We start from the raw sequence: 72089 nt of genomic DNA on the forward strand, positions 1-72089 counted from the left end.
CCCAGTCTCGATTCGTGCCAACCCAACAGACACTTTCGGAGATACCTATAGTGCACCTTTATAGCCACCCAGTTACGTTGTGACGTTTGGTACACCCAAAGCATTCCTACGGTATCCGGGAGTTGCACAATCTCATGGTCTAAGGAAATGATACTTGACATTAGAAAAGCTCTTAGCAAACGAACTACACGATCTTGTGCTAGGCTTAGGATTGGGTCTTGTCCATCACATCATTCTCCTAATGATGTGATCCCGTTATCAACGACATCTAATGTCCATGGTCAGGAAACCGTAACCATCTATTGATCAACGAGCTAGTCAACTAGAGGCTTACTAGGGACATGGTGTTGTCTATGTATCCACACATGTATCTGAGTTTCCTATCAATACAATTCTAGCATGGATAATAAACGATTATAATGAACAAGGAAATATAATAATAACCAATTTATTATTGCCTCTAGGGCATATTTCCAACACGGTAACTTTGGGTTGGGCCGCGCCGGATCAGTGCATGGTAAAAAAAATGTATTCTGCCGGGTTTCGGGTTCGGGGACTATCGAAACGGGTGCAAACCCACGAAAGATGTCAAGTAACTTGATAGCTCAAGATTGGGATTTGCTCCTCCGACGATGGAGAGATATTCTCGGGCCCTCTCGGTGTTATGGTATCCATAATCGTCTAGCCAGACACCTTGTGATTTGATCATTGGGATGCCAGAACACGGAAACGAGAAAAGAGAACAAAACCGGTAACGAGGTAACTTGCATGGTGGAAAAATTGTTCGTCCATGGGGATGCAATAAATCTCACCTCGGGTGTTTGTGACATATCGCGAAGCAACAGGAATAGCTCACTGCAACTGGAGGTTCACTCGAATATTTATTCGTGTGGGTATAGGGGTCAATATGGGTGTCCACGGCTCCGATGTTGATCATTGATCGGAAGGGGTTCCGGGTCATGTCTATACTTCACCGAACCTATAGGTCACACGCTTAAGGGTCATCTATCTGCTGAATACTAGACAGGGAGTCTGAGAGAAAATCATCGAAAAAGTTTCGGACGCCGAAAAGTTTCGGACTGCGGAAAAGTTTCGCAGAGAGAGGTCACCGGATGAGTTTCGGTGAAACCGAAATAGTTGTTTCGGGGTATGCCATTAAGTCAAAATGGTTTCGGCACATGCCTGATAATTCTTGGAGGGTGCCAGAATCATTCTGGAAACTTTTTGGAATTTTCAGAAATAAAAACTAGAAATGTTCCGGAGCTGCAGGAACCGCTTCACATGCTTTTCGCAGATGAAAATCACTAAACTGGAATTGTTCCAGAACGCGTTGAAAATTATTATGATGGGTACTGGAAATGTTCTAAGCCCACATAAATATTTTCAGTTCGAACGGACGCTGAAAAAATGTCGTCGTGAATAGTGAAAGTGCTTTTTGGGATATTTTATGGAAAGCCACCTTTTGGGGATTTGCCCAAAAGATCTAGGGATGACATGGAAGGGTGGGAACCTCCTTTTGGGGGGGCCCACAAGGGGTGGGACGTTCATGGGTGCAGCTCATCCATGGGGCCCCACTTGTCCCTTGTTTTCACTCTTTAGGTCCTTGGGAAGGACTCCATTTCATGTGGGTTTTGGGTTTTCTTGTAAAACCACCCTACCCCTTGGGATTTCCTATAAATAGAGGTGGTGGGGCAGCCCTCCACTCTCATCCCTTGCTCTCATACACATGTCATGCATTATCTGGCTTCTTCTCTCCCTCCCACGAAAAGAGTTTCGTAGAGCCGTAAGGCTGTCTGGGTTCCGGCAGGAACTAGTTCTGGACGGCGAAGCCCTGCCGGATAGATGACACCGTATGTGTGCAACTCTGTAGAGAGATCGTACTTTCGGTCTTAGTTCGTGAGTGCCTCCCGAAGGGCTGTCCGTGTGACCGTACGAGTTTTGAAGGTCCTCCCGAAAGGGCTGTCTGAGTGACCGTTCGAGTTTCGAAGGTCCTCCCGAAGGGCTGTCCGCGACACCGTCCGGGGGGCTGTTCGACCGCCTCCCAAGGGCTGTCTGAGGAGCAGATGAGGGTATACATCCTCGCGGTTGGGAGGTTGTAAATCCTAGCTGCGGGGATCTGCACCGCCGATCGTCATCGACTCTACTTCCCGCTACGCTACGAGTCGGTAACGAAAAAGATCAAACCATGTATGCAGTCTCCATAGCGGTCCTGGGCTGGCGCGTAGGTTGGAAAATTTTTGTTTTTTGTCGCGTTCCCCTACATAATCGGCATTGCTTGACGAACCAATTGTCGTGGAGAATAGGGCGAAGAGAGTTTATCTTCTGTGTTAAATCACAACCCCTTCAACTAGATGTAGTCCTTGTGTAGAAGGTCGAACTGGTCTACCAAACACCTTGTCTTCACCGAGCTTCACTGGTTATTCCTTCGTACTACTACATTCGAATTACCCCGCCAGTATGTTTACCATCATGTGATTCTCATCGATGATTGCGTTTAGTTTTAGTTTGGTAGTTTACTTTCACTCACTGCTATCTGTTATCCTTGTTTCCGCTGCTGTGTTCTGAGAGTTTTTTAGTTTCTGAAAGAAATTTGAAAACTCCCATTCACCCTCACCCCTTTTGGTAGACATACCTTGTTCCTACAGTAAGACTTTGAGCTTCACATGTGTTCTCGCCCCCACTTACATACCGCTGCTACGAAACCTGAAACTCCAAACAAGTTCCTCATCGCCACAAACGCTCCAATCACCATTACTAGTCCTCCGATTTCGGCTTTCATGACATTCTTCGCCTCTAACTTCACCATGGAACTAAACATATCCCATGATGGCAACAGATAGCACAGCTTCGCACCGCTCCCACCTGAACAGAAAACCAGTGGGCACAACCGAATCACACCCGATCCAGCAATCTCCAGGCAAAACGCACCCATGGGAGTTCGCTGGCAGAGCCTTCCGGAATTGACACTCCAGCCAGATCAAGGAGGACAGGCGTCAGGCAGATCTTCGTCTTGTCACTTGAGGTGCCCTAGCATCGCCGCCTTTATTCAGGAAGAGCCAGCAGACCCCACGCCGTCAGTCGACACCCTGCATAATCTGCCATAGCGAATAGACCAGCGACCATGGGCCAGCAGCGGGACAGGCGGCGACAGCGCAGGGGCGACACTCCACCGGATCTGTCCCTAACACATTGTGAAGAAGAACTGGGTAGGCGGCATGGGAGATCCACCCTGATCAGATCTGGGTTTCGTCCAACATCACCCTCCACAGCCCTGCTTCCGCCATTGGTCATGGCGCCGTCGAAGAACGTCTCAGCCACCAGCCTGACGCAGGGTCGTCGCCCTCGTCGAAGATCGGCGACGCGCCGACTCTCGCCGCCCCAGCAGCTCCAGCGACGGACTCCATCTTCCACCACCCCAAGTCACCTTCGGTGGCGAGGCCAGCTGCCACCGCCGTGACGAGGGCCAACGACAGCGACAGTGAGGGGGCCCGGTGTCGTAGGGGTGTTGCTGGCAGCGCGAGGGGTGCCGTTGGCGCCTCCCTGGGAGAGACGCGAGGGGAGGTGGGAAAGACCGTAGAAAGAGCTCCCTCTCCTGTTGTGCTGCTAGGTTTATTTGGAGCCTACTGCAGTGTGCTTTTGATTTGAATTCTACCCCTGTAAATCTAATGATTTCTTTGACAGATAGATCAAGACATTCCGGAAACCTGGCAAAAAACGTGTTCTTGTCGGGGTCTTGGCTCTATTTTGGTCTCTCCGGAAGTGTAGAAATGATGTGATTTTTAATAGAAAGAAATTGCATGATCCGATTGTGCTGGTGAAACTAATGTGTAATTGGATCTCTGATTGGTCCATTCTGAAGATAAAGGACGCAAAGGCAAAAAATATTGATGTTGGGAGCAAGACTAGTCGAGCAGGTGGCAAGTGAAGTGTTTCGCGCTTCGCATGGATGGAGACCTGGAGTCCCTCGACTTGGTGGCTAATTCCAGAGGCGGAGATGTGAAGTTGGTTGTTGGTTGTTTTGTTGGCTCTAGGTTGCTTTGTCCTAGTGTTCCTTTTGTGTTGGTCCTTGCAAAAACTCGTTGATGTCTGTTGCTCTTAGCATGCGCTTAGCCTTATTTTGTCCCATGTTGTTCGGGTTTGTAATAGAACATTAGTTTGAATCTTGTTGCATGCTCGTAACTTCGTATGTTGTGTTTATTGTTTATAGATGCTTAAGATCAAATGGTTTCATTGTATGAAATTGAAGAGGGAGGCATCTCTTTTGCTCAAAAAAGAAATCCTCTGAGCTACCGGAGGACCGAGCACATAATGGAGGGATGCCAAACTATTGAACTACCGGAGGATTCATGGCTTCATATCAATGCTACCACTAAGTCTATATAAAGTGCACCCGAGCTATGCCAGCACCCCTAAGCAAAAAGATGAATGGTATGCTCCTCACGAATACTTCTTCGCGTTAGAATTATCCAATCTTAGGCCTCCTTTGGTTTAGAGGAATCTTGTAGGAATTTCATAGGATAGGAAAAAAATCCTTTAGAGACCTTTGGTTTGTAGAAATGGAATCCTATTTCTATGGAGGAATTCTTCCTATCCTCCACATTTCATAGGAAAATAAACATTAGCTTAGACTCAATGGAAAAAAATCCTATGATGTGAATCAAAGGACATCTCCTTCCCTATTCCTACTCATAGGATTTGAGATACATGTCATCTTATTCATATGACTTTCCTATTCCTACGATTTTCCTACCCTATGAACCAAAGAAGGCCGTACATGTTGTATCCGCACAATACGGATTTGAATCAGTTTAGGCATGGAAGGCACCAGAAATTACCCATGGATCCTCAAGGGAGTGAATAGCAGGAAGCGTGTTCGCTCGATGGTTCACAAGAAGCAACGCCGACGAGGAAATCGCCGGCTGCCAACTCCGCAAGTTTCTGCTGCTACAATCATTGAGTGGCCATCGGCTGCTTCGATCCCATCCGTGACTCGACGTGAAGCGACCTGCACCTTCCATCGTGGAGTGCCACAATGCCGGGGAAAGCAGGACAGGCAGCAGCTCAACGCATCCGCTTGGCCATCTGATGAAAGTCCCTGAAAATTTGGCCCCAGGGAAGCAGTGAGCGCGCTAGCTCGGTCGTGTAGATCTCAGCTCGATTTCCGGTTCAGCAGACGCGATGCGGGGGCTTTTTGTTCCTCGTTTCGCACAAAGACCTGGCAGGCGACACGACTTGCATGCACCCGCAATCCCCGCTCTTTCCGGCTCCACTCCTTCGTCCTCCTCGGAACCGCCCCTCCCGCTCCCACTCCCTCTCGCCTCGATCTCCTCCCCACCCCACTCCACCAGGCGCACAAGTCACGCCAATAAAAACCTCTCTTCATCCCCCGACACCTGGTTCACAAGAGGCAACGCCGACGACGAAATCGCCGGCTGACACCTTGCCGGGTTTCTATTGCTACAATCAGAGAATGACCATCGGCTGCTTCGATCCGACGATCCCATCCGTGACTCGAAGCGCAGCGGCCAGCACCTTCCAGCGTCTGAGTGTCACAGTGCCGGAAAAAGCAGGACAGGCAGCAGCTCAACGCATCCGCATGGCCATGCTGTGCAAGTCCCTGAAAATTTGTTCCGAGGGAAGCACTGAGGGCGCTGGCTTGGTCGTGTAGATCTCGATTTCCGGTGCAAGCTAGACGCGATGCGAGGGCTTTTTCTTTTTATCGTTTCGATTCGAAAACAAAGCTAGCTGGCGACACGACTTGCATGCACCCGCAATCCCCGCTCTTTCCGGCTCCACTCCTTCGTCCTCCTCGGAACCGCCCCTCCCGCTCCCACTCCCTCTCGCCTCGATCTCCTCCCCACCCCACTCCACCAGGCGCACAAGTCACGCCAATAAAAACCTCTCTTCATGCGCCCACTTCCTGCTTGACCAGAGATCACTCGTACACACGCGCGTGCTCTGCTCTGCTCCGCCGTACGTCCATCGATCCATCGACCGGTCCGGCCACGTCAATGGCGGACGCGGCCGGGAAGGCGCAGGCGGCCCGGGACGTGTGCGCGGCGTCGGCGGCCTTCGCGTCCTGCCCGCACCGCCGCCGCTCCCCGCGCCGCGCGCACTTCGTCGACTGGTACCTCGTCCTCGCCGTACGTATACAATACATACGCATGCACATCCTTCGTCCTCCTCGCTGCGCCTCCGTTTTCGGCGTCGTGTTAATTAACTCGGAACTGCTGCATGTATGGCAGATTGGCGAGGCCGCGTCGGAGGACGCCATCAAGCGGCGCTACCGGCACCTCGGTACGCATGCATCACGCCATCGTTGATCGCCGCGTTTAATTACTGATCGTACATTTGTACACTGACGGTAGTAAATAAAATTGACTGATTCATGTGCAGCTCTGCAGCTGCACCCGGACAAGAACAGGCATCCCAAGGCGGAGGTCGCCTTCAAGCTTGTCTCCGAGGTACAGTACGTAATTTACACACGCCTCTCCGCATGCGCGTGCAGTGGGCTGGGGAGTGCTACTTTTTCATGATGATTTTGCGGTTCACTTGGAATCTTTGCCTTTTTTCCTTGTTGCTGCTGCCTTTCTAGCACTCCTCTCCGCATACTAGTAGTCTGTACGTGACGACGATGATCACTCCAGTAGTGCTAGGTTGTTGCGATCGCTCCGAAACGGACGGGAAGAGATTGGAAGTTTGTTTTGTTTGTTACCTTGATCGATCCGTCGCCCATGCATGCATGGCCCCTTCGAATTCGACTTGTTTTTAGGCCAACCAACTCCGGTTGAATGCGCGATTCAATTCAATTCAATTTGAGTAGGAGTAATTGCAATTATTCTAATTTACGCCTGGCGGTCATGTTGCCTCCACGTCAACGGTTAAAAAAGCATTTGTACTGTACTGTACTGTATATTTGTGCTCTGACGTGGCGTGCATTTCGTTTGGCAGGCGCACGCGTGCCTGACGGACAAGGCGCGCCGGCGGGCCTTCGACGCCGAGCGGGCCACGGCCTTCTGCGCCGCGTGCCACGACCGTGCGAGGGCCGCCACCACGCCCTGCGCCCCCACCCGGCGCCGCGCCAGCGACAGGAGGACGCCGGCGTCGTCCGAGGCAGCGTCCGCACAGCAGCAGCACAACAAGGCCCGTGGCTCCGTCGCAAAGCAGCAGGGCGGCGGCAGGAGGAGGCCGCCCTCACCGACGACGCAGGCGCTGCGGGAGGTGCAGAACCGGCTGCGGGACGAGTGCAGGGTCATCGACGGCTGCCTGCGAGCCAACGCTGCCGGCGCGCGCAGGCGCCAGTCCTTCCCGCTCTTCGACCCGTCCGACCGGCAGCGCTTCCCGGACTACCCGCACGCCCGGCCCCCGCCGTCGTTCGCCGAGTGCCGGCCGTTCGAGGAGGAGGAGGAGCTCGGCGCGGGCCACGGCCACCAGAGCTGGTGCACAAACGGCAGCTGCGAGTCGCCGGTGTACCAGGTCAGGACCGCGCCGGAGCGCGCCGCGAGGACGAACCGCCCTTGGTGATATATGATATGCTCACAGGCTCACAGCAGAGCGCACCAATTAACTCGCTCTTTTCCCTCTCATTTTGAAGTCAGATTCTCATTTTGAAGCAGGCAGCAGACAGACAGATTCTCATTTTGAAGTCCCTCACGTTTTACTACACGATACAACTCAGAAGATCTTTATTCATATTTCTCCCACTTCTCATAATTCACACTGCAGTATTCTGCAAAATATGTTACGAATTTACCGTCTGTAATGGATGATAAAGCAAACCAGATTTTTAGTGGTTAACAATTACGGACATTTCTAAACTAATTACTAGACTGAAAATTAGTAAAAGACTAATATGGAAACTGAATATCTTGAAATAGATTCGCACCCCGCTTTATAAATAAAGCCACACAGCCAAACGATAGAAAGCGTCGATGAAATTATCTTAGAAAGCAGATAAAAGAAAATCAGACAATCCTCGCAAAAAAAAAAAACAAAGAGGGCAAAGCTAAAAAATGCAGAGTGCAGAGCAAGACACCGTCGAGCATGGAGAAACCATGGGATGTCACCGCAATGTCCTCACCCCACTTCAACACGGCAATGGGTACCCACGAACCCTTCATGTAAAAACCCTATTAGGGTAAGGGTTCGGAAAAAATAATTACCTACGAATTTATAAATGGGAAAATATTGTACCCATCGGGTAAGGCGGTAGGCGGGTACGGGTGTGGGAAGGCAATGCCCATACCCGCGTGCCTGCATACCCATATACTAGTTCCGTCTGACAAGTAGGTCTCATTGTGTCATTCACTAAAGGAAAAAAAACGTAGCCACTTTACCCAAGGCTGACGTAGCCGCTAGCCCCGACTCAAAATCTCCTCCCCTTACCCATTTGCATGGCCATCTTTAAATGCGTTGATCATGTTTTGTAAACTCATGATTTTGCTTCTGACTTTGTTGATCTTATTATATTGTCTCTTTCATTTGATCATTTGATCATTTAGAAGTTGCAGAAGTATCTTCAATAGAGAAAATTATGTCCCTCTTATTTGTCTCGTAATTGAGAAAAGATAACATATATGAATGTTTCCCTAAAAACTTCACTTACATGCTAATCATCCATGAATATAATTGGACATTGTTTAGTGCCATCTAGTTGATGCTTATTGTTATCCACTTCTGAAATAACTAGATGATGCCCCGCGCGTTGCTGCGGCATTCATAGTGCAATTTTTTTGGATTTAATATTAATAAATATATATCAAACAGAATATCAATAATAGATGTTCATGTAGATACACATTAGCTTATCATATAAGGTACTCCATAATTGTACATGACATTAAAATGGCTTAAAATAAGAGGAAAATGGTAAGGTGTAGAAATGTACTTATTTGGAAAGAAAGAAAAACACAACTTAGTTGCGTTAGAAATACATGTATATATTTCATAGCAACTACTTATGTTGATCCAATGAATAATAGATAAACCACTGTGTTGAGAAAATCCTCAGCCATCACAACCAGTTAAACAGTAGTGGAGACAAAGCCCTGATCAATCCGCTTTTGCTTCACCACACAACACACACAACCAGTTAAACAGTAGTGGAGACAAAGCCCTGATCAATCGTCAGCCATCACAAGCATTAATGACAAGTTGAGCATTCAACATGAATCTGAAATAACACAGGCAAATAATTGATTGTATGTTATGCCATCTATGTATAAGAATAGCACATCATAGTCATTGGGAACAGTAAAATCAATAATTAAAATCTCAGACTTCTGCCAAACCAAACGATATAAGTACATGGTTCAAAGGAAGAAAATAGAGAGAGAAAAAAAAATTCAGTCAGGATGACTGCCTTCAGCAAAATGTACCAACTTAACAACTTGGTTTCTTGTTATATCCCGTCATGACACCACATGAATGTAAGTTGATTTGTCTGACTCCCTCCAACTCAATTGATACCAAGAACATGTCACAACATTAACTTTTTTCACCTACATCTTCACAATCAAATATCTTAGACCACCCATAAAATAAGTTTATGTATAAAATAGCCCGTTATCTAAGAAAAAATAAGAGCACATGCAGTTGTATCTAGGTTCACAATGAATCATGCTTAATTTATCGTGAAACAACTAAGAAAGCATCATGCAAAATAGTAATCATCCAAGTAAGAGAGGTACCAATCATATAACGCCTTAATTACTCTCTCAAGCATAGAGAAAATATATGTACTTTCCAACAAAAGATGAGCGAGAGAGAGAGAGAGAGAGACAGAGAGAGACAGACCTCTACTCACCAATAAACCTGGTAACCAATGCATTCGGCAGCCTTAAAAGCAACAAACAGTAGACTGAAACAATTGAGTTTCTCTAATGGTGTTGAAAAACATATATAAGATTAATATGTAAGACTACATATGGAAATCTAATCAGTGTGTCGAACACCTTGAGATGACTATCTGAGCGTAACAAAAAAGAGAAATACATGATGATATATGTATATAAGCCAGCGAACATAATTCCATGTGTGTGTATATATCTGGAAATCAATTGACTTCCCTCTGCACACTTGGTTGAAATGCTGCAGTATTTACCGTTAACAAACGACCATGTGCAAGAAAAATAGACACCTCGAGCTAAATGAGATCCGCAGGAATAAAAATAACCACTCCAAGTCTAAATCAGACCCACAAGAATTTATGAACTGCATGTTTTAACTCAATCAAGTTGGGATTCAGATTTGCAGGTGCATTTGTTAGCTCAGTCAGAAATAATGTCCGGATTTGGGTGCATGGTTTCACTTGGGAATTCAGAGTAAGACGCGAAGAGAATGCAACAAATTTTATCTACATGGTTACATAGAAGTGTATGTATTCATGCATGTATGAACAACCTCATGAGACATGACATATATAATCATATGCAGTTTTTTGTGTTGGTGAAGCATCAAGAGTCTTGTGGACGATTGGAATTTGGGGAGAATCTGGACTAACCTGATACATGAGAGAATTAGAAGAGACAATGGCAGACAGCGAGGGTTCCTGATTCGTCCCATCCTACGCTATCAGCAGGCGGCCTGTGGTGGAATTTACGAATCAGAACTTAAGTTGGAGTTTGAGATAGATGTAATCTGGACTACAAAGAAGGTGGAGAAACTGAAAGGGATGGCTCACCGATGGCGGTTGAGATTCGATCAAGGCATAGGGACAGAGGAGGGCCAAGGGAAAGCAGCGCCACTGCCGTTGGCTCGACGACGCTACAAAGCACCAGACCGACTCCTGCCGGAACCAAGTCGAGAGAGCCACTGGATTCACCGTGGACCGGCACGCTGAGATCCCCACCTAGCCGCCGCACTGTACTGCTGCCGGGGGGAAAAGATTGGTCCCTTTTTTAAGGAAAGAGACAGAGCTGGAAACAGAAAGGCATTGCGTGGGGGAGGAACGGTTGGGCTTCGTTTTCTCAGAATGGACGATTGGGCTTCTTTTTCTGTTTGTGTATCAAGGCCGTTGGGCTTCATCGGCAATTTAAGTCTAGAAACGGAGTGCACGTCTAAATGTCATCACCACTCAAAATAAAGTCTAAATGTCAAAAAAAACAGAAATTAGTGTAAAAGGAAAAATAATTGATGATGTGGCAGATTGCTGATGTGGATAGGCTGCATGTTAAGAGAAATAAGGTAGTGGGGATGAACTATTTAGGTATTATAGATATCATTCTTCTTATTCAATCGCACAGTAAATCATGAAATATATGTGCTGACATGCTAAAATGTGGTGTGTATATTTGAAATGTTAAAGTATACATGTTAAAATGTTGTGTATATATACGAAAATGCTGAAAAATACATGGTGAAGTGTCAATTGGGTAAGGTAACCGAGATGGGTATTTTCACCCACTGGTATTACCCGCACCAGCCCAAGTACGGGTATGGGAAAAGTTTGAAACCCGGTGTACGGGTACGGGTTTGGACGAAAAATATAGAGACGGGTACAGGTTTGGGCAAGCATTACCCGAACCCGGGGGGTGCCATGTTGAACCCCACTAGTGCGAGGTTTTTTTTTTGGGGGGGGGGGGGGGGGGGGGGGGGGGGTCTCGGCCCTCTCACTCGGATTAGATGTGCCATTCCATGGGCTGCTCCTATTTTGAAAAGAGTCTGTTTTAATGCTACCGTGTAGCATCATGACATGGAAACCATGTGGTTCTGTGACTTGAACTCGCTCTTCTTCTCTGGGGAGTCATGCCTCCTTCTCGGGGGTTTTCTTCCACATTGCATTGGTCCCACGACTCCACATGTGTCCTTGTTCGTCTTCTCCAGCCTCATTGGAGGGGAATGCTATGTTACCGCTGAGCCCAACTACACCGCATGTACGTTGCATTGCTTAATTCCTTCTGCTTTCATTATATTATAAGGTAGTTTGGCCATATATTGTTAGGCAATAATTGGCAGCGATATCCTCTTCTTGTGAGTGATTTTCAGGTAGTTGTTACTTGCAGGTGCCAATATTTTTCCATGTTCTAAAAAAAAGAGCCTTTGTAAATGGAAATGGCTTTGTAAAATATATGTTTATGTAGACTTGATTGTGTCTGCCTAAAATAGTTTGCTCTGCCTCTTGGTTTTCCAGATCGCAATGGAAGTTACCCATTTCAGATAGCACCAGGGTAAGTCATTGTCCTTTGATTTATATATTCTCCTATCTAATTGATTTGCTTGGTTGATGTGATACATCCTCATCGTTTGCAGTAATTGCAGCGTTTGTCCTTTCACGATTGGTTATTTGGAATAAAAACTGGATTTTATTGGTTCTTGGAGAGAATCTAATATTCATTCATGCTCAACTCTTGGGAAAAAGAGATGTTCCAAGGAAAAACCAAAATAATGTTGCAGGAATTGCGATATCAGTGAATCCTATAGTTGTCGTATTGGTAGTAATCCGACTGTAGCGGAGCTAGGCAAAATCTGTTGTGGGGGCAAGACAGAATATGACTTTTTTAGGGACAAAGGCTAGCAACCTTTAATCTAAGCCTTCCAATTTAGAAATTCTTCAGGAATTGGTTTATAACTGGGGGCAATGGCCCCCTCGGTTTAGTAGCTATGATGATGAAGCGAAGGAACAACTTCACAATTTTTTTAATGGAAGTGTCGCCATTTGTTTATACATGGAATATAGTATTTATGGGGAGTAGAGATGGGTTGTATTAGGCCTTGAGTTGAAATCTGAATTATATGATGTTGGCCTGAAACCTAATTTTCGGTTTCTGTGGGCTTCAATATTGAAGTATTTAGGCTGCACCAAAATAATATAATACTCCCTCTTTCCCATATAATATAGTGTACCATGGTTTTCGTGGAAGTTAAACATCACAAACTTTGACCAATTTGTAGAGAAATTTATCTATTTCTATAATACTCCTTTCATTCACAAATATAAGATATTCTAAACTTATACAAAATTGGATGTATATAGACACGTTTTAGTGTGATTGCTCACTCATTTCAGTTTGTATGTTGTCCATATTGAAATATCAAAAACATCTTATACTCCCTCTGTTTTTGTATACAAGGCCACTTCATGTTTCGTGTCAAACTTTGACTTGTAATTTTAGTCAACAAAATATGGGTTATATGTCATTAAAAATCTATCATCGGAAAGTTATTTGCAATGTGCATCCAATGGTTCACTTTTCATGGCATATCACTCACATTTTGTTAGTGAAATTAATGTTCAAAATTAGACATAAAAATATGAAGTGGCATTATATACAAAAATGGAGGAGTATTTGTGAACGGAGGGACTACCAAATATACATCATATGAAATTATATTTCATGAGGAATAAAATGATAGATTCTGAATTTTAACATTTTTTCTGAAAACTTGGTCAAAGTTTACATCATTTGATTTTAAATAGGCATAATACACACTATATTGTGGAACATAGGAAATAGATTATAAGCATTCACTAGTTAAAGAAAGGTTCTGCAAAATGTTTGTGGGTGCCATGACCCCCACACTGGATCCGCCCATGGTAACAATGAGTTTTCTATGTAATTTCTTTTGTAGCCTCTGCATGTCCTCATTTCACTAGTGCAAGTTAATTTGTGTTATTTGTTCATCTCAACAATGTTTGTCTATTCTGTGAGCAATTTTTCTGAACTTGTGGGGTAAATAGAGAATGTTATGAGTTATGATTATGAATTATAATTATGACTAGGCTGATTGATAGATAATTTGAGTGAGATCACGATTATTTGTAGTGATTAAAATTACAGACATTTCAGACTGCTTACTAAACTAAAAATTATTTAAAAATAGAAAAATAGTTTTGCGGTCCGCTTTATAGATAAAGCCACACGGCCGAATGGTGCGAGACACTGTTGAGCAGAGCAACCAAATCAGGGGCAGCGTAAGGCCCCTGAGGCGTGGGTATAATTTGCTTCGTTGACTGTAGCTACATGGTGACCTGGGGCGTGCCTTCATCCTTCATCCTGCCGTAGCTACTGGACCAAACTACGACAAAAAGCATCCGCGGAAGGCAACCAAGAGCGACCCCTCGATGTTGACATCGAGGTCATGTGTAAAGGATAGGAGGTAGATGAACCACCCAATGTCTGACCCGAAGAAGTTTCGAGCAACGATCAAGCATGCTCATGAACATGGGGTACTTGAGCTCCCCGTCAACGCCCCAAAGAGGGTAACAACGCAACGTGTCGCCCAACCTGACACGGGTTTTTCACCCAAAGCCCAGGCACGCAGGAGGAGAACCGCAACAGTGCCCCCAAGAGGTAGCGCACCTTTACAGAACTCGGCCTGATTCTCATTTCGAAGTGCCTCAAGTTTTACACAATAGATAGACCACATATTGTTATTCACATTGATCTCAAAGGTTACTCCCTTGTTGGCATAATTACATTCCATCTCCACATTGCGCACCACGTGTGATGAACACCAAAGAAAGGAACCATTTATTTTGGTGATTAACCAGTATAAGCATATATCAGAGCTGCTGAGCAGCATGGAGGCCATGAACGTGTGTCCCTGTTGCATCCGGCCCCATGCTCGCTGTAATAAATCGCAGCATCACCATTCATGCATGCATCAATGCCCAAAGGGAGAGAAAAAAAATTGTGCAGACACCAGAGCTTGACGATTCGTCCATGGCGAAACCAACAGATTCAGAGTTAGAGCAAGTTGTATATAGAGAGGCAAAGGTAGACGGCAGCTTATCTGCCTGGTTTGCAGGTAGATCTTGCCCCAGCTTGACTTCTCTTTATTTTAGAGAGGTACAGTGCCTCAGCTTGTCGTAGAGGCATTGAGGATGAGCCTGGTGCATCAGTATGGTCCGTCTCGAGATGTTTAGCCAGGGCCCGGTGGTTTGCCCTCACCTTCCAAGGACGCTTGGATGCACCCATGACAATGACATGCTGAACCAGCTCACGGTAACGGTAGTCCAGCTTCTTCTTCTCGGGGCAGAACGGGCATCTAAACCTGTCAGTGCCAAACCTCGCCACAAGCTTCCCAGACTTCAAATCCTTGTATGCTTTTTTGGCATGGTAGCCAGTATCAGTATCGCTTAGCTCTGACGACTCGTCGGAACTACACTCCATGGCAGACCTGAAAATATGGAAACAAAGTTAAGTCCATTGCTAGTTGCGAGCCACATGAGGTTCCATTGCCCAATTATGGAAACGAAGGCAGCATGTTATAGGATGCTCCTAAAAAACCCAAATGAAGAATAACCTCCTTTTTCATCAGAGAAAGCAATAAACTACTTAAATAGGCACCTTGCACCACAATATATTCGAAAATGGACTAGACACTTATGCCCTATAACCTACTTGTAAGTTCTTTGCTAGATGCGAGCCACATGAGGTTGCCATTGCCCAATTATGGCAACACGGGCGCTCGTAGCTCACCTTAAGACGGTCAAAGCGTATGCAAGGCTCACCAGTGACCGTAAAAGGTGTGTTAACTATATTTCGGTTAGATGAGTGACAAAATTCAACATAGGCCTCAAGTACGACCCTGGTGCTGGCGATGGCGAAAAAACTCACTTCTCCTCTGCTTTATGTTCCTGAGGCTTCAGTATGCCACCGTCGATGAGCAGTTGCAACTCGGATTTCGCAAGATCCTTCACCATGGAATCTGGAGATTCCAGATAGGCACCCACCACCATGGAGCTGCAGCAACCAACAAATTCAAAAGAATATCAGCGCATGATTCCTTTGTTTTTCCTTCAAAATACCACCTAAGCAGTGCAATGTAGTACTATGTAAATTATAACCGACAGTTAAAATTTTATTCATCGCATTTGCATGGTTCACGTGCCAAAACCATGACTTGGTTTCGACATCTTATGGGTTTCAACACTAGCCTACCCCTACTTGTTTGGGACTGAAAGGCTTTGTTGTTGTTGCATTTGCATGGTTCACAAATTTGATGAACAGATTAAAGAACTGACATATCGATGATGAGTCATTTTGAAGTACCTGAATCCATCTGCATATAACTTGCATTTCCCTTCGAGGGCTGTTTTCCAGAGGGTAGCAGCAAATGCAGGACAATCAAGTATCATTCTCCTGATTGTGCGGCTGGAGTGGTAGTTATCAAAGGCGTGCTCATCACCATCATCTGTCCTCGGGCGTGCTGCGTCACAAGCTATAGCATTGTGAAGTACGTGGATCCTGTCAGTGACCCCCTCCAAGAAGCTATTTTTTCCACCTACAGCAACCTTGGAAAATGGCAATACAGAACCTCCATAAGCATAACAGCATTGCCTTTTATAAAGCAAAAATATGTGCAATCATGACACTCTTCAATAGTCGATTACTCATTTGTATTAAGTGTACACCAAAAACAAAGGAGATTACCTCATATAGTACATCTTTGCCAAAGTTTGTTCGAAGTAACTGTCCAACATTTTCAATGCAAGTCTCGATGAGAACCTGCAAAGGAAAAAAGAACACCTACATTAATGCTGGGATTAGGGGTTACGCGTCTGACGGGAGCATGGTAATGTTGGGATCAGGGGTGTTATGTGACTGATGGGGGCATGGTAAGGTTGCGACTATATATACTCCCTCCGTCCCAAAATATAAGATCATTTTTTACACTATATACTACACTGCTGCGAGAATAAATGTAGATCTCTTGAGGGGGAGAAGTACATGCTCCAAGAGAAATGCCGTTCAATAAATAAACCAAAAGTTAAATACTCCCTCAGATCCAAATTAATTGTCGCAGCTTTAGTACAACTTTGTACTAAAGTTGTGACAATTAATTTAGATCGGAGGGAGTACATGTTTTGAGTATCACCTCATAAAGCTCGCTTTTCACCAACAGTTCTTGCTGCCGTTTAATCGGGTCCTCCTTGCTATCAGATGCAACCAGTGTGTCTTCTGAACCCCCATGTTCTTTGTCAGCTACATCATCCAACTTACTACCAAAGTTAACCTGAACAAAAAAAAACAAATTTCAGGGGGGCTGTTTCTCTTCAAAGTACTTAAAGAGTTAATAGAATAGGTAACTTGCCTTTGAAACAAGGGAAGGCACGTTGTAGTTCAGATAAAACAATTCACCCAGAGTCAGATAACGTGAACAAAGTGGGTGAAAGAGCTGCAGCAATGGGTGTCTCCCGTTCTGTTCCAACAAGGAGCTCCATCATAAATAGTCTCATGTTCATATAACTGACAAATAAAAATAAGCACATCAGAAGCTTGGAATTGCTTTTACCTTGTCGAATATGAGTTCCTTTAACTGCTTTTTCAACACATCAATTACAACCTATAAATATTGAAAGCAAGCTATAAGCATTGTCTCTTCAGATTGCTTGTAATGGCAGCATAACAATTGCTTCAAGCAAACGATTGGTGCTGACTAACCTCAGTAACAAGTTCTGTGTTGTCAACAATGGAGAGAAGACAAATAACGAACTGGAGGAAAAAAGCATGTTAGTTCAGTTGAGGATTAATCGCTTGGAAGCATAAAACCATCTGAAGTTACTGTGCACTGGGAGGATGTTTGTATAGGTTAAAGCATACAATTCACACAGTATGATCCTATTTAAACACTAAAATATATTACATATATAGACATCACTTACAAGGCATCCATAATCACTGAGAGCAAGCTTCATAATCCTCCACTTCAAGCTTTTGATAATCCTCTTCCTATCCTGAAATGCATTACAATGTTAAATGGCAAAAGCACAATGGAAATAAGCGAGAAGAAATATACTACTGAATATGCAGCGTGAGGCACTAAGTAATGCACAGTTCAATTTGCATGACTATTTAGTGTCTCTGGAATCTACAGAAGCTAATAAATAAACATCGGATAAAACAGATGAGTGGGCAAAGTTAAAGCAAGTGATCCGTCTGAAATCTGTCTCTTAATATACAATAAGAAAACAGAAAGAGAAAAAAAAACAGACAATGTACCTCCGCAAGGCCATGCTTGAGGCAAGCAAGCCCTAATTTTAATCCTTCCTTCGTCTGCATGATCTGAATGAGAAGTGGTTTTGAAGATCTTTTCTTCTCCACTTCTGATTTCCCTAGAAATCTGGCGACACCTGATAGTTCATCTACGGCGTATGTCCCTTGAGTAAGATGGGGGATTAATTGACGAATCACGTCCAAGGCTGATGTCTACGTAGAACATGCATATATTAGATACTGCAATAAGCTGAAGAAACATTTCACCAACAAAGGAAAGCTATGTTATAAAGATAGGCCAATCACGTCAATAAAATACTCCCTCCGTTTCTTTTTAGTCTGCATATAACTTTTGTCTGAAGTCAAAGTATCTTTACTTTGACCAAAGTTATAGAAAAAAGTATCAACATTTACAAGGCCAAAGGGATATCTTTAGATTCATTATGGAATGTAGTTTCATATTATGTATATTTGATATTGTAGATGTTGATATATTTTTATACAAATTTGGTCAAAGTTGGTGAAGTTTGACTCGACACAAATCTTATATGCAGAGTAAAAAGGAACGGAGGGAGTACATTTACCTTATCTGCAATTGTTAAGTACTCCAATATGACCGTGTGTACTATGGAATACTCAACAATACCCTTTTCCAGAACTGGCTGGATAACAGTAGTCATATGCTGCAGGACAGATGATTTCTGTAGTCCAAGCTTGGAAATTATGTTTAGCAAACTGAAAAAGAGAGTTGAATTTTAGTATATTGAACTAAACAAATAACTTCAGCCACCTGTGGCAGGATAAGTGGATGACCACAATAATATTTCCCTCCACCCAAGTTTAAGTTTTGTACAGAAAAGTAACAAAAGTTAAGGGGAAACTTCAAAGCAGATGTATGGCAAGACATTATAGTGTGCCAACCTGAACCTGCATGGTTTTTCTTCTTTCAGGTCATTGGACAGCTGAAGCTCAGTGGAGTACAATTCCAACAACAAACTTCTTTTCTGAGGCCGCGTCGCCTGACAAAAGGCATGGTCAAGAACTGCAAGAAAGAGTGCATCTCAATGTGAGATTACCATGTACCCCATTTGTATAGCAAATAAAAACAGATGCATACAATGGCATTCGACAATTAACTCCTGCCGCTCCTATACATGACGATTTCCTACCCATTTGTGACAATAACACATACCTGCCGCCCCTATTGTGTGACAAAGAAGGGAAGCGACATGCCCACGAAGGGAATAGATGAACGAGGCAAACTGTTTTCTAGTGGCTGCAGTCACAAACAAGAGGTGTGTTAGTGAAGCTAAGCGTAATCAAACAAACAAGCAACATTCTTACATATGAACCCATATGAGTTATTAGCGAATCGTAGAGAAATTTACCCATTTTTATGATATTATGCACAAGGAAAACAGTGTGTTCATCAAGAGAAAGATCGAGCAAATGTGGCTGCAGAGCAACAAAAACAGGATCCCTCTCTGAATGTGAGCACCACTTCACACATAACTGGCAAAAAATGGTGGCTATCAGAATAAGTACCAAAACACCATAAGCAACGAGTTCATAGAGAATGAATATCATCAACTTACTTGAAGAACGCATGCGGTAGGGGATCTAGCAATTTCTAAATATTTCCCATCCATTTTACGGAGAGCCTCGGTAACTAGCCTGTACAGATGACAAATCCATGTGCATAAGAACTTGAACATATGTCACAACTCACAAGACTTTGCTAGTGACACTTACCTGCATCTCCTGCTCGTGCTCATGTTATGGTATCTCAACTTTACACATAGTACTTTCAGTTCCTGTTAAAATTTAGGTGCCGTGAGCAATCAAACTTAGAGTTGCCCAAAATATGGTACTGAATCATCATGAACAGAGTTGGCGATTCAAGCAGAAGCAGGAATTGCAATTCGTCTGCTGGAATCAAATTAATTGCATCACATACAGGAATTGATGCTACTTTAAACATGATGAAAGCAAAAATTACCTTATCGAGGTTGCAATCGGGCTCCCTCGACTCGGACATTTCCTGACAGAAGAGAGTCAAGACTCCGGTTTCAGCTCAAACTCAAGCAGCCCATGCTCTAAACCAATTCACATGCTCCAAAGATGTCCATACCTCAGCTGCGACCCGCTCGTCCATGGCGGTGACGGGCTGCGGCTCCAAGGTGGAGCCGCCGCCGCGCGCCGCGGGGGCTTCGTAGGGCTTCTTCCCCTTGGCCCGCTTGGCCTTGGACCTCCTCGCCGCCACGCGCTTCCGCTTTTTGGAGCCCGGGGGGCCGCCGCCGCCGGCCATGGCGACGTGAGGTGGTGCCGGCGAACGGAGGAAGACGGGCGAGGGTTTACTGCTACCGCCGGAGGAAGAGGCCGGACGGGGCTCGGGGAGCTCCTATTCCCCGACCAGTGCGGTGGAAGGGGAGCAAACAGCAAACGCAGCCCTACCCAAGTGCGGGGGTGCGGGCCGTCCCTTCTTTTCCTCATTTTTTTAGTTTCCTTTTTTATTTTTAAACAAATTTCAAATAAATATTCACAACTATGGAAAAATATTCGTGAATAGAAAAAAATCATGAATTCCAAAAAAATGTGACTTTAAACAAATTCTCAATTTTGAAAAATGTTTGTGATTCTGAAAAAATGTTCACGAATTTAAAAAAATGTGCTTGAATTAAAAAAATTGGGATTTCTTAAGGTGTTCATGATTTTCTTTTAAAAGTGAAATTGCAAAAAAAAACAATATCGGAAAAGTCAAAAAATGTTCATGAATTCAAAAACTTTTCTGGAATTCAAAAAATGTCATGAGTTTGAAAAAATCTTCTTTATAACAAAGTGCAAATGTTGATAGCTAATTTCAAGTCTATTATTGTGGTTCAATAATATTGTGTTCATGTTGGATGACCATGATTTCACAAAAAAAATGTTGGATGACCATGAGCTTATTAGTCGGGGGCTACCTATTATTGTGGTTCTATAATAATGTGTTCATGTTAGATGACCATGAGCATAACTGTTGGGGCGGAGATGAATTTGACGAGCAAAGCGATCGTATTTTATGACATTGGCCACGTACTTTCGTACTATCGTTGAAGTCAATGGAACGCCGATGGATAATCACTTGAATTGAGGAGCAACACAAAATGGCGAAGGGGGGCAACACTAGATGGCAAATGTTTCATCGCAACAAAGCATATGAATTCATTCAACAACATGTATATTGTATATTTTATCTCATATTCCATGGCAATTCACGGTATTTAACTAGGCCTATAGTAATGGTGAAACTTATTGTTTTTTACCTTTCAAATCCAAAAACTCACCTGCATTTTTGCTCGGAGGGAGTAGTTCCAATGTCATTTTTCTAAGTATTATCATAATGGCTTTTTGTTGGGAACAACCAAAAGGGCCTTTCTTTTGCCAAATATTGTCATGATATTTGTTCCATGTGAAACTGTGTCCATCTCAAAATCCATGAAGGGGAGACCATTGAGCGGGTCTCATGCGACTCAAGGAAGGCATGGGTCTGCACAATGCAACGTGACATTTGGATAATGTGGCGTTGGTTCTACTTAGCATCCTTTCTTAGGGGACGAAATATTAGTCGACAACCTTTATTTTCCATGAACTTTGTAACAAACAAGTTGTGTGCTGGCTAGGTGCATCATCTTAATGTGGATGTTGAAAGTTAAATAAAGTAATTCCTTTTCAAAAGGAAAAAATATAGGTCATTTGTCATTTGCTTAAATTCCCATAATCAAGGGATGCTTTACTATTGACCTACCAGAACCCGGAGGATCCATGACTATGATTCAATGCTACCACCAAGTCCTATATAAGGAGCAAGCTAGGCTTCCCTGAGCAAAAGATGAATAGCATGTTCCTCATATTACTTCTTTTCTTAGTACTATCCAATCTTATGGGTGCCTTATTTGTTGTATCCCCACAATAGAGATCCGAAGTTGATAGTGCAGGCATGGAAGGCACCAAGAACTACCCATGGATCCCCAAAACCACAACATCCACTCCTTCATGCTGGAAACCTCCATGAACTCCTTTGTTATGCTACTGAGAGGGTATTTTCCATATCGTCCACCTAGTAAGCATTGCGCGCCTTGTTTCGGTTGTTTTATACGCCATCTCAGTCATCTAGGGAATAGTAGTAGTGTCATCTTTTATTTCATTTTATTTTTGCAAAAAAAGATTCGGACCTATTATAAAAGTTCACTAGAAGTACAAACACACAAATAATAATAATAAAATCCACCGAGGTCCCTAGACCGCCGAACGACCACTAGCACCACCAGAATGAGTCGTCGACGCGCTGCTATCGTTGCTCTTCTAACGGTGTTGGCCTAACCATGTTGGTGAAAGTCAGCAAGTCTTTGTGAAGGTACTCTTAGGGACCAACGCCCTAGAAATGCAATCGTCGTCATTGAACCTAATACTCAGATGCTCCTTCACCTTCGTAGACTCGCAAAACCACTTGTTCAGTTATCTATCCACTACTACTGCTCCTGGTGGCGAGTTGTGAACTTCATTCCACGAGTGTGGCCATTGTGTGACCCTTAATCCTCTTGATCATCATCTGGAGAATTTAGATGTACTCACACGGTGCCAATGTGATCACATTGATTGATTGATGTTCCAGCCTTTGTGAATATCTCTGACACTATTTCGAAACATATGGAAACATGAATTGGAGTTTCTTTTTGCTAGTTGTTGAAATGTTGTCGTAGTATATATTTTCCTGTGCAAATGTGCATCATCACATTCCATTTTGAAACACATGCGGGGAAGGCTATGAGGCAGGTATCACATGGCTAAAGGAGGCGTTGGTATGTACTACAATGCAACATGACATTTGGACTGGCAATGCTGGTTCTACTTAGCTTGCATTTTCTGAAGGATGGAACATTGGTTGTCTTGACTTTATTTTCCATGAGGTTTGAACAATTTACATTTATACCTACTAATAAAGGAAGGTGATACTCTTGGTCCGTCATACACTTTTGCCGAAAACACCCTCACACTTGTGAGACATCAACCCGCAGTCCGTCCATACGTAGCAGCGTTTTCGTCCGCACACACAGGCATCACCCGTATTGGATCATGTTGTTCCACCGCTGGGCCTTTTCTTATGGGCCGCTGAGTCACCTGAGAAAAATTGAACTCCTGACCTTCGGCCAGGTCGAAGAAACGTGCCTCGAGCAACCAACTCAGCATCGATATTTTCATGTTAATAAAAATAGTCCTACCTCGCTCATTTAGACCGATTCACACCAACTCATATACACAAGTTACCTAGGATATCATCAATCAAGACGCCTAAAAAGGACTGTGAGAATGGACGAGGGACTTGGCAATGAGCGCACACGCGCATACTGCAAAGGATATATTCTCACATGCAAGGAGAGATGGGTTGCACGTTGCATGACACTCATACGTGCATGATAGTTTAATGACGGATTATAACTCGAGTAGATAATTGTCTGTGCGTTGCAATAGGAGTATAAACATTCTAGTATATTATCCTTGGAAAAAATATTCTAATAGATTAGCCCGTGATTGAATGGCAATTATTAAATTGGTGCGCTAGAATCTTAGCAAGTTTTTGTATGCAATTGCTATGATTTACATGTCATATTATTGTTAAGCACTTATATGGTAAGAATTTATTAATTTGCCAAAGAAAATATTATTTAGAGAAAGATAAAAGGTGGGAAGAAAAACGCCATCTTATTGTTGAGCACATATTTGGTAAGACTTTGTTAACTTACCAAAGAAGAATATTATTATTTGGGAGAAAAATCAGAGATGGGACAAAAAAATCAAACATGAGAAGGGAAGGCGGGACCATATATAGAGAGTTTAGACGAAGGAGAGGGTGAAACGGGAACCTTACATTCTTTTTAAGTAGTAGAGATAGAGATAGAGATAGTGATTGTGGGCTGACGAGAGGAGAAAACATGGTATCTGTTGGAATATTAGGCAAGTTCATGATTAATTCCAGTAAATAATTCATGACTAGAAGAGATACTAGCATGCAATAATCTAGCAAACTAGAAGAACAGCAAGACATGCATAACAGCAGCAAACACGTAACAATAGCTGTAGAAACAGACATGAACAGAGGATGTTGGACGTACTGATCGTTAGCTATTATGGGTGCGACAGTGTTGATGACGATGTTGGCGACGATCTGCTGCTGACGGCGATGAATACGACGATGAGTAGCACCGCCCGACTTGGACGGAAGACGACCCGTGATGACGAATTTGAGCAGTCGCGCACAGCGCTTCCCAAAAACCTAATTCGTCCTCTCCCGGTGCAGGATCGCAAAGACGAACGGTTCCGGAGACCTGCTCTCCCACGCGCCGATGCACGCCGGCGTTTGGGATGGAGTAGACTACGATGGCGGCGCAAGTTGTGAGATGAGGCAAAACCCTAGGTGTTTTTCGGTGTGTCTCTGGCCGCAGCCGGTAGCTGTATATATATTAGGACCAGAGGCGGTATTGTGTCGCGACCACAATCCCAAACCGACTCGGTTTCTAATTCGTATACTTACCGGACAAGAAATCAAAAACTTGTCTGCCAAGACATAAAAATAAAACGGCAAAAGGAAGCTGCGCTCCTGCAAGGAGACGGACCGGATTTCGGCGGACCATTCACGCGCATGTCGCATGTACGCCTCGCCTCGCCTCGCCACGGCCCGGCCAGGCGAGGCGAGGCGAGCGAGCGCGCGTGTGGTTTTCCCTTTCTCTTCTCACACACCACTTAGAGTGGTGGAGAGAACCCACTATATAAAGAGGTCCAACTCTTCTTCAACTTCCAGGGTGGGACTAAACTTAGCACCACCACTTGCCATTTTACACATGGGCTTTGAGATTTCAGAAATTGCTATGGGCCTAGCCCATTAATTCTAACAATCCCCCACCAGATCTCAAATACCCATTTAGAGATTTGCCTTCTCTCACCACTTGTTTAATATACCAGTGTTTCAGCAGAGACTGTTAAGTTGAACTTCTGCCTAGAACTTTAAGCTACATCCATTCACAACTTGACAATGGACTATGCCTTGAATTGCTAGTTTTGTGTGAACAGGTTTCACTCAAAGTCTTAACCAGTACCTGACCGCCAGTAGGCTACCCCGCGGTTTGGAGCTTATACGTCATACTCCCTGGTCTCTTCGTGAGCTTACTAGAGATCACCCAAATCTCATAGACTGCGACGTTTACAGTCAGAACTCATATAGGTGTGTTCTTTCAAGACTGCTCTGTAGGACAGCATCTTTGCTAATTATAGCCAATAGAACCACATTAAGGCATGTTGCCAACCTGCCTTACAGATCTGAGCCTTACAGCTCTGAGAGTTTTGCATCTTCACTTGGAGACGATCATAAGTTATTACTCTCCTCAGTTAACCAATAGCTTGTTCTTCCCAGATCCTAATTCACGGGATCTCCGATCACAAAGGTTGGGTTACTACTATGGTGTAACATCTATGGGTCTCATACCCATCTCCCTCGATGCAATATCTATCACATTTCGTGATAGTCCCTTTGTAAAGGGATCTGCCAGGTTTTTGTCTGTTTGTATATACGTAACAGTTATTACTCCGGAGTTTCTCAACTTCCTGACAGACTTCAAACGTCTTTTCACGTGTCTTGATGACTTTGCATTATCTTTAGAATTGTTCACTTTAGCGATAACCGTTTGGTTATCACAATTCATAAGAATAGCCGGTACAGGTTTTTCAACAACCGGCAAGTCCATCAAGAGCTCACGCAGCCATTCTGCCTCAACAGTAGCTGTGTCCAAAGCAGTTAATTCTGCTTCCATAGTTGACCTCGTCAATATGGTTTGCTTGCAAGACCTCCATGACACTGCGCCACCACCATGAGTAAATACATACCCACTTGTTGCGTAAAGTACATCAACATCGGAGATCCAATTTGAATCACTATATCCTTCTAGCACAGCAGGATGCCCTGAATAAGTAATTCCGTAACTCATAGTACCTCTCAGATAGCGCAAGACCCTTTCTAGTGCATGCCAATGATCATCACCCGGGTTGGACATGAACCTACTCAGTTTGCTCACAGCAAAAGAGATATCTGGTCTTGTAGCGCTAGCTAAGTACATGAGTGAACCGACAATTTGAGAGTATCTTAATTGATCTCTCGTTTCTTTCTTGTTCTTTCTGAGTGTCACGCTGGGATCATAAGGTGTTGGAGAAGGCTTGCTATCCATAAAACCGAATCGGTTCAAGACCTTCTCAACATAGTGAGATTGCGTTAATGTAATCCCACTCTCATCCTTAATAAGTTTGATGTTTAGAATTACATCGGCTTCTCCCAGATCTTTCATGTCAAAACTTTTTGATAGAAAAGACTTGACCTCATTAATTGCATTAATGTTTGTACCAAAGATCAGTATGTCGTCCACATACAAACATAATATGACACTATTGCCCCCACCATGGCGATAGTAAACACACCTATCAGCCTCGTTAATGACAAATCCTGCAGAAGTCAGAGTTCTTTCAAACTTCTCATGCCATTGCTTAGGTGCCTGTTTCAGACCATACAAAGATTTTAACAACTTGCACACCTTTCTCTCTTCACCCTTTACCACAAACCCGTCAGGCTGATCCATATAGATCTCCTCTTCCAACTCTCCATTGAGAAAAGCTGTCTTTACATCCATTTGATGAATGATAAGACCATAAGAGGCAGCCAAGGAAAGTAACACTCGAATGGTGGTCATTCTAGCAACGGGTGAATAGGTGTCAAAGTAATCTTCGCCTTCTTTCTGAGTGTAGCCCTTGGCCACTAGCCGCGCCTTGTACTTATCAATAGTACCATCAGGCTTTAGCTTCTTTTTGAACACCCACTTACAGCCCACAGGTTTACAACCATATGGTCTATCAGTTAGTTCCCAAGTTCCATTAGAAAGAATTGAGTCCATCTCATTATGAACAGCTTCTTTCCAATCATCTACATCCGGAGATGCATATGCTTCTGCAATCGTCTTGGGTGTGTCGTCCACAAGGTATACAATGAAATCATCACCAAAGGATTTTGCAATCCTTTGTCTCTTGTTCCTTCTAGGAACTTCATTGTTATCCTTCTCAAGGACTTCCTCATGTGATTGTTCGAAATATTCATCAGTTGTACTAGATTCAGGAATTATCTCAGAAGAAAATCTAGCAATGCTATGCATATCTTTCATAGGAAATATGTTCTCAAAAAATGTTGCATCACGAGATTCCATTATAGTATCAACATGCATATCAGGTACTTCAGATTTTACCACTAAAAACCTATAAGCAATGCTCCGTTGAGCATACCCTAGAAAGACACAATCCACTGTCTTTGGTCCAAGTTTGCGTTTCTTAGGAATAGGAATATTGACCTTTGCCAAACATCCCCAAGTGCGCAAATAAGAAAGTGATGGTTTTCTCCCAACCCACTCCTCATAAGGGGTTTTCTCTTTATTATTGTTGGGAACTCTATTCAGGACATGACATGAAGTCAATAGAGCCTCCCCCCACCATGCCTTAGATAAACCAGCAGTGTCTAACATGGCATTCACCAAGTCAGTCAATGTGCGGTTTTTCCTCTCGGCCACTCCATTTGATTGAGGTGAATAGGGAGGCGTCCTCTCATGAATAATACCATGTTCCTCACAAAATTCATCAAAAACTTTTGGAAAATACTCTCCACCACGATCGGACCTAAGACGCTTGATCTTTCTCTCTAGTTGATTTTCAACTTCAGCTTTATAGATTTTAAAGTAGTCTAATGCTTCATCTTTAGTTTGCAACAAATAAACATAGCAAAATCTAGTCGCATCATCAATCAAAGTCATGAAATATCTCTTTCCACCTTTTGTCAACACACCATTCATCTCACAAAGATCAGAATGTATGAGTTCTAGAGGTGCCAAGTTTCTCTCCTCGGCAGCCTTATGAGGCTTTCGAGGTTGCTTAGATTGCACACAACTATGGCACTTAGAACCTTTGGCAACTGTGAAGTTCGGAATTAAACTCATGCTGGATAGCCGAGACATTAAACCAAAATTAATATGACATAAACGAGAGTGCCAAATACTTGCATCATCATTAACACTAGCACAAATTTGGTTTATTGACTTATTGCAAAAATCTGAAAGAGAAAAGCGGAACAAGCCTCCGCACTCATAGCCTTTTCCTATAAATTGTCCAAATCTTGACACGATTACTTTATTGGACTCTAAAACTACCTTAAATCCATCTCGACATAGAAGGGAGCCGCTAACTAGATTCTTGTTCATAGTAGGGACATGCTGCACGTTCCTTAGTTGCACGATCTTTCCCGAAGTAAACTTCAGATCCACCGTGCCAATGCCACGAACAGAAGCATGTGACCCATTCCCCATTAGGACGGAAGAATCCCTTGCGACCTGATAAGAAGTAAACAGGGAGATGTCAGCACACACATGAACGTTAGCACCCGAATCAATCCACCACGAAGATGATTGAAATACTGAAAGCACAATAGGTAAATTACCATACCCATCAGTATTGCTAGCGGTCACCATGTTGACAGTCTTGGAGCTTGTTTTCCCTCTGCGGTCTGCACGTTCAGGGCATTCCTTGGAAAAGTGTCCAGGCTTCCCACAGGCGTAGCACTCTAGCTCAGCCTTGTTGAACTTCTTCTTCTTGAAGGTAGTAGTCTTGGTAGGCTTGTTGAAAACAGGTTTGTTCTTCCCTTTGTTCTTGTTCTGTGGGTACCTCTGCACCATGTTAGCAGTAGGCTGAACCTCACCTCCTTTTTCAGTGGTATCTTTAGCCCGAGCTTTTTCTTCAACATCAAGAGATGCAATCAGATTTTCAACTGATATCTCCTGTCTCTTATGCTTCAGAGTTGTGGCGAAATTCCTCCATGAAGGAGGCAACTTTGCAATCATGCACCCAGCCACGAATTTGTCGGGTAGAACACATTTAAGGAGTTCAAGTTCCTTCACAATGCACTGTATCTCATGAGCTTGTTCAACCACAGAACGGTTATTCACCATCTTGTAGTCATGAAAACTCTCCATGATGTACAGTTCACTGCCTGCATCTGTTGCACCGAATTTTGCATTCAGTGCATCCCACAGAATTTTTCCGTCGTTTATGTGCATGTACACATCACACAGACGGTCAGCAAGAACACTCAGAATGCATCCCACAAACATAGTATTGGCTTCCTGGAATTTTCTCCGATCTTCGTCGGTCATTCCCTCTGGAGCACCAACACTAGCGTGGAAAACTTTCAGAGCAGTAAGCCAGAGCGTGGTCTTCACCTGCCACCTCTTAAAGTGCACACCGGTAAACTTATCCGGCCTCAGTGCATCAGCGAATCCAGCCATAGTTAACTCAGGAAATTGCCTATAATTAGGTTTTTGGATTGTTGGAATATTAGGCAAGTTCATGATTAATTCCAGTAAATAATTCATGACTAGAAGAGATACTAGCATGCAATAATCTAGCAAACTAGAAGAACAGCAAGACATGCATAACAGCAGCAAACACGTAACAATAGCTGTAGAAACAGACATGAACAGAGGATGTTGGACGTACTGATCGTTAGCTATTATGGGTGCGACAGTGTTGATGACGATGTTGGCGACGATCTGCTGCTGACGGCGATGAATACGACGATGAGTAGCACCGCCCGACTTGGACGGAAGACGACCCGTGATGACGAATTTGAGCAGTCGCGCAGCGCTTCCCAAAAACCTAATTCGTCCTCTCCCGGTGCAGGATCGCAAAGACGAACGGTTCCGGAGACCTGCTCTCCCACGCGCCGATGCACGCCGGCGTTTGGGATGGAGTAGACTACGATGGCGGCGCAAGTTGTGAGATGAGGCAAAACCCTAGGTGTTTTTCGGTGTGTCTCTGGCCGCAGCCGGTAGCTGTATATATATTAGGACCAGAGGCGGTATTGTGTCGCGACCACAATCCCAAACCGACTCGGTTTCTAATTCGTATACTTACCGGACAAGAAATCAAAAACTTGTCTGCCAAGACATAAAAATAAAACGGCAAAAGGAAGCTGCGCTCCTGCAAGGAGACGGACCGGATTTCGGCGGACCATTCACGCGCATGTCGCATGTACGCGCCGCCTCGCCTCGCCTGTGTGGTTTTCCCTTTCTCTTCTCACACACCACTTAGAGTGGTGGAGAGAACCCACTATATAAAGAGGTCCAACTCTTCTTCAACTTCCAAGGTGGGACTAAACTTAGCACCACCACTTGCCATTTTACACATGGGCTTTGAGATTTCAGAAATTGCTATGGGCCTAGCCCATTAATTCTAACAGTATCACAGGTAGTGAGTCCTCGAGGAAGATGTAGTTGGTGGCCACGGGGAATTATGCAGCGGCGGTGGGGCGGGGATTTACGCTGCCGATGTGCACACACGTGGTGATGTGCCTCATTGGAAGCAGCGGCAAGGAGTGTGTGTGCGCGAGAGAGAGAGAGAAAAGCTGGGCCTGTACGTGGGCACAGGGGCCAGCAATTCAGGAGGACACATTGACTTTGGGATTGTAAGAATCTCCATCTAATATTAATCTATGTCTCTATCTTATAATATCACGCTGTAGCGCAATTCTGATACATCATCATCGGGATGGATGGCAGTCGGATAAGAAGACACATCCACCTCCTCGTCAGACGACACCATCAAGATGATGTGGTGCCGCAACTACGGTGTTCTAGTGGGTGTTTTGGTGCATGGTGGTTGTTATCAAGAAAGATGTGGAGATACTTTTTTTTTTCTCCATAGCGATGCACAAACATACAATTAGTATACCAATGTGGGTGGATAGCACCTGAAATAGGGAGGTGGGATAAAACTAGGAAAGCCACAAACCGAACACATTTCTTAGGCTGAAACCATAATTTTTCTTCATACTAGAAATAGATGTGGATCATAAATCAAATAATCACTTGTGTTTTAGGTCATACTTATTTAGATAGGGGAGTGCGATTAAATATTTTTTGTACAACGCACGGGAATTTGTGCTAGTAATTAGAAGAGGAAAAGGGTCAGGGAAATCTTCGTCCAAAGTACTCATAGCATGTGGCCTACAGGAGGACCAATCTCATAATCAAAGGGTGCTGGGCTATTCACTTACCATAGGATACATGACTTCATTTCTGTGCTATGTATCTCTCAAGTCTTTTATAAAAGAGAAAGGTAGGCTTACAATCATTGCATCTTCGCTGCTGTGTTGATTACACATGTGACTTGTACTATGGCACGTCACCACAACACCTTCCTACATCAAGTGCCCTGAAAAGCAGGACAAGCAGCAGCTCAATACACCCGCGAGCCAAGCACATTCTAGCATACTCCCTCATCTATTATACCTAAATAGTTGTTTCCCGCTAACTCTAATTCTCTCAACATACAACCCTCCACATCACCAAATGTGCCATTTCATCATCCATTAAAACAATTGTGGCACATGCGTACCTCAATTTAATTTTTCCATCTCCGATGACTCAGCGTACATGCATACTCTTTGTCCACAGACAATTACTTCCGAAAATTATAGCTTTTGATTTAGATCATTCCATTTATACAAAATTTATCCAAAACTAATATTTAAAATCCCGTAGCAACGCGCGGGGAAATCATAAAGATCCTCTAAAATAGATGGGGTATTCCTATGTTTGACCCTTCGCTCTTTTTAGAACTGCCCCACTCCCCCTCGATATCTTCATTCTCCCACTCCATTAGGCAGAGAAGAAGTTACAACAACAAATATCTTTCATTCTTCCAATTTCACACGCACAATTAATTTGTTTCATCATCTGTGTGTGTCATGCATGCTCCATCCTCGTGGCGAGCAGTTAATACCCATTGTAGCACGTCTAAAGGCGCATGCCTATCAATGTGGCTAAAAAAGCTATGCCGGTGGTGAAACTTGATAATAACAATTGACCAATCCAAATCCACAAACGATGTACGCATGCCCGGATCATGCGTTATGCTTTGCTTTTACAAGTAGGGGAGTCTTCTATGGTGTTCGTTTCCCATGAAATTGTGGATCATTACATTATGCTTCGAAACCTATGTTTGGGTTACTATAATGTTTGAAGTGAATGCAATGTGGTCTAAGAGAACTAAGTGTGGTGGCTTTGTCATCTAGATCTCGATTAACGCGAGAGTTTTTGTTTCAGTAAGTGCAAAACAGGTTCTACATTGTATGTCTATACGTGTGGTGTGATGTTATATCATATTCTTTTGCAAAGTATTGGTGTAACGTTTTTAGTAAGGGACATGAGCATTTCTTTTGACAAGTATTGTGGCAATATTTGTTTCGTGTGGAACTATGGATCAATGCATCTCATCTGGAAACCAATGCAAGAGAGGCATTCATACAGGTCTCACATGGCTCAAGGTGTACAAGGTGGTATTCGGAATGCATGGCAATGGTTCTACTTAGCTTGTTTTCTCTCAAGGATGAAACATTAGCTGATGGGATTTCTTTTCCATGAATTTTGTAAAGATAAGTTGTATGGTGTCCAGGTACATAATGCCGAGAGAGCCCTCGGACCTCTCACTTGGACAAAGGATGTTGACATCAAGGTCACATTTAAAGGATAGGAGGTAGACAGACTGCCCAATGTCTGAGTCGAACAATCTTCGAGCAATGATCCAAGCATGCTCAAAAGAGGGTAATGACGCAGTGACCATGGGGTGCTTGAGCTCACCGTCAACGCCCCGAAGAGGGTAACAACACGACATGTCGATGTCACCACGATTTTTTCAACCAAAGCCCTGGCATGAGGGAGGAGAACCACAACGATGCCCCCCCCCCCCCCCCCCCCCCACACACACACACGAGGTAGCGCACGTTATTCACATTGCTCTGCCTTGTCAAAAGTTACTCTCTTGTTGGCATAGTTACATTCCATCTCCACAATGCGCACCACGTGTCATGAACACCAAAGAAAAGAACCATTTATTTTTGGTGATTAACCATTGTAAGCATACCAGAGCCGCTGTGCAGCATGGAACGTGTCCCTGTTGCATCCGGGCCGCCCATGCTCGCTGTAATAAACGCAACTGATGATATAGAGAAAAAAAGCAAGGCTAATCGCACCATCACCATTCATGTATGCATCAGTGCCCAAAGGGAAAGAAAACAGGTGCAACACCAGAGATTGACGATTTGTCCATGGCGAAACATCAGTGCAAATCTGATTCAGAATTAGAGCAACATCAGTTTGTGTCGTACAGGCATTGAGGATGAGGTTGCTGCATCGGCATGGTCCGTCTCGAGATGATTAACCAGGGCCTGGTGGTTTGCCTTCACCTTTGCAGCATGGTAGGATGATTGGCTAATAGCGTGAGCAAGCAGACCACTGTAACGGTATTCCTGCTTCTTCTTCCGGGGGCAGAACGGGCATGTAAACCTGTCAGTGCCAAACCTCACCACAAGCTTGCCAGACTTCATATCCATGTATGCTTTTTTAGCATAGTCGCCAATATCTGTATCCTTTGGCTCTGACCACTCGTCGGAACTACACTCCATGGCAGACCTGAAAATATGGCAACAAGGGTAAGTTCATTGCTAGTTGCGAGCCGCATGAGGTTCCATTGACGACCAGCAATGAGGTTCCATTGCTAGTTGCCTAGTTGCGCTGGCAATGGCAAGAAAACTCACTTCTCCTCCTCTGCTTTATGTTCCTGAGGCTTCAGTATGCCACCGTCGATGAGCGGTTGCAACTCGGATTTCGCAAGATCCTTCACCCTGGAATCTGGAGATTCCAGATAGGCAGCCACCACCCTAGAGCTGCAGCAACCAACAAGTTCAAAAGAATATCAGCGCATGATTTCTTTGTTTTTCCTTCAGTACCACCTAAGCAGTACAATGTGGTATGTAAATTGCAACCGACAGTTCGCATTTGCATGGTTCCGTGCCAGAACCATGACTTGGTTTCGACATCTTATGGGTTTCAACACTAGCCTACCCTACTTGCTTGGGACTGAAAGGCTTTGTTGTTGTTGTTGTTGTTGTTGTTGTTGTTGTTGTTGTTGTTGTTGCATTTGCATGGTTCACAAATTTGATGAACAGATTATAGAACTGACATATCGATATTGAGTCATATTGAGGTACCTGAATCCATCTGCATATAACTTGCATTTCCCTTGGAGGGCTTTTTTCCAGAGGGTAGCAGCAAATGCAGGACAATCAAATATCATTCTTCTGATTATGGGGCTGGAGTGGTAGTTATCAAAGGCGTGCTCATCAATATAATCTGTCCTCGGGCGCGCTGCGTCACAAGCTATAGCATTGTGAAGTACGTGGATCCTGTCAGTGACCCCCTCCAAGAAGTTATTTTTTCCACCTACAGCAACCTTGGAAATTGGCAATTCAGAACCTCCATAAGCATAACAGCAGTACCTCTTATAAAGCAAAAATATGTGCAATCATGACGCTCTTCAATAATCGATTACTCATTTGTATTAAGAGTCATTTGTATTAAGCGTAGACCATGGACAAAGGAGATTACCTCATATAGTACATCTTTCCCAAAGTTTGTTCTAAGTAACTCTCCAACATTTTCAATGCAAGTCTCAATGAGAACCTGCAAAGGAAAAAAGAACACCTGCATTATTGCTGGGATTAGGGGTTACATGACCGGGAGCATAGCAATGTTGGGATCGGGGGTGTTATGTGACTGATGGGAGCTTAGTAATGTTGCGATTAGGTGTTCTTTGACAAATGGCCACCCTCAAATCATGGTATATATTACACTGCTACAAGAATAAATGTAGATCTCTTGAGGGGGAGAAGCACATGCTCCAAGAGAAATGTCATTAAATAAATAAATCAAAAGTTAAATACATGCTTTGAGTATCACCTCATAAAGCTCGCTTTTCACCAACAGTTCTTGCTGCCGTTTAATCAGGTCCTTGCTATCAGATGCAACCAGTGTGTCTTCTGAACCCCCGTGTTCTTTATCAGCTACATCATCCAACTTACTATCCAAGTTAACCTGAAACAGAAAAGGCAAAATTCAGGGGGCCTGTTTCTCTTCAAAGTACTTCAGAATTAATAGAACAGGTAACTTGCCTTTGAAACAAGGGAAGGCACGTTGTAATTCAGAAAAACCAAATCAGACGGAGTCAGATAACGTGAGCAAAGTGGGTGAAATAGCTGCAGCAATGGGCGTCTCCCGTTCTGTTCCAACAAGGAGCTCCATCATAAATAGTCTCATGTGCATATAACTAACAAATAAAAATAATCACATCAGAAGCTTGGAATTCCTTTTTTCTATATACTCCTATAAAAATTTCAGTTGGTGATGACGGTATGCCTGCCATCTATGATTTCAGACCATTGGATTTCCATCCAACGCATGCAAAGGCAAGGCATGGCAATTTTGCAAAAACACGCCCGCCACCCCACCCAAATTTTCACAGAACTACTTGTTCTTTCCGGTCCAACCCCATCCCTGCCCAACTCAAACCGCCCACCTCCTCTACGCCTACGACTCTGTATCCATCGACGCCTAGAACCTTCCCCGCCGCCGGCCCCTCCCACCGGCCACCTGAGCGCCAATGCGCCCCCCCCCCCCTCCCATCTAGCCGCCACCCACCTCTCGACGCCGCCTACAACGGACAACGTCCCCGTTCTTCTGCGCCTCCGCCCCTAGCTCACCCCATCCAAACCCTACCGCCGTCGTGCCGAGCAAGCCGCCGAACCTATGCACGAGATACTCAATTTTTCTGCCCTCTGTACACGAGGGTGCCAAGCAGACGAATCTGGTGCCAAGTTGAGCTCATCTGGCAGCTGCCTTGATCTGGTGACACCACCACCACTGCATGAAAGGTGCTCGACACTTAGCCTAGGTGTCTCGTGCGAGGATACACATCCCGTGGATCCAGTGGAGATGGCCCCAATCCCAGCGTCAGCTTGTCCCGCCACTGCCCCGAGCTCGCCTATAGGCCGCCAGCACTCCTCTGATTAGGAGTCACTCATGTGGCCGGACAACCAGGTTGCAGGCCTCTAGGTGTTATATTCATGCAATTAAATTTGTGCGCTCTTGCTGCACAGTGGTGAAGACCTCCCCACTTGTGCCAAGAGGTCCTGGGTTCGAACCAGCCTCTCTGCATTGCACTTTGCAGGGGTTAGACTAGGTTCCTATAATCCCTCCCCAGACCCCACCTTGTGTGGGAGCTTCTATGCACTGGGTCTGTCCTTTTTTTTTGCTGAGCTGATAGCAGTCCATTGTTTCTCTCTGAATATGTGTATATCAAGAAGCAACTACAGAGATCAGTTTTGTTCCCTGAATTATGTGTATACGGGGCAGCAACTACAATACAATGGATAATGTGTACTCCCTCTGTAAAGAAATATAAGAGCGTCTGCACTCCCTCACTAAAGTAGTGGTCTAAACGCTCTTATATTTCTTTACATAGGGAGCACTTAGCAATTTATTATGCATTAAAAGAATATATTTTTGTTCCAAATCTGATGTCTATTTGTGCTTCTTCTGTAACAGACACTTCGAGCAGACATGATTGCATTTGTTTGTTATGGAAGTATCAGTTAGTGCAAATGTTTAATGATTATACAGCTAAGAATTTGGATGTACACATGCTTTACTTGCTGGTAAGAAATACATACGATTTATTCGACTGCTTGAGATTTCAATCTGAACGAATGGAGCATGCCATCCTTTGAAGAGCAATGTAACTATTTGTATGATTTTGGAGGTTCAGGTGACAGACAAAAAAATTGCATGGTGATTTATATGCAAAGTTATAATTTTTGTTACGGTTAGTGATAACCTTTGAGCATTTTTGTTGTCTCTGATTTGGTGATAGCAAACTACTGCATAAGACTGTCCCACCATTTTGATGTGTGTAGGGCTCTTGTTCTTCTGAATTTTCTCAGAGAGTTTTGCATTGTAGGGCTCGCTCAACTACTTCTGAGTTTTGGGGTGGCAGCAACAAAGGCGAGGTGCATGACTGTGACATGAGATGGGCGTACGGGGGAAATGCAGTTACCGGCAAGGTGTTGCGTCGCGGTCTGCAGGGACGACTATGTGGCATCCATTTGCACATTAACTAATGTATGGCATAGGTGAGGATGATATGATTTTCTTGGTCAGTAGTCATCTTCTGTCAGATTACAAGATCTACATGTATTCCAGCACCTCATATCATACAGAACTATTCTGAAGTGATTATGCTTGATCTTCTAAGCCAGATGGTATTTAAAAGAAGTAATTCGCACCAAGGAAGATAATTGTAATTAGCATCAGCATGAGAAACAAATTGAAGATAACTGAAATATGTAAGTCAGAAGTTACTAATCTTACTAAGCATAGACTTTCTGGCTGGGAAAAAAATATTTTTATGTTTTTCTCAAGTAGCAGGCAGGAGGTGGCTTTGATTTTCATCGTGTTACAGTCAAATCTTGTTGTATCTAATGTAAGAAGAGGGTGAAAGTTTGTTCAATTAAGTAGTACTCCCTCCGTCCCATAATATAAGGTTTTATTACATCCAATATATGAGTATATTGGATTTAATAAGATCTTATATTATGGGACGGAGGGAGTAATATATATATATGCAAGAAACAATGCCTGCCAGAAGACTTGCCTCCAGTGGACTATTGTACGTTGAGCATTTGTTTGTAAGATGTAACATAATAATCCAAGGCAGCTATCTGACAAGGGAAACACCGTGTGTCTACCTTTTGTGTACCAATATATATGTGTACATGTTTCAGACTGTAAAACATGGTCATTGATAATTTTGTTATTAAGCAATGCTTGTTGGAGATGACAAATCAAAAAGATTACGCCCAATTATTAGAGTTGAGTGGATTGGGGTGTACGGTGCACTGAGAGGGCCAAACAGAGGTTGAAAGTAGGACTCATTTCCTATGCTTGGGCGTGAGCTGTTTTGTAGCAAAGTTAGATACTCTGTTTATTTTAGCGAGGGGAGATACTCTGTTTTTAGATGGAAGGTACTCTGCTTGTGGAAGATACTCTGTTTTTAGATGGAAACTTAATAACATTGGATTGCGTTCTTTGTTGATTTTCTGCGATGGAACTTCTTGACGACATGTTTCTTGTGTCGAGGTCCGTATGCTTCATGAGATGATTGATTTTAAGAATAAAAAATATTCATGTGTCATCATTCATTGGTAATGTAGTGAACAAGAAAGACTTGACTGTGCTCTAGGAATGGTGCCAACCCTAAAAAAAATTGTTCCGTCGCAATGCACGGGCATTTAGCTAGTACCTTGTCAAATATGAGTTCCTTTAACTGCTTTGTCAGCTCATCTACAACCTACAAAATATTGAAAGCAAGCTATAAGCATTGTCTCTTCAGATTGCCTGTAATGGAGCATAACACTTGCTTCAAGCAAAACATTGGTGCTGGCTAACCTCAGTATAAAGTTCTGTGTCATCAACAATGGAGAGAAGACAAATAACGAACTGGACGAAAAAAGACATGTTAGTTGAGGATTGATCACTTGGAAGCATAAAACCATCTGAAGTTACTGTGCACTGGGAGAATGTTTGTATAGGTTAAAGCATACAATTCACACAGTACGATCATATTTAAACATTAAAATATACTACCTCTGTGACTTAATATAAGACGTTTTTTGACACTGTCATGGTGTCAAAAAACGTCTTACATTTTGATACAAAGGGAGTTTACATATATAGACATCACTTACAAGGCATCCATAACCATTGAGAGCAAGCTTCATAATCTGCCCCTTCAAGCATTTGCTAATCCTCTTCCTATCCTGAAATGCATTGCCGTGTTAAATGGCAAAAGCACACTGGAAATAAGCGAGAAGGAAAATACTTCTGAACATGCAGCGTGAGGCACTAACTAATGCACGGTTCAATTTGCATGACTATTTAGTATCTCTGGAATCTAAGAAGTTAATAAATAAACATCGGATAAAAATAGATGAGTGGACAAAGATAAACCAAGTGATCGTTCTGAAATCTGTCTCTTAAGATACACTAAGAAAACGGGAAAAAAAAACAGATAATGTACCTTCTCACGGCCATGCTTGAGGCAAACAAGCCCTAATTTTAATCCTTCCTTCGTCTGCATGATCCGAATGAGAAGTGGTTCCGAAGATCTTTTCTCCTTCTCTTTTGATTTCGTTGATAATCTATTGAGACCTGATAGTTCATGTACGGCATATGTCCCCCTAGTAAGATGGGGGACTAACTGATGAATCATGTCCAAGGCTGATGTCTACGAAACACGTGCATATATTAGATAGTGTTATAAGGTGAAGAAACATTTCACCAAAAAAGGAGAGCTTTGTTATAAAGATAGGCCAATCACGTCAATAAAACACATTTACCTTGTCCGCTATTATTAAGTACTCCAATATGACCATGTGTACTATGGAATACTCAACAATACCCTTTTCCAGAACTGTCTGGATAACAGTAGCCATATGCTGCAGGACAGATGATTTCTGTAGCCCAAGCTTGGAAATTGTTTCTAACAAACTGAAAAGAAAGTCGAATTTTAGGATATTGAACTAAACAAATAACTGCAGCCACCTATGGCAGGATAGGTGGATGACTACAATAATATTTCCCTTCGCCCAAGTTTAAGTTTTGTACAGAGAAGTAACAAAAGTTAAGAAGAAATCTCAAAGCAGATGTATGACAAGACATTATAGCGTGCCAACCTGCATGATTTTTGTTCAGTCAGGTCCTTGAACAGCTGAAACTCGGTGGAGTACAATTCCAACAACAAACTTCTTTTCTGAGGCAGTGTCGCCAGACGAAAGGCGCAATTAACAACTGCAAGAAAGAGTGCATCTCAATGTGAGATTACCATCTACCCCTTTACTTGTATAGCAAATGGAAGCGCATGCCATTCAACCATTACCTCCTGCTGCTCCTATACATGATGAGTTGCTACCCATTATGACAATAACACATAGCAACACATACCTGACACTCCTATTGTGTGAAACAGTAGAGAAGCGACATGACCATGAAGGGAAGAGATGAACAAGGCAAACTGTTCTTTACTCGCTGCAGTCACAAACAAGAGGTGTGTTAGTGAAGCTAAGGGTAATCAAACAAACAAGCAACATTCTCACATGTGAGCCCATATGAGTTTTTAGCGAATCGTAGAGAAATTTACCCCCTTTTATGATATAATTCACAAGGAAACAAGAGTATTTATCGCAAGAAAGATCGAGCAGATGTGGCTGCAGTGCAACAAAAACAGGATCCCTCTCTGACTGTGAGCACCACTTCACGCATGACTGACAAAAAATGGTGGGTATTAGAATAAGTACCAAAACACCATAAGCAACGAGTTCATAGAGAATGAATATCATCAACTTACTTGAAGAACGCATGCGGTAGGGGATCTAGCAATTTCTAAATATTTCCCATCCATTTTACGGAGAGCCTCGGTAACTAGCCTGTACAGACAGCAAATCCATGTGCATAAGAACTTGAACATATGTCACAACTCACAAGACTTTGATAGTGACACTTACCTGCATCTCCTGATCGTTGTCGTGTTATGGTATTTCATCTTTACACATAGCATTGTGAGTTCCTGTTAAAATTTAGGTGCCGTGAGCAATCAAACTTAGAGTTGCCCAAAATATGGTACTGAACCATCATAAACAGAGGTGGCGATTCAAGCAGAGGCAGGAATTGCAATTCGTCTGCTGGAATCAAATTATGGCATCACATACAGGAATTGATGCTACTGGAAACATGAGAAAGAAAAAATCACCTTCACGAGGTTGTTATCGAGCTTCCTCGACTCGGACATTTCCTGCCACACACAGTCAAGGACACTCTGGTTTCAGCTCAAACTCAAGCAGCCCATGCTCTAAACCAATTCCCATGCTCCAACCATGTCCATACCTCGGCTGCGACCCGCTCGTCCATGGCGGTGACGGGCTGCGGCTCCTCCTTGGACCCGCCGCCGCCGCGCGCCGCGGGGGCTTCGTAGGGCTTCTTCCCCTTGGCCCGCTTGGACGGCGCCTCGGGCCTCCCCGCCGCCACGCGCTTCCGCTTTTTGGCGCCCGGGTGGTCGCCGCCGCCGGCCATGGCGACGTGAGGTGGTGCCGGCGAACGGGAGGAAGACGGCCGAGGGTTTACTGGTACCGCCGGAGGAAGAGGCCGGACGAGTTCGTTTGTATCGAGCTGTCTTTTCTTTTTTCACCCCCTTATCTGGCGAACGTTCGCCACGGAGGGTGCATTTTGCGAACGTTCGCATGGCATTTTTAGTTGTGTGGCAGTAGAGGGCTGCAGTTTCTTGAGGCAACATGGCATTTTCTCCCTGAGAAGGCAATTTTTATTTTAAAAGCACCATCGTTTGATCTTGTTTTACAACTACAATGTCATCAAAGATGGTTCATTGGTCACCTCCTCTACAGCGAACCTTCACGGACTACAGTTACCTTTTTACGGTCTCGGATGATTTGGACCATTTGGATGTTTGGTCTGCATCGAAATTTTTGCCTCTGCGAAACCTAAAACACCTCCTAGTCATCCCATTGTAAACGGTTGGATTAGGAGTTTTCTCTTAGTCAAACTCTCGGCATGCAAGGGAGGGGAACGCGACACCTAGCTCATGCGAGGAGGGACATGGTGCGAGCTCGTGTGCATTCCCGGAAAAAAACGGAAGTAACTGGGTCACCTCCCACTGATTCAGTCGCCTCATTTGGACCCCTTATAGTCATCGTCGTAAACTGCGCCACCATTTCCTCACCATGAAGCTCTCCGTTCCGGGGGTTCTTCACCGACGAGCAGGTAAGCAACACATCTTTTTCGGTTGGCAGTGGTGATTCTTCTTCCTTCTCTTCACCAAGCTGTCATGCGCCTCCTTGCTACACCGATGATTTTGGACTAGTTTTAATGATATAATAATAAGAACACATAGCGTGTTTGTAGGCTGCATTTACCCAGTCGGTCTCCAAAAGACAAATTTGTCTCATTTGAATGTTTGACCTCCATCAAAATCTTGATCCGCACATGAATGCTTGAATCGGCCGTTTCCTCTCAAACTGGCTCGAGCAAGCGTAAGCCAGCGCACGGTGGCTTTAGGCAAGTGGTGGGCTGGCAAGTATGTTTGCACGTATTCTATTCTACTCGCATTCCTTAATTTTCTCACCTAACTCCTTTTAATCTACACAGAGGTGCTTCAATTCAAGATAAGCTCTACACTAAAAAATATGTACATAAAAATTGTGATTCCATTCTAGTGATCGGCTCCTGGTTTCGTTGACTCTAAATCTTTAATTTCATGTTCATATTTGGGATTTTTTACGCACACGGTCGACAATTTGAAATCTGCTCTGTATAGAAGCTTCATCTCACTGTTCCACAAATATTCATGTTGTAAGTTTTCTGTTTCGACTCAGGTAGACGAATAGATCTATATATCCCTATTGTATTGTACTAATGTTTTCATGTGCATGTTAGTTTAGACGAATTTCGCTAAATTATCGCGCACACCAATTGTCTAAACATTTCTTTGATTAGTAACTTCATCTCGTTGTTTCACACAACTCATGTTCTAAGTTTATTATTCGAAGCTCATAGCCAAAGTTGTTTAAGTGTGGTGGTTTAAGGTAAGTTCACCATTGAACAAGAGCTGAGTTAACTATCGATGCAGACATAACCAAGCAGTGGCACATTGCATCTAGGGAGCACATGCTTGCCACCAAACAGTCGTGCATTTGTTTATGCTCAACCAAGCTGAGGAGGATGGGGGCAAACAAACGCAGTGTAGAACATGGTTTATTGTTCATATTTACTCAGTCAGTCTCTACTGGGCCACATATGCAAAGAGACGAAAATTGATGCAGGCACCCAAACACGCCCATAGAGAATGACCGAAGATCAACCAAAAAGGAGGCAACACATGAAAAGGTTAAACAATCTACATACAACTTAATCGAGCTACTCATCTGCTAGCCCCTCTTGATAGTATGACCATCAAACCTATAATCTGGTCCCAACCACCTTGAGACCGATAAATCTAAAAAAACCCTAACTAACAGCACCTCTAGCAGAGTCACCATGTGGCACTGATCGCCATAATAACCGTCAATGCGGTGATTTTTGGCCAAAATGAAACTTTAGAAGAGTTATCATATGGCTCCCAATCGCCATAATTTATGGAGCGCGCTCCATATACATCCTCGTAGTCTCCATATTTGGAGGCTGGCAAGGTCCAAAATGGAGCTCGCTCCATACCCAACCATAGGCTGGAGAGAAGTTTCAACTCCTTGCCGTGCCTGGGAATTAAAGAAGCCCAGCCTCCGATGCACCACCGGTGATGGGGGCCGACTGTTAATGCCACGCCCGCTCCAATGGATTCCCGTGGCGGCCCGTTGGATGGCCGCCAAGCATCATCATCTCCTGACTTGCGTGTGAGCATGCCAGGAGGTGTCGTGTGAGCAGGCATGGGAGTATGGGCAGATGGCAAGCGTATGAGTAGGTCGTGGCAGCGTTTCTCATCGGGATACGCACCCTTTGACCGCCCGCCTGTCGCCTCCCCAACTGCCTCCTTAATCATGCCCGTGGCAGCCTATAAGAGGTTGTTGTTTGCCCCTTTCTCACTTCAATCCTCTCTTCGACTCCTCCCATCCCCTCTTGAATAACCCACTTCATCGTTAATGGCAAACCCGGAGTGTTGGGAAACGTAGCATGCAATTTTAAAAAAAATCCTACGCTCACGCAAGATCTAACTAGGAGATGCGTAGCAACGAGAGGGGGAGAGTGTGTCCACGTACCCTCGTAGACCGAAAGCGGAAGTGCTAGCTTAACGCGGTTGATGTAGTCGAACGTCTTCTCGATTCAACCGATCAAGCACCGAACGTACGTCACCTCCGAGTTCTGCACGCGTTCAGCTCGATGACGTCCCTCGAACTCTTGATCCAGCAAAGTGCCGAGGGAGAGTTCCGTCAGCACGACGGCGTGGTGACAGTGATGGTGAAGTGATCCGCAGGGCTTCGCCTAAGCACTATGTGAATATGACCGGAGGCGTAAACTGTGGAGGGGGCGCCGCACACGGCTAACAATGTTTGATGTGTGTTCTAGCGGTGCCCCCCCCAAATATATATAGGTTGGAGGGGAGGAGAGGCAGCCAAGGGGGCGCCCCAAGAAGGAGGAATTAGGGGTGGAAACGGATCGGATGCGGATCGGATAGTGCTCTTACCACTTCCGTTTTCATATTTTCAAAACGAATACGAATCCGAATACGGATGTTATCGGATACGATGCGGCTCGGATTTTATTCGAATACGGATACATATCGGATGTTTTCTTGATTCGGAATGGATACGAATAATATCGACATATTGCTTAAGTAAATTAGTCAATAGCTATGTGACATGAAATAATCAACTTGTGACATACAATAAGTCAATGATAAATAGGTTTATGAATAAATACTATTGTAATGCGTGATAATTTCTAAGTTTAATCATACAAAGAGAAAAATTGACCACTTATTTGGCTTTTATGTTGAATAATTGGAATATTGGGGCTAGAATTTCAAAAATTACCTCTCACAATCTTATCCGGATACGGATATATCCACTAGCATATCAATATTTGTGTCAAAATGTCCTACCATATTTTATTTTTTATTTGTTTAATAAATTCGGATACGGATAATTTCCATTTCCATTTTGGTTCGGATGCGGATGTTTCGGATACGAATAGGCATTTTCTCGGATACGAATATCGGATATTTCGGATTATCCGCTACCACTTTCCACCCCTAGGAGGAATCCTACTTGGGGTCCTCCCAATTCGTCCTTCCCCTTTCCTATTCATATTCGGAGTAAGAAGGGAAGAGGGGGAAGGGGGAATCCTATTCCCTTTTCCTTTCCTTCTTCCCCTTTCCTTCTCCAATTTGGCCAGCCCATATGGGGGAGTGCACCAGCCCCTTTGTGGCTGGTGTGTTTCCCCTCTTGGCCCATAAGGCCCGTATCTTTTGCGGGGGGTGCCCGGAACCCCTTCCGGTGACCCGATAAGTACCCGGTGAATCCCGAAACACTTCCGGTGTCCGAATACCATTTTCCTATATATCAATATTTACCTCTTGGCCATTTCGAGACTCCTCGTCATGTCCGTGATCTCATCCAGGACTCCGAACAACATTCGGTCACCAAATCACATAACTCATATAATACAAAATCGTCATCGAACGTTAAGCGTGCGGACCCTATAATACGTCTCCAACGTACCTACTTTTTCTCACGCTTTTCCTCTTGTTTTGGACTCTAATTTGCATGATTTGAATGAAACTAACCCCGGACTGACGTTGTTTTCAGCAGAACTACCATGGTGTTGTTTTTTTGCAGAAATAAAAGTTCTCGGAATGAAACGAAACTTTGCGAGGATTTTTTATGGAATAAAAGAGAATTTCTGGAGCCAAGACCCACCGGAGAGGGGCCCCTGGGTGGGCACAACCCACCAGGGCGCGCCCCCCTCTCCTGGCGCGCCCAGGTGGGTTGTACCCACCTGGTGGCCCCGCAGACGATCCCCCTGACGCTATAAAATCACATATTTCCAGAAAAAATCAGGGAGAAAGAGTTATCGCGTTCCACGAGACGGAGCCGGCACCAAGCCCTGTTCTTCCTCGGGAAGGCAGATCTGGAGTCCGTTTGGGGCTCCGGAGAGGAGGATCTTCGTTCTTCGTCATCACTAACCCATCTCCATCGCCAATTCCATGATGCTCCCCACCGGGAGTGAGTAATTCCTTCGTAGGCTCGCTGGTCAATGAGGAGTTGGATGAGATTCATCATGTAATCGAGTTAGTTTTGTTAGGGCCTGATCCCTAGTATCCATTATGTTCTTAGATTGATGTTGCTATGACTTTGCTATGCTTAATGCTTGTCACTTTGGGCCCGGGTGCCATGAACTCAGATCTGAACCGTTTATGAATTCATCATTATATCCATGTTTTAGATCCGATCTTGCAAGTTATAGTCACCTACTACGTGTATGACCCGACAACCCCGGAGTGATAACAACCGGGCCCACCCTCGGTGATGACCGTAGTTTGAGGAGTTCATGTATTCACTATGTGTTAATGCTTTGTTCCGGTTCTCTATTAAAAGGAGGCCTTAATATCCCTTAGTTTCCAATATGGACCCCGCTGCCACAGGAGGGTAGGACAAAAGATGTCATGCAAGTTCTTTTAATAAAGCACGTATGACTATTTACGGAATACATGCCTACATTATATCGATGAACTGGAGCTAGTGTCGTATCGCCCTAGGTTATAACTGTCACATGATGAATATCATCCAACAAGTCACCGATCCAATGCCTACGAATTTATTTATATTGATCTTGTTGTGTTACTATTGCTTTCATCACTGTTACACTTGCTACGAATTACTGCTATCACTGTTACCGTTACCGTTGCTGCTGTCACTATTATCAAAACTATCAAACTACTGTGCTACTGATTACTTGCTGCAGATAATTAATCTCCAGGTGTGGTTGAATTGACAACTCAGCTGCTAATACCTTCAAATATTCTTTGGCTCCCCTTGTGTCGAATCTATAAATTTGGGTTGAATACTCTGCCCTCGAAAACTGTTGCGATCCCCTATACTTGTGGGTTATCAAGACCTTTTTCTGGCGCCATTGCCGGGGAGCATAGCTATATTTGTTGAGTCACTTGGGATTATAATCAATTTATCACTATGAAGAATCTGAAGGATCCAAAGACTAATATATTTCCCTCAAGGATGAGGGGAGGTAAGGAACTGCCATCCAGTTCTGCTTTAGATTCACCTTCTGTTATGAGTAAACTTGCAACACCACCACATGCTATCAATTCTAATATGTCGCAAGTTATTGATGATGCTACTTCTACTATGGGTAATGCTTATGATGATGCTAGTACCTTGCTTGATAGTGATGATGTGCCACTTGGTGAATTTCTTGATGAACAAATTGCTAGAGTAATACAACATGATGTTGTTGAATCTGATGATGAGCTTGAAACTGAAACTCCTGAAACACCTGCTAGAACTAGCCTTCCTAGATATGAATTGCCTAAGGTACCGAAAGGTTATGTTATGAATGAGGAGACAACTAGAGATATTCTTGCTTGTAAGGATAGAGATGATCTAGAGAAATTACTATACAAGTATAAAGAAAAGTCTCTGAATGCTAGAATGAAATGTGATCCTAAGTTTGCTACTTCACCTATCTTTATTGATGATAAGGATTATGAATTCTCTGTCGACCCAGAGTTAATTACTTTTGTTGAATCTGATCCTTTCCATGGTTATGAAACTGAAATTGTTGTGGCACATCTTATTAAGTTGAATGGCATAGCCACCCTTTTTACTCATGATGAGAAAACTCACTATTACTTTATTCTCAAATTATTTCCTTTCGCATTAAAGGGTGATGCTAAAGCTTGGTACACTACTCTTGCTCCTAGTTGTGTGCGTAGTCCCCAGGATATGATTTATTATTTCTCTGAAAAATATTTTCCTGCTCATAATTAAGAAACAAGCTGCCTTACAGGAAATATTTAACTTTGTGCAAGCTAAAGAAGAGAGTCTCCCACAAGCTTGGGGGAGGCTTTGCCAGTTACTTAATGCTTTGCCTGATCATCCTCTTAAGAAAAATGAAATACTTGATATCTTATATAATGGACTAACCAATGCTTCTAGGGACTTCCTAGATAGTTGTGCTGGTTGTGTTTTCAGGGAACGAACTATTGCTCAAGTTGAAGAATTATTGAATAACATACTAAAAAATTATGATGATTGGACTATTCCTGAACCACCGGCTAAACCCACTCTGAAGAACAGGGGTCTATTATATCTCAGTCTTGAAGATATGCAAGAGGCAAAGAAATCTATGAGGGAAAAAGGTATTAAAGCTGAGGATGTTAAAAATTTACCTCCTATTGAAGAAATACATGAGCTTAATACACCACCACTGCCTAAGGTGGTAGAGGTAAATTCTCTTATGAAATTCAATGAAAATGATAACCCTCACAATATGCACCCTAGTCAATGCCTTTATGAGTTTGAAAACTACATTAGAAAACAAGATCACTTCAATGCCAATGTTATGAAACAATTGAAATATAACTCTGATATGATTGCTCGGTTGAGTGACTTGTTATTTAGAATCTCAAATGATGTTAGAGGTGCTGGAAAGCATGCTTCTATGGTACAAACTCAATTAGAACAAGTTGCTAAATCTCAAAGAGAATTGCTTGATGAAATGAATAATAATATGCATGACTTTGCTGTTAGAGTTGCGACTAGAGGAGGTAAAATGACTCAGGAACCACTATATGCTGAGGGACACCCAAAAAGAATTGAACAGGATTCACAAAGAAATAACACTAGTGCACCTAGTCCCTCTAAAAAGAAAAAGAAGAAAAATGATAAGACTTTGCATGCTTCTAGTGAACCTGAAATAGAGAAACCTCCTGATAATGAAAATGAAATTTCTATCTCAGATGCTGAAACTCAATCTGGTAATGAACATCTACATAGTGATAATGAAAACGATAGTGCTGATGTCCATGAAGATGCTCAACCTAATGAAAAAGAACCAGATAATGATGTTGAGATAGAACCACCTGTTGATCTTGATAACCCACAACCTAAGAATAAAAGATATTTCATTGCTACAAAACACGGTAAAGAAAGAGAACTGTGGGTTCAAAAACCTATGCCTTTTCCACCCAAGTCAACTAAAAAGAATGATGATGAAGAATTTGAACGCTTTGCTAAAATGTTGAGGCCAGTCTTTTTGCGTACTCGCTTGACTGACATCTTGAAAATGCCTCCTTATGCAAAGTATATGAAAGACATCATCACAAATAAAAGAAAAATACCGGAAGCTGAAATCTCCACTATGCTTGCTAATTATACTTTCAAAGATGGAGTACCAAAAAAACTTGGAGATCCGGGTATCCCAACTATACCTTGCTCTATCAAAAAGAATTATGTGAAAACTGCTTTGTGTGATTTAGGAGCTGGTGTTACTGTTATGCCTTTCTCTTTATATAAAAGACTTGATTTGAATAAACTCACACCTACTGAAATATCTTTGCAAATGGCTGACGAGTCAACTTCCATACCTATCGGTATCTGTGAGGATGTGCCCGTTGTTGTTACTAATGTTACTATTTTGACTGACTTTGTTATACTTGAGATGCCCGAGGACGACAACATGTCGATTATCCTTAGTAGACCCTTCTTGAATACTGCATGGGCTGTTATTGATTGCAATAAAAGCAAGGTCACTTTTCATATTAATGGTAATGAGCATACGGTGCACTTTCCGAAGAAACAATTCCAAGTGAATGGTATTAATGTTATTGAAAAATCTCCGACAATCACTATTGGAAGTTTTCAAATACCTTTACCTATTGTCAAAAAGAAATATGAAATGCTTATTGTTGGGGAGATGCATATCCCCATTGAGGTAACTTAGTGATTTACGAAAGTTCTTCGGTTTCATGCTAACCGAAACTGGTTGTTAATAAGACCTGATCAACCTTATTAATGAATCATTTTTGAGCGGTATGAAGTTGATAAATTTAGTAAGCACTACCTTCTGTCTTTACTTTTTGTTTTCTATTTTTACTGGTTAAATAAAATAAAATGCCATGTTTAGTCTGTTTTCTGGATTTTCCGTGCAATAAAAAATGACCCAAAAATAAAAGTGCTCAGAATGCCCTGAAAATTTTATACGATTTTTTTCTGAATATTTCTGAATTTTTGGTGCAAATAATACCACAGGGAGGTGCACCAGGTGGGCACAACCCACCTGGGCGCGCCAGGACCCCCAAGCGCGCCCTGGTGGGTTGTGGTCCCCACGTGGCCCCCCTCACTTATCTCTTTAGCCCACATCATCACTTACCTCCAGAAAAAATCCCCATTGCTCTCTCTCCCGTGTTCTTGAGCTCAAACCCGCGGATTTCGATCTCTTTGCTCGAAGCTCCGTTTCCGAAACTGTTTCGGGGGATTGTTGCTTAGTATGTGACTCCACCGTTTGTCCAATTAGTTTTTGTTTTAGTGGTTTATACTTTGAATAATTAGCTACTCTTGGTGCTGCTGTAGATGAGCTTGCGTGTTGAATTCTTAGTGTTCTAAGTAGTTTGAATGCTTGCTATGGCCTCTATGTATCTCTATGAGTAGTTGCTATCAATTTTATAAAGTTTGGGTGACAAATTTTTGTCAACCCAAAAATTTTATTTTCAAAATTGTACGCGGACATTATGAACTTGTTTGGAAGGAGTTCTTCGAGGAGAAGATCCTCGGGGGCATCTTCTAGTGACAGTTCTGCCCGCCGGTCCTATGTTGAACCAAGTGAAAGTTCCACACGAAGTGCCAATACCAAAACATGCTTATGGCCTTGCGATGAGTATATGATGCGAGTGGGCATAAAGGAGGAATTCGAGCAATATGTTCACAATGCCGGTCTCGGTCCCTACCTTTCAGATAAGTGTGAACAAGGCCAACTTCTCACTGAATCATTTGTCAAAGGATTTACATATTTTCCACGTGAGTCTAGGGTGTCATTTATGCTTTATGATAATCCATATACCATATCACTAGAGAACTTTGCTTACCACTGCAAGCTCCCGTTTTGGGGTTCGCTTGATGAGCCACCAACGGCTGAGTATGAGTCTTTCTTGACTAACCTTTGTTACAATGAAAATAGGGGAGTGAGACAAGGAAGAATAAAGAGCATTCACTTTCCCGCAATTCAGTATTTTACATTGTTTAACGGGAAATGCATAGTAGGCAAGCAAGACTGTAGCATACTTTGTGCGCCAGACTTGAGCCTCATTCACACCGCTCTCACTGGTGAAAGGAATTATAACCTCGGAGTGATTGTTGCACATAGACTTCAGCATAACGCTAACAGTGGCTGGTTCTATGGTGGAATTTACGCCACGCGTTTAGCATGAGGGCTGGGTGTTTCACCTTTACCCTTTGATCCCATCCTACCCATGCGGTATTTAGATTTTGACACCTTAAAAGAGCATAAGATTCTCAAAGGAAAGGTTGATAACTTCACTTATAATTCGTTGTTTAACCAATCACATGTTGTGGATACATATTTGCCTGCGCCTGCTCTCTTTGATTATCACAGCAGAGGAAGACATTTTGTCCTTGAGAGCGAGGCTCGAGCTCACAATGCAGCAGTGAAGGCAGCACAACAGGTTGAGGCCTCCGCACTGAGAGCCTCCGTGAGCTACCATGCCAACTACTATCCAGACTACTGATTGACTACCAAGCTAGGCCAAAAGCCTAGGCTAGGGGGAGTACGTGTTTCTCACCGACATTACATTTATGTTCACATATCATTCTATTTGTCGGTGTTCACACTTTTTCATTGTATTATCCATGCTTAGACTTATTTTCTTGCCTTCTTCTTGTGTGTTTGAAAATTTTAGAAAAACAAAAAAAATTAGTTGCAGTAGTTTACTTTCTATGAATGCTTAGTAGTAGTACTAAAAAGAAAATCTAAAAAGATTTCCTTGTTCTTCTTTTGCTTGTTGGGAGCTTTCCCGTGTAAATAGTTTTTCTCGTTTTTGCTTTTTCCTTGTATTTGCTTGTTCAACAAAACCAAAAACTCCAAAAATATTTCAGTGTGTTTCTCTGAATTGCTTTTCTTTTATTCGAGTCTTACCGAGGACTAGACCACGATGAAAATGTCGAGTGGCTCTCATATGAATAACTGTTGAACTAATAAGAGCACATTTTACCTTGTCTTCTCCTGTTGAATAAAATGTTTTGCAGATTCCATCTTAGTCCATGGCACTCTTGCACTATTATTTTTTTATATAATTCGGTCGTGCAAGTGAAAGGCAATAATGATGATATTCGATGAACTGGCCGTGGCAAAGAGAAACTGGTATGAACTCGACTTGTTCTGTTTGTGTAAATATGTTTAACCTAGTATCCAGGCTTCAGCCCATTATGATTAAACATGTTCCAATGACAATTAGAGATTATAGTTTCTCATGCCATGCATAAGTAGCTAGGAGTGGATAATGATTTATCTTGGATATCAACATAGCGTTAAAATGATTGTCATGTAGCATGATGATATGGTATCCTCCTCTGAATGTTCGAGTGGCTTGACTTGGCACATGTTCATGCATGTAGTTGAATCAAAACCAACATAGCCTCTATGATATTTATGTTCATGGTGTTCATATCCTACTCATGCTAGTGTCCAATGTTACTTATGCATAATGCATGGTTATGATTGTTGTTGCTCTCTAGCTGGCCACTTCTCAATCTAATTGCTAGCCTTCGCCTGTACTAAGTGGGAACTCTGCTTGTACATGAAAAACCTTAAACCAAAGTTATTTCAGATGAGTCCACCATACCTACCTATATGCGTTATTACCCTGCCGTCCTAAGTAAATTTGCATGTGCCACCTCTAAAAACTTCTAAAAATTATCCTTTTTGTGTGCCTGGATCGTTCATGGAACAACAGGAGGTGGTCGGTATCTTCCATGCTAAGCGGGTTATTCTCAGGTCGAGTGTTTATTCACTCGCCATCGCATGAGAAAATGGGCGGTAACAGGGATGCCCAGTCCCAAACTGCAAACATGAAAAAGCGTTCATCTCTGAAATAATAAAACAAAAACTCCCAATGGAGTCAAAACCTTTACTTTTATCGCTTGGGAACCGCCACTAGCGTGCTTAGCATGGAAGATGTTGATAACTGATGGTCGTGAAGTGAATAAGAAGGGTGCATGTCTCAAAATATCATTTACCTCTGTTTTAAAAATTGAGCTCTGGCACCTCTACAAATCACTGCTTCCCTCTGCGAAGGGACTTTCTATTTACTTTTATGTTGTGTCATCACCTTCTTAAACAAGCACCAGAAACTGAGTAGAGCACAACTGTCATGATTTATGCATTATGTGTAGCTAATGTTGGGTGCATCATGACTGGATCTTTTCTACAATGAATTACAATGTTTAGTCACTGCTTGAACTTTGGAGGTGCTCTGCATTTATGTTTTGCGGTCTCAGAAAGGTCTAGCGAGATACCACTATTGTCATATTATATCATGGTTGTTTTCACAACGTGTTGCTGTTTGAGATATCTTATTATTGCTCGCTAGCTGATTATGTCATTGATATGAGTCAATATAATCTTTAAGTGTTATTGTCAACATGGTTAGTTATAATGCTGGCTGAAAACCTGGGTGCTGTTTAAGCCTATTTATGCAAACAAGAGCAAAAGAATTCGTAAAAGTTTTTCTTTCTCACTTTCAGTTTATCAAATGAATTGCTTGAGGACAAGCAAAGGTTTAAGCTTGGGGGAGTTGATACATCTCCAACGTATCTATTTTTTCTCACGCTTTTCCTCTTGTTTTGGACTCTAATTTGCATGATTTGAATGAAACTAACCCCGGACTGACGCTGTTTTCAGCATAACTACCATGGTGTTGTTTTTGTGCAGAAATAAAAGTTCTCGGAATGAAACGAAACTTTGCGCGAGAATTTTTTATGGAATAAAAGAGAATTTCTGGAGCCAAGACCCACCGAAGAGGGGCCCCTGGGTGGGCACAACCCACCAGGGCGCGCCCCCTCTCCTGGCACGCCCAGGTGGGTTGTACCCACCTGGTGGCCCCGCAAACGATCCCCCTGACGCTATAAAATCACATATTTCCAGAAAAAAAATCAGGGAGAAAGAATTATCGCGTTCCACGAGACGGAGCCGGTGCCAAGCCCTGTTCTTCCTCGGGAGGGTAGATCTGGAGTCCGTTTGGGGCTCCGGAGAGGGGAATCTTCGTTCTTCGTCATCACCAACCCATCTCCATCGCCAATTCCATGATGCTCCCCACCGGGAGTGAGTAATTTCTTCGTAGGCTCGCTGGTCGGTGAGGAGTTGGATGAGATTCATCATGTAGTCGAGTTAGTTTTGTTAGGGCCTGATCCCTAGTATCCATTATGTTCTTAGATTGATGTTGCTATGACTTTGCTATGCTTAATGCTTGTCACTTTGGGCCCGGGTGCCATGAACTCAGATCTGGACCGTTTATGAATTCATCATTATATCCATGTTTTAGATCCGATCTTGCAAGTTATAGTCACCTACTACGTGTATGATCCGACAACCCCGGAGTGACAACAACCGGGCCCACCCTCGGTGATGACCGTAGTTTGAGGAGTTCATGTATTCACTATGTGTTAATGCTTTGTTCTGGTTCTCTATTAAAAGGAGGCCTTAATATCCCTTAGTTTCCAATATGGAACCCGCTGCCACGGGAGGGTAGGACAAAAGATGGCATGCAAGTTCTTTTAATAAAGCACGTATGACTATTTACGGAATACATGCCTACATTATATCGATGAACTGGAGCTAGTGTCGTATCGCCCTAGGTTATAACTATCACATGATGAATATCATCCAACAAGTCACCGATCCAATGCCTACGAATTTATTTATATTGATCTTGTTGTGTTACTATTGCTTTCATCACTGTTACACTTGCTACGAATTATTGCTATCACTGTTACCATTACCGTTGCTGCTGTCACTATTATCAAAACTATAAAACTACTGTGCTACTGATTACTTGCTGCAGATAATTAATCTGCAGGTGTGGTTGAATTGAAAACTCAGCTGCTAATACCTTCAAATATTGTTTGGCTCCCCTTGTGTCGAATCTATAAATTTGGGTTGAATACTCTACCCTCGAAAACTGTTGCGATCCCCTATACTTGTGGGTTATCACCCTACGGGTTCAAGAACTATGTAGACATGACCGAGACACCTCTCCGGTCAATAACCAACAGCGGAACCTGGATGCTCATATTGGTTCCCACATATTCTACGAAGATCTTTATCGGTCGTACCGTAATGACAACATACGTTATTCCCTGTGTCATCGGTATGTTACTTTCCCGAGATTCGATCGTCGGTATCTTCATACCTAGTTCAATCTCATTACCGGCAAGTCTCTTTACTCGTTCCGCAATGCATCATCCCGTAACTAACTCATTAGTCACATTGCTTGCAAGGCTTATCATGATGTGCATTACCAAGAGGGCCTAGAGATACCTCTCCGATACTCGGAGTGACAAATCCTAATCTTGATCTATGCCAACCCAACAAACACCTTCGGAGATACCTATAGAGCATCTTTATAATCACCCAGTTACGTTGTGACGTTTGATAAGCACACAAGGCATTCCTCCGGTATCCGGGAGTTGGATAATCTCATAGTCGAAGGAATATGTATATGACATGAAGAAAGCAACAACAATAAAACTGAACGGTCAATATGCTAAGCTAATGGATGGGTCATGTCCATCACATCATTCTCCTAGTGATGTGATCCCGTTCATCAAATGACAACACATGTATATGGTTAGGAAACTTAACCATGTTTGATTAACGAGCTAGTGTAGTAGAGGCTTACTAGGGACACAGTGTTTTGTCTATGTATCCACACATGTATCAAGTTTCCGGTTAATACAATTCTAGCATGAATAATAAACATTTATCATGATATAAGGAAATATAAAATAACAACTTTATTATTGCCTCTAGGGCATATTTCCTTCAGTCTCCCACTTGCACTAGAGTCAATAATCTAGTTCACATCGACATGTGATTAAACATTAATAGTTCACATCGTCATGTGATTAAGACCCAAAGGGTTTACTAGAGTCAATAATCTAGTTCACATCGCCATGTGATTAACACCCAAGAGTACTAAGGTGTGATCATGTTTTGCTTGTGAGAGAAGTTTAGTCAACGAGTCTGCCACATTTAGATCTGTATGTATTTTGCAAATTTCTATGTCTACAATGCTCTGCACGGAGCTACTCTAGCTAATTGCTCCCACTTTCAATATGTATCCTGATTGAGACTCAGAGTCATCCGGATCAATGTCATAGCTTGCATCGACGTAACTCTTTACAACGAACTCTTTATCACCTCCATAACCGAGAAATATTTCCTTAGTCCTCTTAGCTAACTAAGGATAACTTTGACCGCTGTCCAGTGATCCACTCCTGGATCACTACCCCCTTGCCAAACTCATGACAAGGTACACAATAGGTCAGGTACACAACATAGCATACTTTATAGAACCTATGGCTGAGGCATAGGGAATGACTTCCATTCTCTTTCTATTTTCTGCCATGGTCGGGTTTTGAGTCTTACTCAACTTTACACCTTGCAATACAGATAAGAACCCTTTCTTTGACTGATCTATTTTTGTACTTCTTCAAAATTTTGCCAAGGTATATACTTTGTGAAAGTCCTATTAAGCGTCTCGATCTATCCCTATAGATCTTGATGCCCAATATATAAGCAGCTTCACCGAGGTCTTTCATTAAAAAAACTCTTATTCAAGTATCCTTTTATGCTATCCAGAAATTCTATAGCATTTCCAATCAAGAATATGTCATCCACATATAATATTGGAAATGCTATAGAGCTCCCACTCACTTTCTTGTAAATACAGGCTTCTCCAAAAGTCTGTATAAAACCATATTCTTTGATCACCTCATCAAAGCGTATATTCCATCTCTGAGATGCTTGCACCAGTCCATAAATGGATCGCTGGAGCTTGCACACTTTGTTAGCACCTTCTAGTTGCATCATATACAACTCTTCTTTAAGAAATCCATTAAGGAATGCGGTTTTGACGTCCGTTTGCCAGATTTCATAATCATAAAATGCAGCAATTGCTAACATGATTCGGACAGACTTAAGCATCGCTACGAGTGAGAAATTCTCATCGTAGTCAACACCTTGAACTTGTCGAAAACCTTTTGCGGCAAGTCGAGCTTTGTAGATAGTAACACTACCGTCAGTGTCCGTCTTCCTCTTGAAGATCCATTTATTCTCAATGGCTTGCCGATCATTGGGCAAGTCCACCAAAGTCCACACTTTGTTCTCATACATGGATCCTATCTCAGATTTCATGGCCTCAAGCCATCATAGCTTCTTCATAGTTCGTAGGTTCGTCATGGTCTAGTAACATGACTTTCCAGGACAGGATTACCGTACCACTCTGGTGCAGAACGTGCTCTGTTCGACCTACGAGGTCCAGTAGCAACTTGATCTGAAGTTCATGATCATCATCATTAGCTTCCTCTCTAGTTGGTGTAGGCATCACGGGAATGGATTTCTCTGATGTGCTACTTTCCAAATTGAGAGAAGGTACAACTACCTCATCAAGTTCTACTTTCCTCCCACTCACTTCTTTCGAGAGAAACTCCTTCTCTAGAAAGTATCCATTCTTAGCAACAAAAATCTTGCCTTCGGATCTGTGATAGAAGGTGTACCCAACAGTTTCTTTTGGGTATCCTATGAAGACACACTTCTCCGATTTGGGTTCGAGCTTATCAGGCTAAAGCTTTTTCACATAAGCATCGCAACCCCAAACTTTTAGAAATGACAACTTAGGTTTCTTGCCAAACCACAGTTCATATGGTGTCGTCTCAACGGATTTAGATGGTGCCCTATTTAACGTGAATGCAGCTGTCTCTAATGCATAACCCCAAAACGATAGTGGTAAATCGGTAAGAGACATCATAGATCGCACCATATCTAAAAAAGTACGGTTACAACGTTCGGACACACCATTACGCTGTGGTGTTTGATACGTCTCCAATGTATCTATAATTTTTGATTGTTCAATGCTGTCGTATTATCAATCTTGGATGTTTTATAATCATTTTATAGTCATTTTATATCATTTTTGGTACTAACCTATTGACATAGTGGCAAGTGCCAGTTGCTATTTTCTGCATGTTTTTTACATCGCAGGAAATCAATATCAGACGGAGTCCAAATGCCCCGAAACTTTACGGAGAATTTTTATGGGCCAGAAGGAACACAACGGGCCTTGGCAGTGCCTGGGAGGTGCCCCGAGGGAGGCACAACCAACCAGGGCGCGCCAGGAGGCCCAGGCGCGCCCTGGTGGGTTGTGCCCACCTTGGGTGCCCCCCGGACAACCTCTTTCCTCTATAAATACCCCAATATTCCAGAAACCCTAGGGGAGTCGACGAAAATATTCATCCAGCCGCCGCAGAGTCCAGAACCACCAGATCCAATCTAGACACCATCTCGGATGGGGTTCACCACCTCCATTGGTGCCTCTCCGATGATGCGTGAGTAGTTCTTTGTAGACGTACGGGTCCGTAGTTAGTAGCTAGATGGCTTCCTCTCCTCAAAGGAAATTGGAACTTGATATTGCCTTCTTTCATATCAATCACAACACCAATAGTGTGTTAAAACGGTCTACCAAGGATAATTGAACAAGACGGATTGCAATCAATATCAAGAACAATAAAATCTATGGGCACAAGAATAAGAACATCATTAATTCTTCCCATAGGCTTTTTAATAGTAGAATCCGCCAACTGCAAATTTAAAGAGCATTCTTCAAAATCGGTAAGACCAAGCACATCACATAAAGATTTCAGAGTTGTGGAAACACTAGCACCCAAGTCACACAAAGAAAAACACTCATAATTTTTGATCTTGACTTTGATAGTAGGTTCCCATTCATCATGCAACTTTCTAGGAATTGATACTTCTAATTCCAATTTTTCTTCAAAAGCTTTCATCATAGCTTCAACAATATGTTTAGTAAAAGCTTTATTTTGTTCATAGGCATGTGGTGAATTTATCATGGATCGCAACAAAGAAATACAATCAGTCAAAGAGCAACTATCACAATTAAAGTCTTTGTAATCCAAAAGAGTGGGCACATCACTAGTTAAAGTCTTGACCTCTTCAAACCCACTTTTATCAAATTTCTCAACAAGATTTTCACCCTCTGATATATTGGGACGCATTCTACCTAAAGTTGACTCTTCTCCAGTCCCTTTTTCATCAATCTTAACATCACTAAACAAAGAATCAATGGAAGAAACACCAATCATTTTAAGATCTTCATCACTTTTGCGAAAGAAATCACTAGAAAACGCTTTTTCTAAAAATTCTCTTTTAGCTCTAAGCATAGCGGCTATTTTCTTACTTTCATCCATAGAAACATAGAGAGCTTTAATTGATTCATCAACCTTAGGCACAAAAATTTTCATCTTGAGATTTTCCACATCATGAGCAATTCTATCAACACTTCTAGACAAATCATCAATCTTACTCAACTTTTCTTCTATGGAAGTGTTGAAAACTTTTTGCATATTGATAAATTATTTAATATTATTATCAAGATGAGAGGTGTTCCTATTATTATAAGATTGATTTCCATAGGAATTACCATAATTATTAGAGGAATTACTAGGAAAAGGCCTAGGATTAAAATTACCTCTATAAGCATTGTTATTGAAATTATTTCGAGAGATAAAATTCACATCTATAGCATCACTATTTTGCTCAACCAAAGTAGACAAAGGCATATCATTAAAATCAATAGGGCATCTTATGGATCTCGAACCAAAGATGACAAAACTTAGATCCTTGCTTTATGCCTAGCTAAGGACGTAAAACTATAGCGCTTGTTGGGAGGCAACCCAATGAATAAAATTTATTTTTACTTTTTGCTATTTGTTCTTGAGTGTTTGCAAAATTATGATACTGTTATGATTGTGTTTTTTGTGTTTTAATTAGTGTTTGTGGCAAGTAAAGCCTTTAGGATCTTCTTGGGTGATAGCTGTTTGATCTTGCTGAAAAAATATAAACTTATGCACTCACGAAAATAATTTTCATAAATCACAGAAAAGTGTTTTTGCCCTGATTGTTTATGCAGAAGATTAATATACAAATTACCCTGGTCTTCGTAATTTTTCAGAAGTTTTGGAATCACAGAAGTATTCAAAAGAGTCAGATTGTTACAGACTGTTCTGTTTTGACAGGTTGTGTTTTCTTTGTGTTGTGTGCTTATTTTGATGGCTCTATGGTTTTCTTTGAAGAGTCTTTGCCATAGAAAAGTTGGAATACAGTAGATATAATACAAAAACAAAATATGAATTGGCTTGATACAGTACTTATAGTAGTGGTTTGCTTTCTTATACTAACGGATCTCATGAAGATTTTGTTGAGTTTTGTGTGATTGAAGTTTTCAAGTTTTGGGTTATCTTATGATGGATGAAGGAAGGATGCAAGAGCCTAAGCTTGGGGATGCCCCGGCATCCCAAGCTATTATCCAAAAATGAGCAACCAACTAAGCTTGGGGATGCCCCCGAGTGGCATCCCCGCTTTCTTCCAACAACTATCGGTATTTTACTCGAGGCAATATTTTTATTCGTCACATGATATGTGTTTTGCTTGGAGCGTCTTGTATGATATGATTCTTTGCTTGTTTTATTTTGTGTTTTAAGTCATCAACCCTTGCTGGACACACCTATTTGAGAGAGCCAAAATCATGTCATGACTTGTTAGAATTGCTCTCTATGCTTCACTTAAATTTTTATGAGCTATGGACTTGCTCTAGTGCTTCACTTATATCTTTTTGAGCATGGTGTGCTTTAGTATTTTTAAAGAAATGCTCTCTTGCTTCACTTAGATTTATTTGAGAGTTAGAATTTTTTTTAAGAAATTCTCTCTTGCTTCACATAAATTATTTTGAGAGAAAGAGAAATATTATGCTCATGATCTTCACTTATATTTGTTTGAGCTTAAGAAAAGCAACACATGAAAATTAGTCCCAAAGTGATAGATATCCAATAAGGATATAATAAAAACTATCATGAAGATCATTGGACAAAATAAACTTGATTCCTAGTAATACTTTTGAGATATGATGATGTGATATGTGAGTTATGTTGACAAGTAATTATGCTTTAGTAAGAATATTGGTGTTAAGGTTTGTGATTCCCTATGCAAGTACGAAAGTCAATAGTCATGCAATGAAATTATATCCTACTTATGGTGCATTATTCGGTGTTAATTATGCTTAATGCTTGCTTATGAGATTATTCCTTTCTTGGTTGGTCGCTTCTCGATCTTTTTGCTAGCCTTCATTTTGCACGAAGTATGATCTCTACTTGTGCATCCAAAATCCTTTAAACCAGTTTTGCCATATGACTCCACTATATCTACCTATATGCGGTATTCTTTTGCCGTTCTAAGCAAATTTGCATGTGCCATCTCTAATTTTCAAAATAAACTTCTCTTTTGTGTGTTTGTTTCGCTCGTGGAGCGGTGAGGGGTGGCTAATATTTTCCATGCTGGATGTGTTATTCTCACGATGAGTGTTTATTCACTTGTCATTGCACGAGAGTAAGGCAAAGGTTTTAGGGATGCCCAGTCCCGAAATGCAAAAATGAATTTACCTTATGTTGTCAAATAATAAATTCCTTGGAAAGTGTTGGTATGGAAGGCAACCGTGGATACGGCTAGCCATGGAAAGTGAAAGTATGGTGGAAAAAGGAATAAACATTATTTTCTGTTTGGGAACCGCCTATGATATATCTAGCATGGAAAGTGTTGGGAACTCTAAGTCATTTTCGTTGGTGGGATGGATACACCTCCCAAAATGTTTTTATCTCTAAATTTTTCGCTTTGAGCTCTGGCACCTCTACAAATCCCTACTTCCCTCTGCGAAGGGCCTTTCTTTTACTTTATGCAATTTTTATTTTGAATTTGAGTCTCCATCCTCTCTTATAAAAGCACCAACTAGGAGGAAATATGATTCTACTTAAGTATTTGGTGTAGCTAATATTCGAGTGTATTTCATGAATGGATCAATGGTTGAGCATGATGGGCTAGGGATAACTTATTTTAGCGTTGATATTTTGAAAGACATGGTTGCTTGTTGATACGCTTGAGTATCTAAATTATTATGTCAAAACTAGACTATTGCTTTGAATCACATAAAAGTCCAATTGTCCATGCTATAAAGAAAAGAATATGATATGACATGTTAGGCGGCATTCCACATCAAAAATTCTGTTTTTATCACTTACCTACTCAAGGACGAGTAGGAGTTAAGCTTGGGGATGCTGATACGTCTCCAACGTATCTATAATTTTTGATTGTTCCATGCTGTTATACTATCAATCTTGGATGTTTTATAATCATTTTATATCATTTTTCGTACTAACCTATTGACATAGTGCCAAGTGCCAGTTGATGTTTTCTGCATGCTTTTTACATCGCAAGAAATCAATATCAGACGGAGTCCAAATGCCCCGAAACTTTACGGAGAATTTTTATGGGCCAGAAGGAACACAACGGGCCCTGGCAGCACCTGGGGGGTGCCCCGAGGGAGGCACAACCCACCAGGCGCGCCCTGGTGGGTTGTGCCCACCTCGGGTGCCCCCGGACCGCCTCTTTGCTATATAAATACCCCAATATTCCAGAAACCCTAGGGGAGTCGACGAAATATTCATCCAGCCGTCGCAGAGTCCAGAACCACCAGATCCAATCTAGACACCATCTCAGATGGGGTTCACCACCTCCATTGGTGCCTCTCCGATGATGCGTGAGTAGTTCTTTGTAGACCTACGGGTCCGTAGTTAGTAGCTAGATGGCTTCCTCTCTCTCGCTGAATTCTCAATACAATGGTCTCTTGGAGATCCATATGATGTAACTCTTTTTGTGGTGTGTTTGTTGGGATCTAATGAACTTCGAGTTTATGATCAGTTATATCTTTTTATATCCATGAAAGTTATTTGAGTTTCTTTGATCTCTTATATGCATGATTACTTATAGCCTCGTATTTCTTCTCCGATATTTGGGTTTTGTTTGGCCAACTTGATCTATCTATCTTGCAATGGGAAGAGGTGCTTTGTAGTGGGTTCGATCTTACGGTGCTTGATCCCAGTGACAGAAAGGGAACCGACACGTATGTATCATTGCTACTAAGGATAAAATGATGGGGTCTATCTCTACATAGATAGATCTTGTCTACATCATGTCATCGTTCTTATTGCATTACTCCGTTTTTCCGTGAACTTAATACACTAGATGCATGCTGTATAGCGGTCGATGTGTGGAGTAATAGTAGTAGATGCAGGCAGGAGTCGGTCTACTAATCTTGGACGTGATGCCTATATAATGATCATTGCCTGGATATCGTCATAATTATTTGAAGTCCTATCAATTGCCCAACAGTAATTTGTTTACCCACTCGAGAGAAGCCACTAGTGAAACCTACGGCCCCCGGGTCTTCTTTCTCATATATTTGCCTTTGCGATCTACTTTTTCCTTGCGTTTATTTTCAGATCTATTAAACCAAAAATGCAAAAATATCTTGCTCCCATTTATTCTTATTTATTTTGTTCGGCGTTCGATCTATCAATCTACCAAATTATCCTCACGTCCGTTTTGCCTATCTTGAGGCGCCGTACCCCGAAAGGGATTAACAACCCCTTTAACACGTCGGGTTGCGAGGATTTGTTATCTGTGTGCAGGGGTTGTTTACGTTGTGTTGTGATACGTCTCCAGCGTATCTATAATTTTTGATTGTTCCATGCTATCACTACAAAAAAAAAGACACATCCGTGACATTTTGGGCCGAACGAATTTTTTTTTTCTATCATACATATGACACTTCTATGACGATAATTGTGACAAAACCCGGTATCATCGTAGATGTGGTGGGCTCCTACTTCTATGACAAAAAATCATGACAGAAAATGGGCTTTTTGTCCTGGGCGGGCCGGAGACGCAGCTGCATGACATTCTTTGTGCCGTCCATGATGGAAAAAACCGTGGTAGAAGCGAGGGCGAGGAAAATTTCGGGGAGTTCCCGGTTACGGTGGGAGGTCGGGGGCCGAGCGATGCGCGTTTCTCTCGTACACGTACGCGCGTGTGCGCGAGGCGTTGGCTCTAACTGAACCCGAGCGAGGCGTTGGGCTCTAACTGAACCCGAGCGATTGCACTGCAGGCTACGCGTTACTGAACCCGAGCGATCGATCGATGGCTGTTAACTGAACCCGATCCGAGCGATTCCTTCGCTACTGCTGCTAACTGAAGCCGATCGATGCTGCCTCTGGATGAACAGTGAGCGTTGCTGGGGGGGGGGTTGGAATGAACAGTTCCCGGTGGGGGTGGATGAACAGGACCCCGTGGTGTTGCCTCTGGATGAACAGGACCCCGACGATCGAGCCGGTTGGGGCTGGATGATAGGACCCGTGGAGGGCAGGATGAACAGGACCACCCCGTGGAGGGCAGAATGAACAGTAGCGGTGGAGGGCTGGATGAACAGTAGCCCGTGGAGGGGTGGTTGAACAGGAGCCCGTGGAGAGGGCTTGGTTGAACAGTAGCCGGTGGAGTAGCGCGTGGTGGAGGCTGGATGAACAGGAGCCCGTGGATGAACAGTCGCAGGTGGAGGCTGGAGGAGGTCGACGGTGGATGAACAGTAGCCCGTGGAGGCTGGAGGGGGTCGACGGTGGAGATGAACAGTATCCCGTGGATTCCCGTTTTGCGGTACGCCACACCCCTCCCGATGAACAGGACCCCGTTTCGACCGTAGCGCTCCAACACAAGTCCGTTTCCTCCGTTTTGCGGTACGCCACACCCCTCCCGATGAACAGGACCCCCGTTTCGACCGTAGGAGGTCCGTTTCCTCCGTTTTGCGGTACGCCAGACCCCTCCCGATGAACAGGATCCCGTTTCAAACGTGGTCGGTCGAACACAAGGCCGTTTCCTCCGTTCTGCGGTACGCCAGGCCTCGTTTCCATCGGCTGTTCCGTCCAAGCCCTCCCGATGAACACGACGACGCATTCCGTTCCGACCCAGCCGGTTGGCTCCCACGCGTTCTGTTGCCTCCCGATGAACACGACGCATTCCGTTGCCTCCCCATGAACACGACGCATTCCGTTGCCTCCCCATGAACACGACGACGACGCTGTTTCTCCGTTCCGACCCAGCCATGTACACGAGCCCTGGCCGTACGTATGCGCGAGTAGGCGTTCGAGACCCCGCCCGTATGTACACATACGTGGCCGTATTTTCTTTCTTGCACCCTGGCCGCTGTACGTACGTGTACATGCTACGTGCGCGCCTCTACTACGACACGTACGCGCCTCTACTACGACACGTGCGCGCCTCTACATCCACCAGTATATATGTACGTACACGTTCGCGACCAGAATGACAACGCTACGTACCCTTCGACCAGGTGGGTCCCGACTGTCAGGCACTTCCTTGCCTGCGAAGATGTAGCTGGTGGGTCCCAGCAGTCAGGGGGGCGAATCGTTTTTTTTGCCCGGACGCACTTCCTTGCGTGCGAAGATGTAGCTGGTGGGTCCCAGCAGTCAGGGGCAAACGTTTTTTTCGCGAAATACGGTGGCCCGTCCGGTGGGTCCCAGCTGTCAGGTGGAGGAATAATTATTTTGCACGTAATAAGGAGGCACTTCCTTGCTGCGGCCGTGGACCCAGCTGTCAGCCTCTCCACGTACAGTCCACGTCCGATGGAAGCCGTTCCTTGACCACGTTGACCACGCCGCGCCGAGAGCACCAGGGCGGTGGACGACGGCGAGGCCTAGGAAGGGGACGACGCGGAGCCGGGGAAGACGCGGCAGTGGATGCCCACGCGTAGAGGAGTACGAGGGTTCACTGGTTCGCTGCGGTGTGAGGCTGCCGTCGCCGCAGAATAACAGGGGGTGTGGGTGAGTAGAGGGATGGCCTGGCCAGCGGTGGGAGTAGTAGGGGGCGGTGAGGCCTCCGCCGCATCGCAGCCGGCCACGGGAGGCAGGAGCACGAGGCACGACCGGCGCTGGTTTGGGCGGCTGGAGCAAGAAGACCAGAGGTTGAAGAAGCACTACGGCCGTTGGATGGACATCGTACGGTCACTGGAGCTAGAATCGTGCATATTGACTAAGTTGACAAAGCCCTCCGTCCCCGTCAACTTAGTAGGCCCACAAGTCAGCCTGCCACTATACTGGGTCCCAGCTAACAGGGGGAGTATTCATTTTTTTGTGCGTAATAAGGAGGCACTTCCTTGCGTGCGAAGATATAGCTGGTGGGTCCGAGCTGTCAGCGGCGGTAACGTTTTTTTCGCGAAATACAGAGGCCCTTTCGGTGGGTCCCTGATGTCAGGTGGAGGAATCATTATTTTGCGCGTAATAAGGAGGCATTTCCTTGCGTGCGGCCGTGGACCCAGCTGTCGGCCTCTCCACGTACAGTCCACTTCAGATGCATGTCGGTCGTTGACCACGTTGACCAGGCCGCGCCGAGAGCACCAGGGCGGTGGACGACGGCGAGGCCTAGGAAGGGAACGACACGGAGGCAGGGAAGACTCGGCAGTTGTTTCCCACGCGGAGGGGAGTACGACTGTACGAGGGTTTACTGGTTCGTCTGCCGTCGCCGGAGAATAACAGCAGGTGTGGGTGAGTAGAGGGATGGCTAGGCCAGCGATGGGAGTACGGTGGGGCGGTGAGGCCTGCGCGGCAGCACAGCCGGCCGCGGGGAGGAGGGAGCAGGCAGTCCCGCCGGCGCTTGTTTGAGCGGCTGGAGCAGGAAGAGCAGAGATTGAAGAAGCACGACGGCCGTTCGATGGACATCCAACAGTCACTGCTTGTGCGTCAACCTTTTTTTAGGAAAGCCTCAAATCTGTGGAAAACAGCATACAACCCATCTGCCATTATTTCTAATAATTTACAGCCCATTTGCTAATTCTTAAGGTTTTTTTGGAGCCCATATTCTTTTTGTTAGCATTACAGCCCATATTGTGGCCACGGTTAAAAAATTATACGAAATTTTGCATATTTCGGTGCGGTCCGAACTGTTTTTAATCCCGAAATTTCGACTCACATTCAAACTGATTTTAAAAATAAATGTATATCAATATAAAATCCAACAAATTCTCCACGCATAAAAATTAATGTAATTTAAAATCTCGAAATGAAAAAAAGATATTTGAAACTAATTGCCGGTTTGATGTGTTTTAAAAATGTACAGCCCATTTCTCATTACTGATAGGCCATTTTCTCGGCCAGCCGAATGAAGCTCTCCTCGTCTTGAAAGATTTGCAGCCCAACAGGCCTGACAAAGCGACTTACTTGGCAAATCACAAAAAAACTGGGCTGTGGCCGTGGACCCAGCTGTCAGCCTCTCCACGTACAGTACTCTTCCGATGGAAGTCGGTCGTTGACCACATTGACCACGCCGCGCCGAGAGCACCAAGGCGGTGGACGACGGCGAGGCCTAGGAAGGGGACGACGCGGAGCCGGGGAAGACGCGGCAGTGGATGCCCACGCGGAGAGGAGTACGAGGGTTCACTGGTTCGGCTGCGGCGTGAGGCTGCCGTCGCCGCAGAATAACAGGGGGTGTGGGTGAGTAGAGGGATACCCTGGGCCAGCGGTGGGAGTAGTAGGGGGCGGTGAGGCCTCCGCGGCATCACAGCCGGCCACGAGAGGCAGGAGCACGCGGCACGACCGGCGCTGCTTTGGGCGGCTGGAGCAAGAAGACCAGAGGTTGAAGAAGCACTATGGCCGTTGGATGGACATCGTACGGTCACTGGAGCTAGAATCGTTCATATTGACTAAGTTGACAAAGCCCTCCGTCCTCGTCAACTTAGTAGGCCCACAAGTCAGCCACCCACTATGGTGGGTCCCAGCTAGCAGGGGGTATTCATTTTTTGGTGCGTAATAAGGAGGCACTTCCTTGCGTGCGAAGATATAGCTGGTGGGTCCGACCTGTCAGCGGGGGGAACGTTTTTTCGCGAAATACAGAAGCCCTTCCCACGTACAGTGCACGTACAGTGCGTAATAAGGAGGAACTTTCCTTGCGTGCGACCATGGACCTCGTGGGTCCCAGCCGTCAGGCTCTCCACGTACAGTCCTCTTCCGATGACTCTCGTATGTTGACCACGCCGCGCCGAGCGCACCGAGGCGGTGGACGACGGCGAGGCCCCAGACTGGAACGACCCGGAGATGGGGAAGACGCGGCAGTGGAGTCGCAGACGGAGAGGAGTGGGAAACTTGACTGGTTCGGGTGCGGGGTGGGCCTACACTCGGCAGAGAATAACAGGAGGTGCGGAGTGGAGGGATGGCCTGGCCGTCGGCGGGGTAGCGTTTCGCTGAGGAGCGCAAAACAACGCCGCTGGACGCCGAAGGCTGGAGCAGGCGGTTCCGGCAGCGCTGGGGGAAGAAGACGAGAGATTGAAGAAGAATGCCGGCCGTTGGATGTAAATCCAACGCCTTCTTAGGCTTCGACCTACTGGCCCACATGTCAGCCAGTCCATTTGTTTTTTAGTCCATTTGGTGGGCTGGGTGAAACAATGATGTAGCATCTATGCAGCCCGTTTAAATCCCATTTGCATTTTTCTCGAAATCCGCGGACTTGCTGGGCTGGGTGAAAATATCATGTTGGGCTAGACGGAGAAATGTTATAAAAACATAAACACATGATTGCACGTCAGTAAAATCTTTGCAAGCTTATGTACGCAATCACTAGGAGTTAACTTGCCAAGTTATATATAAACAATTATTATTATTATTTTGTAAGAACTTTCAACTTACGAAATAAAATATCATTTTAATTTGATGAGTTAATAGTACGTGGGGTATTATTATTTTTTAGGCTAGACGTGGGACAGTTGAGTTGGTTCTAGGGGAAAGTACTGGGAGAAAACTCAGTTTACATCGAAAAAGAAAGTGGGAGAAAATTCAGAGACCTGCTGGGTCCACCTGAGGAGGGGAATATGTTGGGAGGAAGGAGATTCAAAGCACGGCAGCCGAGTGAACTAGTTTTTTTTACGGACAAGTGAACTAGTTTACATACATAAGCAAATAGCCACTAAAAAAGCAATCAGGTTAATGGGTTCTTAAAAGAAATATTTCGGACAAAACAGATAATTACGACACATAGGCTAATGCATGAAACACTCAGATGATAAAGGTGCTTATAAACAGATAAAGTACAACATCTAGACCTTCCTGGCACGCTTGATCATGACGCTGCGGCTGTCCGTGTACTCGTCGGTTACGGGAAGCAGACACGCCCTCATGTCCAAGATCTGCCTGTACATGTCGTAGCATGCGTATGCGTCCTTGGCCGCGTAGGTTATGTAGGCTAGATTCAGAGGTACCTCCCACGTGTTCAGGTCGTCTTCTTTCATGTTGGCGTATCAGGGGTCGATGATGGTCTCAGCGAGGTCAACCACGGAGTCCTTCTCCTGCCCGTTGCTGATGATCTTGTATTGCTTCTGGATGTCGACAAGCTTGTTGCACCAGATGGCCGAATCGTCGCGTTCTTCCTTCTCTCCACCGTAGCGAAGGTGCAGTCGGCGCTGCCGATGAAACGGGCGAATGCTCCAGAACCTGGTGCAGCCATAGGACTGAGGCGAGGCAGAGCTTCACCGAGTCCGTATCGTTGGTGTACATCACATTCAACTTGGTGCAGCCATAGGACTGAACGGCGAACTCAAAGGGGAACTCCTTGCTGAAGTCCATATCCAGCAGGCTCACCCCTCGGATCGCCATTGGAGTCTCTTCGAGTGAACGAGTGTGTAGGCGGCGGCAGCAGTTCGTTTTTCAGCTCTTGGGGAACTGGATTCAACAGTAAGCTGAGTGTGTACAGGCGACAACAGTTACTACCCCTCCCTCGTCCGCTGCACGCCCGGCAGAAGATGCACCCTCGGCCACACGTCGGTTCACGAGCGGGTCTGTATTGGTACTGTAATAACAGGAGTTAGTGGTCACTTTACTTAAATTTAATTAGCTTTAATAGAAATTTATACTTAAAACAAGCAATGCATTCGCTCGTTCTATCAGTGCCACAGGATCAACATGCACAACAATTAGAATTATTATTCTCAGGACGCTCACGATCAGCACATTTGTCGCACTTTCACAAAGATAATACTACCAAGTTTGAACTGTTTGTTATGGTTGTTGTCCTCTGCATCATCATGCCGTGTTTCCCAGCTTGCAAGATTCAGAACCAACAAATAAGATCCAAATAATAAGTACAACAAAGATGCCTACACATCTCATTGATTCCCAGCTTGCAAGATTCAGAACCAACAAATAAGATCCAAATAATAAGTACAACAAAGATGCCTACACATCTCATTGATTCCCAGCTTGCAAGATTCAGAACCAACAAATAAGATTCAAATAATAAGTACAACAAAGATGCCTACACATCTCACTGATTCCCAGCTTGCAAGATTCAGAACCAACCCATTAGAGCCTTTTGATAAAGTGAATATCGGGATTAAATCCATCTTGGCTAGCCATGTCATACAATCGAAGAACTTGGCGAATGCTCTTGACCGTCACAACATCTGTAGTTGAGTATTCCTGTTTGCACAGCGCAGATAATAAAGAGCATGATTACTATAATAGTGGCACTAGTGGAAGTCAACCTGCAGCTCCACTCGATGATTCAATTCATGCCACTTTTTCTGCAGTTCGCCTGAAATGAAGCAAAGATTGCATCATTCAGCTACGGCTCATCTTGCAAAGGCTAATAAAATGTTGCACGAGATTACCAGCAGAATTTGACGGAGATTTTGGAAACTCCAATCACCATTTTGTGCAGTTCCACCAAAATTGAGAGATGTTGCCCATGTAACATTTTAGTTGAACTGCACAAGACACTCATTCCAAAAAAGTGTTTTGTGCAGTTCACCAAAAGGTCACAATAGCAACAAGGTGAAATGGATATCCCTATCTGCACAAAAAGATAGAAAGTAAACAGTTGCTGGTCAATAAGAATATACGAAACATATACAAAATGAAAAGAAGCATCTTAATTATGTTCATGGCAATCACGCAAGGACAGTAGAAATTTTAAAACGTCAGCAATGCTTCATGTTACCAGAAGCATTACGATCAACAATGAGATTCCTCAAATATGGGATTACTTTAATGGTGGCATTGCTTGTTTACCAGACACAGTAAATCAACAGCAGCTAAAGAGTTGGTTTAAGGGCATGGGACCGTGGGGACACCAGGACACTCAGCAGCGTAAAGGAGCAACTTACTTATCATACTGGGGAAAACAGCAGGAGTGCCATTTGTAACACAGTTTAATTGCATCTTATCACTGGAGGCATTAGATTAACAATAACACTGGTTAGACATGTCCCTAAGGTAACAGTGTGATCGCTTCATTTTACATGCGCCCTTACATTAACAACAGCAAAAGGTTGGTATAAGGACATGCGACAGTGGACGCATCAGCACAATGTACCTACAAGGAGGCATAAAGTGGTGATGCCGAGTTTGTTCATGCTATGTGAGGGCAGCAAACCTAATCCTGGAGACCTTGTACTATGTGAGGGCAGCAAATCTAATCCTGGAGACCTTTTACTATGTGAGGGCAGCAAATCTAATCCTGGAGACCTTTTACTATGTGAGGGCAGCAAATCTAATCCTGGAGACCTTTTACTATGTGAGGGCAGCAAATCTAATCCTGAGACCTTTTACTATGTGAGGGCAGCAAATCTAATCCTGAGACCTTTTACTATGTGAGGGCAGCAAATCTAATCCTGGAGACCTTTTACTATGTGATGGCAGCAAATCTAATCCTGGACATACTCTGTTGACTTGTCCACCAGCCGCCACTTTCTATCCTTTTTTCAACCAATAATAGATCTGTTCCTTATCCAGTTTGTACTGCGTTTTCCCATTATTTCCCTTTTCAACCAAGAGACCGGTTGGGTATCCGGTCTCTACTACTTTCACCATATTATTTCCTCTTTGAATCAAGTCCTAGATTCATGCTACAACTTTCCCCCCTTTCTTCGTTGTTTGAACAAAGCCCTAGATTCGAATGCATGAAGTAGCTTTACCTCTAATAATACTAAAAATTTAGGTGGCTTTGGAAGAGCTGATGGGAGTAGAAAAAGATGCACATGCAGACACGTGGGGAGCTGGGGCAGTAGAGCAAGGCCGCTTTCGAAGAACTTATACCTGAGGGTCGCCGGGATGTCGGCGGCGGCAGGTCGGATCTGCGGACAATACGGCAGGGAGGAAGAAGGGTCGGAGGACCTCCCGAGCCGGCGCTGTGTCGGAGAGAACGGCACGGGCAGAGGATCGGGCCCCTCCGGCAGCTGTGGGTTTCCTCCCTCGGCGGCGATGACCGCGTGAACGATGCACCTTTTAGTCCTCTACACACACCGGCCGAAGGGATCCGGCCGGATCTGTGACCAGCGGTGAGCAGAGAGAAAATGTCGCTACCGCTGTCTTGTTTA

At 43.7% G+C, this 72089-nt stretch overlaps 3 protein-coding genes across 5 annotated transcripts; 1 reads left to right on the forward strand and 2 right to left on the reverse strand.

The window, feature by feature from the left end:
* Nucleotides 1–5459: 5459 nt before the first annotated feature.
* On the forward strand, nt 5460–7586 carry LOC123126061 (uncharacterized). Its single transcript, XM_044546470.1, has 4 exons — nt 5460–6143; nt 6246–6297; nt 6397–6464; nt 6952–7586. Exons 1-4 carry the CDS (start codon nt 5763–5765, stop codon nt 7522–7524), a joined length of 1074 nt encoding a protein of 357 aa, XP_044402405.1. The 5' UTR covers nt 5460–5762; the 3' UTR covers nt 7525–7586.
* A 6715-nt stretch (nt 7587–14301) lies between these two features.
* LOC123123595 (pumilio homolog 24) lies at nt 14302–20377 on the reverse strand. Of its 2 annotated transcripts, none has more exons than XM_044544130.1 (18): nt 20071–20377; nt 19939–19980; nt 19692–19753; nt 19535–19613; nt 19328–19451; nt 19132–19215; nt 18867–18981; nt 18524–18674; nt 17946–18152; nt 17609–17680; nt 17388–17438; nt 17239–17289; nt 17038–17145; nt 16822–16959; nt 16377–16451; nt 15996–16237; nt 15561–15686; nt 14302–15120 (listed from the first exon to the last, which is right to left on the reverse strand). In XM_044544130.1, exons 1-18 carry the CDS (start codon nt 20245–20247, stop codon nt 14730–14732), a joined length of 2295 nt encoding a protein of 764 aa, XP_044400065.1. In that variant the 5' UTR covers nt 20248–20377; the 3' UTR covers nt 14302–14729. The 2 variants fall into 2 exon arrangements, with proteins under 2 accessions (XP_044400065.1, XP_044400064.1); XM_044544129.1 differs by having other exon boundaries at nt 18861–18981.
* Nucleotides 20378–33056: 12679 nt separating this feature from the next.
* Nucleotides 33057–41182, reverse strand: LOC123123596 (pumilio homolog 24). Of its 2 annotated transcripts, XM_044544131.1 has the most exons (18): nt 40886–41179; nt 40752–40793; nt 40507–40568; nt 40350–40428; nt 40143–40266; nt 39947–40030; nt 39679–39793; nt 39343–39493; nt 39024–39230; nt 38692–38763; nt 38393–38443; nt 38247–38294; nt 35062–35169; nt 34850–34984; nt 34499–34573; nt 34102–34343; nt 33649–33777; nt 33057–33523 (listed from the first exon to the last, which is right to left on the reverse strand). In XM_044544131.1, exons 1-18 carry the CDS (start codon nt 41069–41071, stop codon nt 33193–33195), a joined length of 2241 nt encoding a protein of 746 aa, XP_044400066.1. In that variant the 5' UTR covers nt 41072–41179; the 3' UTR covers nt 33057–33192. The 2 variants fall into 2 exon arrangements, with proteins under 2 accessions (XP_044400066.1, XP_044400067.1); XM_044544132.1 differs by lacking the exon at nt 35062–35169 and having other exon boundaries at nt 40886–41182.
* Nucleotides 41183–72089: the final 30907 nt, after the last annotated feature.

The sequence above is a fragment of the Triticum aestivum genome, chromosome 5D (genome assembly GCF_018294505.1).
Source record: "Triticum aestivum cultivar Chinese Spring chromosome 5D, IWGSC CS RefSeq v2.1, whole genome shotgun sequence".
Classification (NCBI taxonomy): domain Eukaryota; kingdom Viridiplantae; phylum Streptophyta; class Magnoliopsida; order Poales; family Poaceae; genus Triticum; species Triticum aestivum.

Coding starts and splice junctions, on each gene's coding strand:
- LOC123126061 (XM_044546470.1), top strand. CDS start 5,763: ATGCACCCGCAATCCCCGCTCTTTCCGGCTCCACTCCTTCGTCCTCCT. Junction 6,144..6,245: donor ACTGGTACCTCGTCCTCGCC/GTACGTATACAA, acceptor CATGTATGGCAG/ATTGGCGAGGCCGCGTCGGA. Junction 6,465..6,951: donor CCTTCAAGCTTGTCTCCGAG/GTACAGTACGTA, acceptor TTCGTTTGGCAG/GCGCACGCGTGCCTGACGGA.
- LOC123123595 (XM_044544129.1), bottom strand. CDS start 20,247: ATGGCCGGCGGCGGCGGCCCCCCGGGCTCCAAAAAGCGGAAGCGCGTG. Junction 17,146..17,238: donor AGGAACTCATATTCGACAAG/GTAAAAGCAATT, acceptor TTGTTGGAACAG/AACGGGAGACACCCATTGCT. Junction 15,121..15,560: donor GAACATAAAGCAGAGGAGAA/GTGAGTTTTTTC, acceptor CCATATTTTCAG/GTCTGCCATGGAGTGTAGTT.
- LOC123123596 (XM_044544131.1), bottom strand. CDS start 41,071: ATGGCCGGCGGCGGCGACCACCCGGGCGCCAAAAAGCGGAAGCGCGTG. Junction 40,429..40,506: donor ACAACGATCAGGAGATGCAG/GTAAGTGTCACT, acceptor CTGTCTGTACAG/GCTAGTTACCGAGGCTCTCC. Junction 39,494..39,678: donor ACTGAACAAAAATCATGCAG/GTTGGCACGCTA, acceptor CTTTCTTTTCAG/TTTGTTAGAAACAATTTCCA.